Source organism: Nothoprocta perdicaria, unplaced genomic scaffold (assembly GCF_003342845.1).
Source record: "Nothoprocta perdicaria isolate Ctin4 unplaced genomic scaffold, notPer1 scaffold_329, whole genome shotgun sequence".
Classification (NCBI taxonomy): domain Eukaryota; kingdom Metazoa; phylum Chordata; class Aves; order Tinamiformes; family Tinamidae; genus Nothoprocta; species Nothoprocta perdicaria.
Genome location: NW_020455565.1, coordinates 381,750 through 434,163, shown reverse-complemented (window position 1 = coordinate 434,163; position 52,414 = coordinate 381,750). Strand labels below are relative to the sequence as shown.

Here is a 52,414-nt window from a genome sequence, read left to right as displayed (position 1 = left end):
TCCCAGGAAGAAGCAAAAGATTAACTCAGAGGTAAATTACATTAACAATCACACAATTACGTGAATAGACAAGCATAAGCCCATCACATATATCATAACATGAGTGTTCATCTTCAGAGAGTGGAAAATATGTCAGAATCTCACAGGAAATCAGTCTGCGAGAGAGTATTTTTCCAGACCCATAAAATTCAAGAAACAACAGGTTTTTTTTTTTTTTTTTTTGTTTATTTGTTTTGCTTTTGTTTTGTTTATCTTGTGCTTGCTCATTACCACTAAAATAAAATCTGGCTCAGGCAGTATTGACCATTCATAAATGCACCTACAGCTATCAGTAACGAAGATTGTTAGGAAAACTTCCTTGAAGTTTTCCATTCCATTCTTGAATGTGTGTTTCAACTGGCCACAAAGTATTTAACAATGTTGACATTCAGGTGGTCACAGTGAAGCTTCAGAGTGAATTCAGAGTGAAAGTCTTAGGGAGATGAATGAACATTTATGATTCAGAAATGTTATTTCAACATATGTTCCTCTTGTTTTTGGATACCACAGATCCTTTAGTTCTGGAAAAGATATGAAAGTGCAAAATGTTAACAAAAAAAAGTCTACTTAGGATCTTTGTTTTACTCTGGATGGGCAACTCTAATAGAGCAAATATATTTTCATCTCTTTCCTGCTGGCACTGTCTACAAATATCTTCTCAATTTTACTTCTATAACCTTCAAGCTTAAATACTGACCTTATGTATAGCTGTTGAAAGGAGCTGCCTTGATGGCAGTCAGGAGACAGTGTTGGGTTGTGCTGATTCATGGTTACTCACTGATGTAGGAGGTTATGAAACTCTCAGAGAAAAGGTATATATATATATATATATATATATATATATATATATATATATATATATACATATATACACACATATAGCTGGCTACTACCTCTATGCCCCAACATGCAGTCATGAAGGTGTCAAGTTTTTAATTCCAGACTTGCAGAGGAAAGATAGATTCCTGACCACTATTAAACCCAGCAAAATGGTGTGAATACTGCCATGAGGCAACAGAGAAATATCTCCGTGTAGGATATTTTTCCAGCTAGGAAAGTAGTATGTAGAATTGCGAGAGTTAGCATTCAACAATATTGCTTTGAGGTATACCAGGAAAACCTTTGGTGAATCATGGAATCATAGAACACTTAAGGTTGGAAGGGACCTCCAGAGATCATTTAGTCCAAATCCCCTGCACACACAGGGTCACCTAAAGCACATGGCACAGGGCTGCATCCAAGCGAGTTTTAGAGATCTCCAAAGAAGAAGACTCCACAACCTCTCTGGGCAGCCTGTGGTGAGGCCTCCACTAAATATATGCATATGTATATATAAGCATATACATACATATATATTTATATTAAAAATATATATAAATACGCACACACACACACACACACGAAAACTCTTTTTTGGCCACTGCGTCCTGCATGATAGAGGAAGGCAAACTAAGGTATTAGGCTATATATCAGAACAGCAAATAGGAAGAAGCTAGTCTGAAGTTACATGCTGGTCACTCAGGTTCCTAGAGGGATCAGCAGCTCTGATGGAAGATCACTATGGGAATTTTTTCATAACAGAATATTTTACAGGGTCTTACACTTCCCATTCCCTACATCCTGTGTCTACTCACTACATGGGGTCTGAGCCTGATGTGAAATCTGAGTTCTGGACCTGTTCTAACATGTTTTCCTTTCAGAGATGCAGCCTTTCAGGCAGGCAACAGAAAGGAAGAAGTGTCTTTGAGGGACACTTCAACATTCAGAACCTGACACGGGCACCTTAATGGCCAATGCCTCAAGCCAGCCCTGAAGTAACACATGATTTCATGACCAAGATATCTCCATTAATTGCTTTCAAAGTCAGAGGTCTTCTGCAGGTTTACCTTTGTTGCATTATATTCAGCAAAGAATTATAAATGTAGCTGTTGCAGCTTAATTTGCAATGACACCCAGGGAGCAGTGCCAGAGGTGTGATAGAGAGCATCTCAGTTTCGTGTGGGTTCCTGAAGTTCCCCAAAATACACTGAAGAGAGTCCAGCCATTTCTTTTTGTTTTGAAGGTAAGAAGTATTCTCTTTCCAGCTGTGAAAGCAACGGTATAGGCCAGAACAGAAGGTGTTTGTGGTAAAAAGACACACAAGCTTACATGAAATATTATCTTTTTTATCCCTGAGTTCTCCAGTGAGTTGGCAGAAGATCACAGAAAGAGAGAACCAGGACTTCTAGCCGATTTCTTAGTTCTGATTCATGCCCTGAAAGTTTTAGATGGAGGAAGAGCTAGTGTTACTTGCTCTCTGTCACTTAGGCCAACACCTGAAGTCCTCAAAGGGCTTTTCCTAGTCATGCTGAGACAGCTACCAGTCCCAGGTAATTTGCAATTCCCTATTTGTGTGACTACTTCCAAAATGGCCTTTTGTTTGGAGGCATAGCATTGCAGCAAATTTTACTTGCTCCAGAGCCCATTATACCACACATCCTCTAGCACCAGAATCAGAGCAGGTGGCCAGCTGTAACATGGACTAAAAGGCAAACTGAGGGAGGACAAGAAAGGATGAAGAAGCTGTGATATCTGCGAATCGCCATCTTGAAGAAAAAAAAAAAATGTCATTTTAATACCCCAAAGCACTGAAGCAGAGGTGGGACCTTATTTCCTGGTTAAGCAACTGTGGCAGCCGTGGTGGGTCTGAATCTCTTCTGACAGGCAGCTCTCCCCATTCCTGAATGCTTGAATTTTGTGTGCTATGACTGCTCTTCCTTCTTCCTTGCTTCCTGCATTCATTTCATGATTCCACTGACCTGGTGGTAGAACTGTGTTGTCAGCAGACAGCCTTCCTGTTGTGTTTTTCCTGGGGGAAAGTCTTAATATTTCTCCATATACATGACAGCCGTTGTCCTCTAGGCAATCAGAGCATTCCTAGGATGATTTGACATCTCATCTATACTTCACCCGACATCTCTTCCATATTTCACCTACTTTGCTCTATACCTTCACATTCCCAAAGCATTTCCTAACAAGAACCATAGTCAGGTTTACCTCCCATTCAGTGTGGCTGCAGCTCTTGGTAAGAGCTCACCCCTGTGTATATCCACCCTTGGTGTCAGGTCACTATTTGCTGTGCTGCATGCCACTATTGGTTCTGCACATCAGCCCTCGAAGGTCTGATTGCGCCTGCTCACCTGCCTGGTTCTTGCCACAGATGTAAAAAAACCTGCTCTTGGTTCTGTCCAAGAAAGAGTTATCTGGGCATGTTTGATTCTTACTAAAAGCAAGCTGTGCTCACATGAAGAAAAGACATGTGGAAGCCATGTGGTGGCTATTCTCACCAGCTTGTACTTACTACAGTAAGCTGTCTTGTGTCATGTATCATTTCTCTGCAAAGAGTGTAGCAGAATGCCCAAAGCTGTGGCTTGCGTTCACTTTGTGAGGCTGCTAATGATTATGGGATGAAAATGGCCTAGGTCCTCCCTGAGGATATAACACCAATTTATTCTGAGAGGCAGGTCATAACATAGGAAGTATATGTGCATTTGCCTTTTTTTGTCAGCCCTTCACTTTTTTTTCTTATTTTCTTATATAAGCTAAGTCAGGAGCTAGTAAGACCAACTGAATACTGGAGAAGGGGGGAAAATGTTCTGTTTTCAGGGTTTTGTAAGAGAAGAAATGGAAATTGCACTTTCTTTCTCTCTAACTCACATGAATAACATCACAATCTCTTGAGAAAAATGGTGTTTTTCTTCCAGAGGATGAATGCTTTTTTTTTTCGAAAGTTTCAAAATCGTTAGATGCACAAATTCAGTATTAACCATAACAATTTGTTATTAATAAGTTAGAAGGTGGGTATACTTTGAGTGATTTGCCATGATAAAACAGAGCTTGGGACTTACTGAGATTCTTGTTTCATTTCCCTCACTGGCTTGTACTGGAGAATGGACAAGCATTTTTTTTTCAGTTTTGATTCTGTATTAGAGCTCTATGGCTCTGTATTTCACCGCTGCAATAAAACCACATATTGCAGTGAAATACTGTCACTGAGTCCTTTAGGATGTGCTTTGCAAGAGAAGACACTTAATCTAAACAGTAAGGATTGTTAACTTTTACTATATAGCATATGCAATGTTGGAATTTATTAGTCTATTGTTCAGTACAGTATCTGATGTGCTATTTAGGATTTGGTTTTGTGTTTTGTTTGTTTTCAATCTGCGAGATTAAACAGTTCCCAAACCTCCTGCCTCAGTTTTCCTTTTTGCAGTATGTCAAGACTAGTGATACTAAGTGAAAATGCAGTAAATTAAAAAAACAGCATACATACATAGCACACAGCTATGCAATTTCTGCACTTGGGAACGTATAAAAGAGTCCAGCCACATTTATGTGTTCACGGTGGTACTATTCAAGTGTTTCGTAACAAGCAAGTAATATATAGTGGTTATAAGATAATATAAGTTACATATATATAATAAAACCTACCATACTTGTCACCAACAAAATAAACTGCAAGAAAGATATCAATACACTCCTCTTTGGCATTTACAGAGGTCCTCAGGCATGCTAAGGCTGGTAAGTGCCAGGTGTAGTCAATATAGTGGAGATCTTGCAGCTGGATATACAGCACAATGAAGAGGGGTAACAAATAGGATAAAAAAAACCCCATAAAGGTGACAAGAAGGCACTACCCTGCTAAGATGATTCAGCAATACAGTCTCAGAGATCTGTACATTATTTGTTGTTATATTTAATGGTGAGTAGTAGAAAGTGTTGCAAATTTATATATATATATATTTATAAATGTATTTACCAACACTTTGCATTTTTGAATTTTTTTTCTTGTTTAAAAGTATGGACAAAATCATAGGTTCAGCTTGTGGCTGCTTTCAGCACTCTAGTAGGGGAGAGATCTTCTTTACTTTTCTGCAGTCAGAGGGAAAAGCAGTCATTCTTTATTACAAAATCTTTATCAGTGCCAGGTTTTAAAGACTTGGTTGATGCCCAAATTTGTTTTTAAAAAATTCTGAAATGCCAGCTCTTCTGCAAAGCAAGCTGCTTTTCCCTCAATTGCAAGAACTTCCAACAGTTTGCTGACAGCATCTAGACAGCCCCAACTAAAACAGCGTGAGATTGCTTCTCCTGTCAAGTCAGGGAGATTAAGAGCAAAATCCTATAGCAATAAACATCATTACATTAAGCCTGTTTCTGCTGTAGATCTCTATGCATCTCAAGGTATGATGACTTCCCCTCACCCTTCCTTGCAACAGGTGTATGTTGTCAGAATGCAGAGACACTACAGGGAGCAGTTTGTCCCTCTGTGCTCACTTGGCATCGTCTCATGTCAGAACCGTGGGGCAGCCTACACTCTGCACCAGTGCTTACCCACGGCTGTCTATTTTTCTGACGTGTTGTGTCTGGTTTGCAAAGCCAAGGTGGCTACTTCATCCTTTTCAGTAGCTGACATTAATTTGTCCCTTCTCCATAACTCCAGAGCACAGTGCCTTTATGCTCGGTTCAATCTGCGGACAACAAGAAGTGAGATGCATTTTAATTATTTCCATTTGAGTATGTGCAGTGTGTGGATATACATCAGGGTGAGAATTTCTGTTTCCTTATCTCTGAATGAGCAAGTTTTTTTGCCCAGCAGATGCTCACAAATAATTGTCTTTCTCATTTGCATCCTCTCTCCAACTTTCTCTTATCTATTTGCATTCCTTAGGGATATACTTCCATTCCTCAAGGTATGCAGGAGCTTAATATCAGATATATGTTGATAGTACTCTGTTTGATAGGAGATGGCTACTACAGAGTAGTTAGGAAGCTAAATCCTGAGTAGTTAGGAAGCTGTGATTGCAATCACAGATTGCAATGTGTGCTAAGAGTTTAAATACCTTGGGGAACATGAATCCTGGTGACTACTGCTATACCAGAATGAGTACACTGCTACACTGTTGTTGCCACATCTGCACTGCACATCTGACCACTGTGGCCATGCCAGTGTCCTAGGAGAGACACATCTTCAGTACTTAGGTGCATCAGTGCGGAATTTTTACTGAAATGGGTAGTCTATGTATGTCAGTATATTTAGGCAAGCAGTTTCTTATTGTGGAAAAAGACTTCGAGGACAGCTTTTAGAAACTCATGCTCCACAGAAGGGTCTGTAGTGACATAATACATTTTTAAGCATCTGCTGTTAGTAAATACTCAGGTCTTTTTCTGTCTCATTGTCCTTGCAGTGGCAGGCGGCATGTACAAGTAGTGGGAGTTGTATTGTATAGTGGAACTACAGATTCATGGCAAGCTTGTCTCCATTTTAACACAGTACAAGCAGTATCTTAATACTCTGTGTCTTAAGAGAAATTCCTTTCCAGTAACTATGTCTCTCTGAATCTCTCTGTCTCTTGTCTGTGCAAGCCCCTATATTTAGGGACTGTAATTTCTATCCGGCTCACAGGAAAGATTGCCATACCTCTACAGGTGCAATCTATAAAGGCAATTTCATAAAAGCACCTGAAAAGTTTAGGTAGCAGATAGACAGAGACTACCTCTGACTGCAGAAAATAATTTTCAAAGGAATGAAAACACATGTTTTGTTTTCTGGGCTTGAATTGATAGCCAGAATAGGTATAGCAACAGGGTACAGGGTCCCCAATTGATCCTGAAGTCCAGTGCAAACTTCAGCAGTCTTCCCATGGGCTATGTCTTTAAATCTGAAGGAAATGAGCACCTAAAGCCTTTCAGGGTCTATTTCAGAAGGGAGTGCTGTCTGCATCTGGCAAGTATTCTTTCTTCCTTGATAACTTGTTTCCATAAGTTTTTTTCTGGAGTCCCTTCTGCCATTTTAATATCCTTCTTTAAAGGAGGACTTGAAAGCACTTAGAAAATCTATGTAGATATCTCCTACTCTCCTTTGTATGAGACTATGCTATGAAAAGACTTTTAGCTCTGTCAGACAGATAAGCTTTCAAATCCTGCTGCTTTATCCTTCTCCACCCTACACATGCTGAGAGGTGTTTGGCTTAAAAGGGGGGCTCTGCAAACAAAGCATCTTTGCTTTTGTGCCCTCTTTGCTGGCAATGCTACATGCAGGCATTCCGGTGCACAGCTCAGCTGGTGCCAGCACTGCGGAATCTCTGTGCTTACAGAAGGTAGTTCAGCCCTGGCTTTCCTTGCCAAGGACCTGACTGTGCCATTCATAGGAGGAAGTTAGCTAGGCCTTAATGTGTTTTTTTCTTCTCTTTCTACCAACTCAGTGTATGAGACTGTAGTAATTAAGATATTTCAGAAGTTAGAAACCTTCTAAGCTTGCTATAGAGAAGAGGGTTAAAAAAAACTAAACTGAAATAATTGAAATGAGATGAGTGTGCAAGCTCTTCCTTTATACCTGTATGTCTGTGCTGTTTTTGCTTTTAAGAAACATATAGATCTGGAGCACAACAGAGAGAAAAAAAAAAAAAAAAAAAAAAAAAGACAAGCTGAGGAGAAATAACAGAGAGGGAGAACATTGAGTCCGTGACCATCAGAGCAAAACACAAAAAGGTATGGCAGCAGGATTATAAATCCTTCACTCTATCAGGCTATCTGAAATCATCATTGGCCTGATTTGTGCCAGTATCCAAGAGCTTTTATGTGACCCTCTCTTCCTACAAGTGGAAGAGGAGATTAGAAAGCTCCAAAAAAATCAAAAGGAAGATTTAAGATTTAAATAATGTAATCGTAGATCAGATTAATCTATGCCACGACCTCACAAACAAGTATACGGAAAAGGGTGAACTTTATATGCTAAAACAACTACCTGCTTTTTTTTTTTAATTTAAAACTTAAGTTTCTTCCCATGGTATTATGTGGCAGAATGGTGACCTTTCACAGTCTATAAATCAAAGGTGGCAGCTTTTCCACTTTTGTCATAAGCTTTATGTTTCTGGCTGTGCACTTTAGTTTCTTGTGGTTACCTGCAGCTTTCTTCCAAATTTTTGTGGCTTGAAATGGGCCAATGTTTTCTGCTCTTAACAACACAGGGCTGCAAGCCGGGGCGGCAGCCTTTCCAGGCAGCTCTTCCCTGCTAGGACTGAGGGTGCACTCAGTAAGTAGTCACTGCCTCTTGCTATTTTTAAGTGGTTTGAAGTGAGATTTTTCTCCATGAGTCTTTATGCTGGTTCCTGGCAGCTATTGGGAGGTAAAGGTTTTGGGGGCTAGAGGGGGAAAACAGACTGATTTTATTTTATTAGTCAACCTCAAAGCAAAAGAAAAAAAACTCAGAGATTTTTTCTGTAGTTTTTGAAAAAATCTTACATGCTTATGTAGAAATTTTCCTATTGTTGTTATTATTTCAGCTTTTAGTTGTCCATGGGAACATTTCCAAGGAAACCAATGCTCTGGGAAATCTTTTGTTTTCCAGAAAGGTTGTTCAATAGCAATTAACATGAGAACATGAAAATTGACTAGCTTCAGAGACAGAAGAATGAAGGAAGGAAGTGTGTTTGTGTGTGTGTGCGCGCATGCATAGGAGACCTGGCCAGCAGGAGGGAGGGACTGTGTGGACTGAGGTAACATGGCTGCTGAGATCTGTCGGGAGGAGAGAGAGAGATGTGCGCAGAGGAAATGGGAGCAGGGAAAGTTGTTGCCAGCTGTTCTGAATTTGAGGGAGACAAGCTGAGGAGACAGAGTTTGGAGAGGTGCATTGTAGTGCATGGCCCGGGAGAGTGGGAGCTGGAGATGCCCAAAGTCTTGCTGTTCTCCAGGCCAGGTATAAAATGTTGTTTGCTGTGTTTTAGCTGTTGTGAATGCCTGTTGTCAGCTATTGCTATAATGTGCCACATTCTGCATGAGTTGGAAGATCAGGCATATTTTGGCAGCCTGTGACAATGATTCTGCAATACTTCCCTTGAAGCCACGAGAGGTGCTGGACTGAGGTACAAGTGGTAGGTAACATGTCACTATTTATTTTATGTTATCACAATATTTCCCTTCTCAACCTCTTTTCCTGATGGGTTTTGAACTAACTATCTAACTTTAGTCTTACTTGACTGGGGGCAATGGGTCCCTAAGTATTAAGGAATTGTCAAATTTTATGAAAGTTGAGGTTGGCCAATGAAAATTTCCAGGTGGCCCCAAGTAGATCTCTACCTCTCTTAAAGGATTGAGCTATTTTAGAGTCTGAACTGCACTATATGCAGTCTAAAGTAGAGGGAAATGATAAATTGCTGTAAAAGTACCGAAGAAGATTAACTACTGATGAACTGCACTTACTAAGGTGGAAGGAAGGAATGCAGAATGTAATTTAAAAAGGAAAAAAAAAAAAATGCAAACAAACCTAGCCAGATTTTCTGCATTCTGTTGCTCTCAGAAGAAATCTCCTACCTTCAGAAGCATGTTTGAAATAGAAATTCAAAGATGGCTGCTCAAATAAAAGCTTGAAATCAGATTTTTTTTGCTTTCTAGACAGTGGTCTTCTGTTCCATAAAGCCTATGTATATGGGTTAAGAAACATGACACAAAAAGGCAGAAGAAGAGGAAATTGCAGAAACAGGTTGTAAGCAGATGAAGGTTTGGAAGCACTACTTCCTCTCAACCTTCTCTTGGGTACAAAGAGCAACATAAACTTTTAATAGACCATCAGCAGTCTGTCATATCCACTATCCACTATCATATCCACTTCTTTCATTTCTTCTGTCCTATTTCAAGATCCATTTTTAATTGAAACAAGTGTGGCAGACAGGATGAGTTTCTATATATTGGTTATGAAATGCTATCTTAAGAGGAAAGCATGTGACCCACTTAAATACCAATTTAAAGAGAAAGTGTTGAACACATCTCCTTGTAAATGGTCTTATTCTTCGAAAGGTATTTATTTAGGCTGTTGTCAGCAAATGATAATGTATTTCCTGTTTTGGTGCACAGTAATAGTTTGATTCATATTGCACTTTGAATTGCTATCGAATTTATTACACAGATAATGTGCTGTCTTAGTAGTTTTTTTCTTATAACATTTTTTTAAAGTTTAATTAGTCAATACCCTGACATGCAGCAGAGTTTTTTTTGTTTTGTTTTGATTTGTTTAAACCAAATCCTCAATTACTGTACTTAAGTTGGCATGATAGAGCATTCTAGGACTACTGGATCATTTATTTGAGAAACCTTTTAGCATGTTGTAGAGGTCCTAATGAAGAGTTTGAAAGCCGCACGAGTCCTCTAAGTTTGTACTTGCCTTTGTATAACAGAACATATCAATTCGCTCAGTGTGCTCAGAAGTTTACATGCGTAACATAAGCAGCCAGGATTCAGTTTTTATTATTCAGTTTCTTTTCAGTGTGTGCTCTCAAACAGCTGCTTACATAAGTATAATTTAGCATGGTTGCATTTTTCAGTACTTACTTATATACTCTTTTTCTTTATTTTTTTCCTTTCTGATGGGTTTCGTATATCACTTTTATTGTTGATTTTCTGAGTGTGTTTTTTGAGAAAAATATGTGCTATAAGTGTAAATATGCTTTCATTACAAAAAAAAAAGTTAATATTGGCTAGGATAAGAGCCCAATGTGTATATTTTTAAGTATACTTGTATAAAAGATTAAATAAATGAAACATACTTTTAAATATTATCAATACTCACTGAGATTATCATGTTCCTATAGACAGTAAACTGAGCCAACTATCACTTAAAGATCATTAACATAACCATTAGTTTTCTAGGGGGATGATAAATAAGTTTTCTGTGAAGTTAAAAAAAAAAAAAGAAAAATTTAGCTCATACTAAAATGTTAGCGGTTTTGTGTACATGCTGCAGAACTCAGTTATTTTCAAACCTGCATGAAAGCCAACTATTTACCAGGATTAAGAAGTGACACATTTACCAACCCTAAATGCAGAATGCAAACTTTCAGATTGGAAATATAACAGAATTTAATACAAGTATTTCTCAAGCCACAATACAAGTATTTCTCAGACCACCAGCAGCATGTTGACAGTGTTTCAGGGACAGATGATGATCATGTCTGACAAAATTGATAATGCAGTTCATTGTGACATTGATATTGGTCAAATTTGTATGTTAACCTTGAGGCTAAATCTTAAGATTTGTTTTTCAAAATGCCTGAGTACCAGGGTACAGGAAAACAGGAATAAGGGAGGAGCAAAAGAGAAGTCCTTACCTAAAGATGTGTGTTATGCCACCTGCCCCTGCAACACTCTTCCCATGTTTTTCTACAGTAAAATACGACCGGTGGAAACCTCAGGAGAAACTTATATGTGTGCCCTATTTGGTTTTGAGATCTATCTCTAGCATTCATATAACTAAATAATGTGAGCAATATGTGCTGTATGGAAGCAAGTACTGCTGTGACTCTCAGGTTGCCATTTAGATCTGAAATCAGTTAAGTGAGCTGATCTGAGACATGACTGCATCTTTTTGCAATAAAAATGCAAAAAGGTACATGGACATGGAGAGACTTTGAATGCATATGATGAGTGAAATACCATCTAGATAAGACTACCTGCATGTATAGAAAGAACACAGCACTTCTGAAGTCACACATACTGGGGACTGACCTTCTGGAGAGCAGCCCGACAGAGAGGGACCTGGGTGTCATGGTGGAAGACAAGATGACCATGAGGCAGCACAGGGCTATGAGGATCATCAGGGGCCTGGTACATCTGCCCTATGAGGAAAAGGCTGAGAGAGCTGGGCCTGTTCAGCCTGGAGAGGAGAAGGCTGAGGGGGGACCTGATCAGTGTCTGATATTTATACCTCCCTTGAGTATAAATACCTCAAGGGAGGCAGTGAGGAGGACGGGGCCAGCCTCTTTTCAGTGGTGGCCAGCGACAGGACTAGAGGAAATGGCTACAAACTGAAGCATTGCAAGTTCCACAGGAACTTAAGAAAAAAATTCTTAACAGTGAGGGTGACAGAGCCCTGGAACAGGCTGCCCAGGGAAGTTGTGGAGTCTCCTTCTTTGGAGATCTTTAAAACCCGCTTGGATGCAGCCCCGTGCCACGTGCTCTAGGTGACCCTGAGTGTGCAGGGGAGTTGGACTAGATGACCTCTGGAGGTCCCTTCCAACCTTAGGCATTCTATGATACAACTGTTTATTTTGCAAGAGGAGAGAGGATTCCTGAATATTTTTAAACTAGCTCTTCTTATTTAATACTCCTATACCCCCTTTCAATGCCTTTTGGATTTTTGGAGCTAGTCCTGGCCTTTGTAGGAATTTGATCAAGGAATAAAAAAATATAGTTTAATACAAGGGCCCTGTCACAGTGTATTTGAAACACAAAAATAAATACTTTGAGGTATTGGGACTGTGGCAGCAGTTTTATTTTCACCAAATCTCTTTGCTACGTGGTTATAAGAAAAGACTGTAAAATATGTTTGTGACTATTTGTGATTAGAATAAGCATCAGATATGATAAATTATTCTTACTGAATACTAAGTCCAATTACTGAAGTATTCAGAGTGAATTTGTTTAACTTCAGAATAGAGCTGCAGTAAATTCTTTAGCAGATATATGAACCACTTGCGTAATTTTGGCCTTTCTCTCATAGTCTTGCTCATAGTCTTCTCTCTCATAGTCTTGCTCATAATCACAAATTCACTATTACTACCAAGAAACCTCTTCTGTCAAGGGAGAAGAAAATTAAAGTGGGTCTGAAAAGCAGAAGCCAGCACAGCCGCTGAGGTATCCAGGATGAGAGCACCATGACACAACTGCACTACAGTCAGGTTCGGGCAGGGGGTGTAGGAACCTCTCTGCTGCCAGACTGGTGATGAAAAGGAAAGAGGAGGGGAAAGTGTGTGAGCTTCAAGTGATAATTCATTGCTCACATTAGCCGGAGAGTGTTCATGTTCACCACAGACCAGGAAGGAAGCGACCACTGAGCCTTGTAGACTCTGTGTTAGAGACAGCTTCTGTCGTAGTGTTCAAATCAGTGAGGGCGTGTCTTCACACTTGATGGAGTTGGTCTCTCCAGTTGATTTTATTCAAAATAATGATTAGCTGAAGAGAAACATATATAGTCTGCCAAGAAAGGAAAGAGCTTATATGTTTGAAAGATTGACTTATTTTCTTCTTTGTCTTCACATAAATAGACTTAAAACACTGAACTTTTCTCCCTGGGAAGCACAATAACATGGAACAAGAGATGGCAGTGAACACATTAAAATGGGTGTTAAACCAAAAATAGCAAAGGATGAAAAAAATGCTGAGGAAGAGAAGTCTAAAACCCAAACTGTATGCATCTTGAGATGGCAGTTGTCCCTTGTTCCAAAGTGCACATCTTGTAGCCAACTACTCTGGAAATAGCTTTCTACTGCAAAAGAAAGCATACCTACCTAATTTTGTGCTAGACCTAATGTTTTGCACTGCAAAGGAGGTTTTGACCTTATCTGTGGTGGAAATGGATAGCAGCCCCAAAGGGGATTCCAAGCTTGGACCTGAGTTTTCCGCAAATGTTGTATAGAATTGTGATTTTTACCTCTTCCCAATTTTGGAGCCTGTACTACATTATCAAAGAAAAAAAAACAAAACCCAAGTAGCCAGGCAGGTACTGAAAGAATGAACTTTAATCTACTTTAACTGCAGCCAGAAGGCTGCTTTTGCCCTTTTCTTGCCTCTAAAGAGGACAATGGGGGAATGTAGAAAGACTGATTACCGGAGGTTTGACCCTGTGTTGCAACAGATGGCACTACCTGTGTATTTCAGCGTGTCCGTGTCCAAGGAAAACAGCTCACTTCCTGGAGTCCCTGGTCAGGGAGGAATGTCACTGTGTGTCACAGCCTGAAGCAGAAATCGTATAGTACTGCTGAGAGCTCATGCTGTGATCGGTTCACATTTGGGCTTTGCTCATGCAAGTTAATGACAGATGTTTGCTCTTTCCTGTAGTTGACAGCAGGAGAGAGATGAGGAAGCAAGAGAGAAGGGGGGCATTTTTTTCCTGGAAAAGTATTTGTCTGGCAGCTATCAAGCAGAGCATCTGTGTGTCCTGGGAAGTACAGAGAAATGTTTTCCTCTGCTGATTCAGCCCCTGAATTGCACAGCTGCTTGGCTTGAGGGCAGTTTTGTGAGGCAGCCCTGCTTGAGCCTGCTGCAAAATATAGAAAGTTATTTTCTTAGTTTTGTTCCCTTGCTCTGTGAAATAAACTAAAGCTTTGCTCCGCTAAGCCTTGGCCACCAGGAGAGAAGAGGCTTAGAAATGTGAAGATGAGCATAAAATGGCTAATTTCTACAGGAATATGTAGGTGGCAGCATGTAGGTGAGAACAGATAATGGTGAGGCAGGTCAAAGAAGTTTTTAAGTTCTTGCCTATAAAATTGAAGCTCTGTTTTGCACTGTTTACTGTGCTGCCTCTGAGTTGAAAGGAGTAGATTTTCTGCTTCTCTGCCTTTTCACCAAGTGTAGCTTGTAACAGGATAGCTTGTTTCCAAGGTGTATAAAGAGGTGCCATTGCCTTTCTATTTCCAAAGCTCAGTAGCTGGCTAACTTCTCTTTCAGCATGAATGTTCAGAAAAACATTCTTAAACTATGGTGTCTCAAGAAGTTTCTGGTAAGAAAACAATGTTAATTTGCCCAGTCTGAAAGCAGAAGATGAGAGAGAGGGGGAGAGGCAGAGAGAGAGAGAGAAAAAAAAAAAAAAAAAAAGAAAAACACTGTCCTCTTTGTTCAAAATACCTGTTACGAATGTCACTGTTGGAAAGAAGTGACATAAATTGCTTTAACATTTTCTCTTTTATTTATGGGGCTGTGCAGTATTGTTGCCACAGCATGGATGCAGTGCATGGCACAACTGATATATTTTCTCCCTTTAATGAGCAGTAACTAATTACAGCAAATATTCAACGGGGTGTGTATCCATGCTTTATTGCATTTGCTTAAGGGGGATTGTGTCATATCAGTTTCTGGAGAATTCTGGGTTAGGTGCCTGTGTCGTGGAAAAATAAGGTTTGATTAACAGAGAACTTAGGAAGCCAAAGTAAATACTGGAAAATGTATAATACAGCTAAAGTGGTGTAGATTACTATTAGGAAGAGGTGTGTTAATCTGAACATTTAGCATGATTATTTGTTTTTGTAGCCAGAGGGAAGTCATTATGTTACTTACGTTCTTAGATGGAGATCCCTGCTTACAGCCTTGGAGTTATTTCAGTGTCCCATTCAACTCCGTCCCAGATATCATGAAGGTTTAGGCCCACATTTAGGTCTTTACTGATTTGCAAATACAGAAGGAGGGAGAGGGAGATGTGAGACTTTAGAAAGTGCAACCACCAACCAAAAGCTTTGGTATACACACTGCAGCTCTCAACTGAATCAAATACTTGGCATTTAAAAAATATCCCCGCAATGAAAGTAACCAGAAAAATATGACTGTAGAAGTAATAGGAGCTTATTCAGCTCAACTTTGTATTCAACAGTTGATAAAAAGTATAATACTGTGCACATTTTTGCCTTAGCACTATTTGCTTTTTTTAAGCAATGGGCTGACACAGCACTCCAGTGGAGTGCTGCCTCCATATTGGAGGCAAAGAAGCAGGTGAACAACTGTAGTTATTTAAATTTGCAGTGATTTGGTTTTTGAGAAAGAATGAGTTATCATTTTCTTGCCATCATTTGAAGATGAATGTTTTACAGCACAAACCCTGTCATTATATGTATGTATATATTAAGAAAAGTTTTCTTACAGCAGTCATGAGACTTCTAGACTTGCTAGGAGGTGGGTCCAATTTGTGGTTAAATCCTGCAGACGATAGTCTTGCTGATCTCAGGATTTTCCAAAGATTAAAATGCAGATGTCTGGGTTTCTCAAAACCCCATGAAACTTCAAAAACATCAGACCCATTTCACTTTTTCCCCCAGATATTAAAAATAGCCATGAACCAGTTTGACAGCACAGCAGTATTTCCTTTAGGAGACAATCTGTTGATTAACTCCCTGTAGCCCTTTAATGACTTGCACATTTTATCGAGTTAGAGTTTAGACTTTAGCTTTTGCTTAGCTACCAGCATTCATTTATAAGGTGCACCCCTGTGTGTGTGTTCAAGGTTTTCTTACACTTATGCTATTAGATAACAGAAAGTGCTGCTTAAAATGGGTGTAAGTATGGTGTGCATACATACATGCATATGTGTATACACACACACGCATATCTATCTATCTTATATAAAGTCTGAGTCAATAAAAAGAAATAGCTGTCCAGGTGAAAGCTGGCAGCCCTGGATGGTGACAGTCATGCTGTGCCTGTCTCTGCTGTTGATGCTTGAGGCTTCACAGCCTCTTTTCAGTGGTGGCCGCTGACAGAACTAGAGGAAACAGACACAAAGTGAAGCACCAAAAGTTCCACAGGAACTTAAGGAAAAATTTATTGACAGTGAGGGTGACAGAGCCCTGGAATAGGCTGCCAAGAGGGGTTGTGGAGTCTCCTTCTCTGGAGATTGTCAAAACCCACTTGGATGCAATCCTGTCTAATATGCTCTAGGTGATCCTCCGTGTGCAGGGAGGTTGGACTAGATGATCTCTGGAGGTCCCTTCGAACCTTAAGGATTCTATGATTCTGTGATTCCAGGGGCCTGAACTGGCATCTTAGGATTGGTGCCTACCTGCCATATTGTGTGTCAAAACACCTAGATGAGAATTAAACTGAATTAATACTAACACAGTCTAAATTACTGGCAAAAACTTTCCATTACTTGTATTTACATTAAAGGTTTGAACATTGATATAGCTTGTGTGGCAAATATTACTATTCTATTCCTAATCTATCTTTCCTGCCTATGAGAAGGCAGGAATGTATTAAGAACATAGGGCGTGCCAAAGTTGTCCTTGCCTGAGCAGAGCCTGGCTTGCCTGAACTAGCCTGGAAGAGCTGGCAGTGTATGTGTGTCTTTTTTTTCATTTACCTAAATTGTTTTAGGTTTCTCAGATGGGAACTACTTAGTCTTGGGTAACCATACAGTTAGGGAAGCAGAAGTATGCTTGCTGATGGAAAATATTTTGCATATTAGGATGGCTGTCTTAATCTGTGGTGAGCTATTTGTGATTTTCTGGTAAACTTATTCCTTTTAATGCCTTTTCATTAATTCCTTTTAATGCTAATTCCTTTTAATGCCCTTTTGATGGAGAGCCTTCTCTAGAGCTTCTGGTTTTGGCTTACCCTGTATATCAATTATCATTTGCAGAAGGCTTGTTCTTTGCCAGCAGGTACCATTAGATACCTGTTGTCCCTTCAACTTTCCATTATGTTTTTCCACTTTAGTTAGTTTATGTACATCTGTAGATGGATTTTAACTCTTTTAAATTAATATCTTCTTTTTGACTAACTTGCATGTTTATTTTTCACATCTAATTTAAGATTAATATTGCAGGGCTTTATTGAATTGTTTATTTGTTTTTGGTTGTTTGGATTTTTTTTTGATTGGTCAGGAGGATGGGTGTGGAAGTAGGAGGTAGGAAGGGATTTGCCTCCAGGGAAGGGAGCATTACTATGCCTGGGAGATTATTTTTTATGGTTCTGTGTGCTTTTTAAGACGAAATCAAATATAACTTATGTTTCTGTATGACCTGGAAAACAATTAGTTGCTTGAAACATTTTATGGGTCAGAAAAATTCATCTGTGCTTCTTATGCAATGGTTTTGACAAATCTGTATTTTTATGTATGCTAATGGAATGAGAAGAACAAAGGAGGAATCTAAGGGTACCTGTTACTGCTAGATTTTGGTTATGTTTTCTGATATCACCTTAGAATTTTCCAGGAGGTCAGTAGGCCAGGATTTTTAAACTGTCGTGTTTGACAGTTTGTCCAGTAAATTGGTTTGAGCTCATGATGGGAGCTTGGAGGCTGATGTTAGTTGTCATGAGGTAATAGAAATGTGGCTTAAAGGTGAAGATGTTCTCAAAAAATGGTAACAGGGCTCCCATCCACGGTTGCTTTCTCTCTCCCCTGATTTCTTTCCTCTGCTTTCTCCCTCTCTTTTTCCCTCTCTCTCTCTCTCTCTCAGTGCCAACAAAGCACTCATCCCTGTGCATTGTTCTCTACAGAAGATTGTTCTCTACAGAAAGACCGCTATAGGGCTGCCTTCACCTCAAACACAGCCAGTGCAGGGATGCAGCTTCTGCTCTCCTTATCCAATAGCTCTGGCTGCTTTCTCTCCTGCCATTTGATAAGAGCTCAGTTTCCTCTTTCACCTGAAAAATTCTAAGTCAGCTCGTCCACTCTCAGGAGGGCCTCTGAACCAATTATGATAACTTTGCAGAGTTATTTCACACTGGATACAGTCCCCATTTCTCCTTGTCAAGATTTGTGGAGTTAGAGTCTGATAAGTGCAGTGAAAAGAGTACATATATGAGAAGTAGAAGATCAGGTTTTCAGCACTTTTTACAAATATCATCCATAAAGCTTATGGTTATTTTATATAAAAGGTATGTACAGTCTTCACGGTGAAGGTCTCCAGAGAGGTCTACATGTCCCAGTGAAGCTGTACTCAAAAAATGAATTTTGTATTCACCAACCCAGTGTGATCCTTCAGAGGTAAAGTTGAGGTTCATGGAGAATTTGATGTGCAACTCATTATTATAGATAAACTGTAAGGATGTGGTGAAACAAACTGTTTGCAGATCAGATTTTACTGAAAACAACAGGTTTTGACATGCTATTTCCTAAGCGTTCCTAAGCATCCCCAAATCTCTGGGAATTTATAAGGAATATTTCATATTGCATGAAAATGGTGGTGGTAATTCTTAAGAGAGAATTCTCATTCCCTCTTAATACTCAATTCTCAATCTTTTGGGAAGAGCTCATATAATACTTTACAAGCAGTTGCTGGTGTTTATTCCTTTAGCTCTCATTTCACACAGCCTAGTATGGCAGGTGAAACATCACAAACAAACTACTAAGAATTTAGAGGCCAAAAATGTTTGGCTGATTGTACTTTGCTCTCAGCTTCAATTACAAAAGTCTATTTAATATGAGAAGAACAGAGGTTGTGCCTATGTACTGCTACCACTGGTGCTCATGAGAGTGATGGCAGCCATTGAATCTACATCATCAGCTATGACATACTTTTCAGAAAGGCACAAGTTGTGAATTATGCTCTAATTATACTTTTTATTTTCACATGTAGAACCACCATAGTGCCATGTTTGTTTTTCAGAGGATTAAGAATTACCCATGTTTTGCAATGATTTCTTTTCAGCAGTGTCTTGTATTTTCATGGTAATTTCTTCTGAAATCCCAAAGCCTGTCCTCGTCTGGGTCCAGCTTTTGTTGAAGTTCCTGATTTCCCCTTTATTGAGGCTGTTAACAGATCTCACACTCTGCCTTGGCTGCCCCCAAAACAAGAACTGATATACAGACACTATACTAGGGGCTGCTGGCTCTTTTTCCATATGAGGGAGTGTGTGTTTTGGCCAAGAGCTAAAAGGCAGCCTCCTGCCATTAGATTGTCACACATATTCACCCACAATATGTTTGCTTAGCCACCTGATGAAGGATGCAGTTGTAGGCATGGGACTGGGAGGCACACACTAAGCCCTTAGCTGTTTCTTTAACAGCCCTGGCCTAGAAATTTCAAGAGATTACATGCTTGGGTTGTTCAGGTGGAGTTTAGACTGCAGGAGCTCTCATGTATATGGATGGGATCACTCCCTTTTGTGAGCACACAAGGATTATCAGCACCCTGCTTATCTAGGATGGAAGATGATAATTAGGATAAATAGAGCCATATATTAAAAAGTTCTGTTCTGTCCCCTGTGTCTCCTTGATGCACAGAATGAGACTAATGAGCAGAGACACAATATTAGGCAATGTATTTTTTAGGATGTCCTCTTCAGAGAAATCTCTACTGCCTGGGAGAAGAGAACGAAAAGGAAGCTATCTTATAAAGGCTGGCTGTCAGGACATGAAAGGGAACACAGACATTCCCCATTATCCATGGTTACCCCAGTGCCCCAAGCTTGCCAAGTATTGCCAAAACAATTGGGGCTTGCATTCTCTACGTAAAGGGATTTACAGCTCTAAATTTACCAGATTTATTGAGACACTGATTGTGTGCAGATACTAATTTCATGTGAGAACAATTTCATTAGACCTTATTCCCCTTACTGGGTGGAAAGCTGGCTTCAAGAATTCTTAAATTTTATGTTCACAACTTGTTTCCTGTATCTGTCGTCCTCCAAAGTTGAAACAGAAATACATTCATGAAGAGTACCTTTTCTCCCTTTAGGCAAACCATGCTTTGGATTCAGGACTTGTAGAGAAAGTGGACCTTGTTCAAATGTGCTGTACATTAAGTTAGCAGCTTATAAACAATTTCTTCACTTGAGGGAAAAGTCATTTTTCCACCCCAGATATGGGACATTGGAGAAGACTTCAGATAGTGCAATAGAAAAATTGAGGCTGGTCCAGGGACTATGATGGCTTCACCAGAATTAGTCACAGAAGTTTGCATGCAAGCAGCTGACAAAGTTTTGCTCTGAAGAGAACATGCTGGCAAACAAAAAACCAAAAACCACAGAGCCCTCAAACCAATTAGTTATCTGGTCCACTAGTGCTATAGTTTCATGCATAGGCTATTGATTTTAGGGTACTATGTCATGGAAAGTGATCTGCACTTAAAATGTGATCTTACAAGTCATAAACAATCACATAAGCAATACTTAGCAGTAGCTTAAACACCGCTTATTAGTTATGTCTCCCAAGGGATGACAGCTATTAAAAATGTTTTTGCTTATATGAAAATGAATTATTTTATTACAACTGCCCACCCCTCAGCAGATAAAGAACAATGGTTTATAATTGGGAACACATATATGAGAAAGATAGCAGGGCACTGCTGTGAATTCTCATGTTAATGGTATCATCATTTCAGTGTAAGTGTTTGGTAGTAATATCAATACCACTTGACTGTCCTTTCTAAAAGGAGCACTGTGTTATTTCTCCCGCCTCCCTGAATATGACAGTGTATCTGTCAATGTCTCCTTCCTTGCAATACGTAAACAACAAACACTGTTAGAGAACTTAAGAGGCCTTAAATCCTCTTGGTAGGTTTTCTAATAATAAATTGTTGTCTTAATTTATTAAAGACCACTTTTTTTTTCAGGGAAAGACATTTTAATCATGTGGGGAGCTGGAGCCTTTCCTTAATAGAATGGTTTTACCACAGCTTTTTAACCCTACACTAGGTCATTTTTAGTTCAATATTCTTCACTGGTAAAAACACCTCCCCTTTCTTTTCCTTTCTTTTCCTTCCTTGTGTCATTTTGACATTTACAAATTTCTGTCAAAGGAGATCACAGAATGGTTGAGATTGAAAGGGATCTCTAGAGATCATCTAGTCCAAACTCCCTGCTCAAGCAGGGACACCTACAGCATGTGGCACAAGGTGGCATCCAGGTGAGTTTTGAACATCTCCAGAAAAGGAGAGTCCACAACCTCTCTGGGCAGTCTGTTAGAGAGCTCGGTCACACTCACAGTGAAGTGGGTACAAGTTGAACTTGTACCCATTACCCCTCGTTCTGTCATTGGCCACCACCAAGAAGAGTTTGGTTTGATCAGATCTCCTCTCAGTCTTCTCTAGGCTAAACAGGCCTAGCTTGCTTAGGTTTTTTCCTCGGATGCTCCAGTCCCTTAATCATCTTTGTTGCTGTATGTTGGACTCTGGAAGTTCCACATCCCTCTTATACTGGGGAGCCCAGAACCGCACACAATACTCCAGGTGCAGCCTCACCAGGGCTGAGTAGAGGGGCAGGATCCCCTCCCTTGACCTGCTAGCAACACTCCTAGCAGGCCAGGATCCCACTGGCCTTCTTGACCACATGGGAACACTGCTGCCTCATGGTTAACTTGATGCCAACCAAGACTCCCAAGTCCCTCTCTGTGGAGCTGCTCTCCAGCAGGTCAATTCCTAATCTGTACTGGTGTCTGGGGGTCATTCCTCCCCAGGTGCAGCAGGGCCCTGCACTTGTCCTTTTTGAACCTCGTAAGGTTCCTCCCTGTCCAACTCTCCAGCCTGTTAAGGTCCCTCTAAATGTCAGCACAGCCCTCTGGAGTGTTGGCCACTCCATCCAGCTTGTATCATCCACAAGTTTGCTGAAGGTGCTCTCTGTCTCCTCATCTGAATCACTGATGAACAAGTTGAACAGCACTGGGCCCAGTACTGATCCCTGCGGGACACCACTGGCCACAGTCTTCCAACTGGACTGGGCTCCATTTATCATGACCTTCAGAGCTTTGCCATGCACCCAGTTCTCAATTCACCTCACTGTCTGCTCATCTAAGCCACACTTCCTGACCTTCCCCATGAGGATATGGGGTACGGTGTCGAAAGCCTTGCTGAAGTCAAGGTAGACAACATACACATCTTTCTTATCATCCATGCAGCCAGTCATCCCATTGCTATCAGGTTCATCAAACAACTTCCTCTTGGTGAATCCAGGCTGACTACTCTTGATCGCCTTCTTTTCCTTGACATGTCTAAAGATCAAGACACATGTGTCGTCTGTCCTCTGTGGAGGCCTATGTACAGTACACGAAGATCTAGAGCACTGCAGTGGGAGAAGACAAAGAAATCCAGGCAGGAGAATAGGGTTCTGAGACGCCTTAAGGCCTTTGTGAACTAACTTTGCTGAAGTGGCCATTCCTTTTGTGGGAACATAAGGGTACAAGGCAGAGGGAGAGGCTGTGAAGGTTCCTTGGAAAGCAAAAAACTGCTGTACAGAACAGTTAACAGTCAACAAAGAGCCCTAGAGATACAGTACCCTGCTCTCCCCACTAATGTCAGTTCTGTGAGAGCTTTGCAACCGGTATCCTTTGCACCATTACTGGTGTAATCATGAGGGATTATAATAAAACATGTTAGTATAAATATATGTGAGGCTGAAGCCATGGTCTGTATCATACTCAGTTAATACCTGACAGATAGTTACAACTGTACATTAACAAAAGCCCTGCTTTTAGCAGTCTGTATTACTTATGGAACAGTAGTATTATCAAAATCCATTTCTCCAAGTTTTATGGGGGAAATACTCCAAGTATTTGTTGCTGCTTCTTTTTTTTAAATACGTTTCTTTTGTTATCTTTGCACGTTAAATTCAACTTTTTTATTTATGTCTTTATAACTTTCTGTAAGTACTTTTAAATATAAACATACTTCACAAATTTCACTTCCCTTAAAGAGGGCGATAAATTTAAAAACTGCTCTGTGGCACAGGCTAGGTCCTTATCCGTTCATATTTTTGATTTTTAGACAGCAAAGTAGATAATGTTCAGTTTTTGAAGAAGTCATTGATGAGACTAGCAGGTCCACTCGTGATTTCCCAAAAGAGCTGAGTTAGACTGAATGATAGTTTTATGTGTTGGCTACTAGATCTTTTCTATCCTCAGCTTCCAGTGAAGTCAAATATGTTTGGATTGTTCTACGCAGTAAACTGGTGATGTTTGATGTAACGTTGAATGATTCTGGTGGTCAATTTTGAAGTGAGGCATTAGAGATTAAGAGAGAAAAAAAAAGGAAGAAAAAGCAAGGAAAGAAAGGAAAATATAGCAGCTTATTGTATGAATTAAAAGCATCAAGATAGTATCAACATTTTTGCCTGGTTTAATCTGTTTAATCTTCTGTTTTCCATTTATTAAGACTCTTAAATTCTCAAAGCTGAATGAGTGATAACATATACTGCAGGAGAGCATGGAATGTGTATGAATGCTGCTGACAGTGAGGGAGGCTCTGCTCCTAAACAGTCATTCCCCAAAAATGGTAAAAAATATTTGTGGGAGTAAAGGTGAAGAAGGTGGTGAAATCTTTTTTTTTTTTTTTTTTTTGCTGTTGTCTACTTATTCCATAGAAATATTCTATGCTAAACATATCTTAAACAATTTTATGTATGTATGTTTCACTGTTAAGCTTATCTTGCAAACATGTTTTCAGTACATAAAGTTAAAAACATCTATTCTAAAACTCAGATGCAAAGTGAATGTGGCTTCGATGCTTACTGGCATGAGGAGAGATACTCTAATTTTTCTTCTGTGATATGGTTGTAGCATTATCTAATTTCCAGGGCTTTGAAGGATCCATTGCAATCCTCTCAAAGACTTTTGAAATTACTTTGTTTTTGTAAATGCTAGATCATAAAAAACAAGGAATGAATCCCAGAGTAAATAATGTGTTCTGTTACTAGGGTTTTTTTTCTGCTTTGTAGTTGAAATTAAACTATCATTAATAGTGCTCTGCATATTCATTCCTTCAATGAGAATAAATCTGTACTAATTAACATTTCTGTGAAAATGTACATCCAAGAAGCTTAGACATTAACTATTTGCCATTGTACACTTCCTGTGCACTGAGATAAGATTTGCACAACATGACAGTGTCCATGACAGAACTGGGATGAAATGGACTGCCTGTGTTTGCTAGTGCTCAGCGACTGAGCTGCTTACTAACAGGACAATCAAGTAATCAAAAAACTATGGGACAAGTCTTCTATTAAGCACATGGTACTGCCTGCTATTAAGCACAAGTTCTTCCTGCAGGACGACAATATTCCCACAACAAGCGGTAATTTGTCTAGCAGCCTTTCTTGCCTGCTGACTCAGAGTTAGGTGGGATAACTGCCACAGCTGAAGGATAATCTATGGAGTATCAAAGTGAATTGGAGCAGACTGTGTGGCTGGAGGCTAGGAACAGCTGACACTACACTTGGTATTCAGACAAAGAAATCAAAACCTGATGTGTAGAAAATGCTGCAACAAGGCACAGAAGCAGAAAGAAAACAAATCCATGACCTGTCATAAGAAAGAGGACAAAAAGAAAGAATGGCAGAAAAAAATTGCCTACTCATCCTAAGCTCAATTTGCAGAAATTATTCAGCAAGTCAGCAAGTACTTCTCAATATGCTAGATAGGGATCTAAACTCTCCCTCATTCTCCTATTTCTAAAGGACAACAGCATTCAATTGCTCTTCATTACTCTTTGGGGACCTCATGGTGTACACACCTAAAGCTCTTGTCTTGCTGAAGACCATCTGGATGGTAGAACATCATTTCATAGTGGAATTCCTGCCTTTTTAGCATGTTTTAGAAGTCCTAGAAATAAGTATAAAAAAGCAGAGGTAGAAGAAAATTCAGACTGTGAAATAAAGCAATTAAAAGCTACAGTGTTACATTAGTTATCTTTTCATTTGACCACAGAATCACAGAATGGTTAAGGTTGTAAGGGAACTCCAGAGATCTTCTAGTCCAACCCTCCTGCTCAAGCAGGGATACCTAGAACACGTGGCACAGAGTGGCATCCAGGCAGATTTTGAAAATCTCCAAAGGAGATCTCTCTGGGCAGCCTGTTCCAGACCACTGTCACTCTCACAGTCAAGAAATTCTTCCTTACATGCAGATGAAACTTCTGGTACTTCAGCTTGTACCTGTTAACCCTTGTCCTGTCACTGGCCACCACTGAGAAGTTATTCTCCGTACATTCTCCCCTCAGGTACTTGTACATGTTTGTAAGATCCCTTCTCAGCCTTCTCCAGGCCTTCTCCAGGCTAAAGAGGCCCAGCTTGATTATTAACTCCTTTATATGTATTCACTAGGATATTTTGCTCACGACTGAGTCCAACTTTATTTATGCTGACAACTCTTCCAGTTTAAATATATGTATGAAGGTTTTTAATTTCCACAATGTCTAATACGATCATCAATCATCACAATAGCAGCACTTAGTATTTTAGCTTTATTTTTCAGGTAGGACAAACTTCTCCATAGCCAAGCAGCAAGCATATTTGCACGGCAATTTTAGAATATCCTGGTACCTTTTCCTTTATTCAAATGACTTTTTCCTTTTCTGAATAACAGGATTATGTAGAATATAGAGGATGGGTGTGAAATTCTACAGAAATGTAACTGAGGCATTAGGATCCTTATGCTATCCTTGTTATATCCTTAACATTTAAGTTAGCTTGTGACCAATTACTTACAAGTTGGCAAACAAACAAATATCAGTATTTATCAAAAACCATATGTTCTTTGAATTGCAGGTATCATCAACTACTTCCATATATAAGTACGAACTTGTATTTTTGAAAAATCTCAATCCTGCGGTCAGCGTTCATCATGATCCCAAGTGCTAGCACTGTTCACAAGTGAAATACAATTGCTTTTGGTCCCTTTAGGAAACAATACTTGTTGCTTTCCTTAGAGCAAGATATCCTGTAACCACATCTGAAGGGAGCATCCGAATATAGGCAAATTCTTCAATAGTACTAAATCTCAGTTTACTCTGGGGATCTGTATAGCTTGCCTGAAAAAAAAAAAAAAAGAAAGAATGGCAAAGATGCTATTCAAATAAAATCTCAGAACACTAAAAGGTGTTCAAATACAACACCCGCAAACTTTCTATTTCTTTTCCAGTAACAGCACTGCTGCTCTACCATGTGCCATAAATTAGCACTTTTTATTCTTCTTTTGTGTTAGAGCTTATGAGAAGTTAATAGATGTCTATAAAATTACATTTGAAATGTGTTAAAAATAACAGAGGGTTAAAAACAAAACCTAGTGCAAAAGAAATTTCACAACTCTCTAAACTCACCCTAGCAACTCTGTCTTGTGCAGTCTCTCACAAGGCATCTCTCCAAAGAGTCAGGCTGGTGCCAATAAATTACCCATAAAGAGACTGAATTATGGGGACTGTGATGGCTTTGGACTGTTTTTCCCATCCTGAATACTCTTTAGCTTTTAATTTACTTTAAAATGGTTAGTAAAGCAAAAGAGTCTCAGCTTACGATTCTGTGACTGAACTGATAAGAAATGAGTTCTGATAAGAACTCATGAATTTCTGCTTTCAGGATAGTATCCTGACCCCCAAACTCCAGGCTGTGCTTATATCCTCTGCTGTATTTGGCTCTTGGGTGCCTGGGAGCTGGGCCAAGTTCATTCCATTCTCCCCCTTTTCTTTTGTCACAGAAACCTTGAGGGGGGACTGGCTAGTGGGACAACCCCGCTGGGCTGGAAGAAGACAGCCCTCCAGGCTATCCACCTCTAGCTTCCAGGAACCAGTCATGACACTTTTAGTATTATATTCTGGATGTCTGCCAGTGCTCTAAAAGAGGTTTATTTACGTTTCCTTAACAGGAGATGACAGGCTGCAAGACTCAGGCCGTTTAAATCCCTTGAGATACTCCTACTAAAAAGGAAAAGGCCATGAAGTACTGCAGCATTCCTTCCATCTATAGTTAAGACTTGAGTGTTGAGTCTTCTACCATCTTTATATTGGAAAGAATCTATTGTCAATGGTAAAACAATTTAGAGAAGTTTTTTGTTGTATTTCAACCCAATTAACTTTCTGGACTGGTAAGATGTAGCAGAATTTTTTGAGTATTTGTAGCTTGCTTCTTTACAAAGAAATGCTGCAATGTTAATCTGATGTGGCCAACAGTGCAGCCACCACTTTGCAGCTACACCAGGTATCAAAGTATTTTTATCTTAAACTTTATTTCACACTCTGACCTCACATGACTAAGAAAAGCCTAAAAGCCTGACTGCTTTTCATGATTCTGCAATCAAGTAGCCAAACAACACCTACTATCTGTGCTGTCTTATGCACTAGTCTAGGTGAAAAGAATTGTGACGTTTCTTTACAAATTTCATACTACTTATCAGGTAGTACAGTTGAATGTTTGTATGCAGTAATGTATCATAACTAATCTATAGCAAGATACAGTATTTATTCTATGATTTCAGTCTGAAAGCTTTACTTCTACTTTGACAGTAATTAAAAAAATTGTAACAAAAAAAGACAAATGATGTAAAATTTCTCACAGACACAGACGCACGCTCTTCAGTAAAATGGTTATCTTAATATGCTCCTGCAGCTAAATGCCTGTTCTATTTTCAAGAAAGGAAGAGAAATTTAAACCCTTGGAGTTTGTTTTAATCTTTGTAAGATTAAATTACTTTGTTTTGTATGTCAGTATATCAAAACACTCATCTTGCAAGTTTGAAAATAAAATTTCTATTTTACAATGTCAATATCATACATAAATAAGAGCTTTTAAGTGTTAAGCTGCCTTAAAAATGTATATTGGCTGCTGTACATAGACCATTAGTGGATTTAATTCCATTTACTTTACCACACAGCAAGCAAAGAGAATCAATATAAATTAATTGTGGCAGTTAATGTAACTGCAGATATACTGATGAGTGTTTTAATAAACTGCTCTCTCTCTTTTTTTATTTTTTCACATGATCAAGTATTTAATTCTTCCCTAAATGAATAATGCTAAGGAATGTATTTTATTTTTTTTTCTCTTGGGGAATTCCAGCATTATCATAGAATAAATGACATATTTTTACACAGATGCTTTCAGATTTCACAAAAAAATATATTTTCTTCCTAGATTACTAAAACATTATTATATGCCATGTATATTCCTATTAGGAAGAGATCTTGAAAATAAACTTAGTGCTTTTTATGAAACATTCCTGGTGTAACAATTTAAAGGACAGGCCATCTCAGTTACCTTAACAGTAAAGATTTTTTTAAAATGTGGTATTTTTATCATGGTCTCAAGAAACCTTGCAGGCCAGGTAAAATACGAAACTTGTCCTAAAGTGCATTCAAAGGCTGGAAAATTAAAAATAAATAAATAAATAGGGAAAAAAACCCAATTGTAATAGACAGATATACATGCTTCTGCAAATAAATCACTGTGGTTTGAAAGTGAGCATCCAGAAAGTGAGAAGAATATGCTGTTACTAGCCTTTGTTTTAAGTGAAATTCTTCATGTCATATAGAAAGAGTGGCATCAGCAAGACAGAATTTTTGATGGCCAGAATCCAATGACTTTACTTGTATTTTGAGCCAACAGAATCTTTTCAGAACTCAAGAACTCAGGTACCAAACTGTAATGGCTGATGCTTTTCTTGAGCATGTGCAAATCAGGATCTTTCAAAGACTTCAAAAATCAAAAAGATTTTATTTTTAACAAAACAATATAACAGAACCTATTTGTATCATGGTTGTGAGATTTAAAATCAGCTAAATAGCTGATTTTAATCAGCTATTCTAATCAGCTGATAGCATCAGCTAAAATCACACGTTCCTGCTCTGAAGCATGAGATTCTTAAGTACTTATGCCAAGTGTCCATCTTAGGCTGAGGTGTTTGAGGGAAATTTTAAAGCCATGACTGTAAGAATTAGTTTTTAAACTGAACCAATCAATATAGCTATGTCTAATAATTCTTGGAAATTGTTGAACCATCTTTTTGAATCCCTGAAAGATGTAATGAAAAATTATCATCCTTTGGCAAATGCTCTGCATGGAAAGTTTCAGTGTTTGTGGTTAAAGCTTGGCAAGGTTAGAAGTGATGGAAACTACAGGTCACTGGCGCCTTCTTGACACTACACTTTCCCACAGCTTGGAAAGTGACACAAGCCACCTGGCAGGACAAGGTACTTAATATAGGCACCTATTAAGATCCTGAGAGCTTTGTGATATAACAATAATATTGAGGATTTGGCCCTGAATCATTGGACTACTGTTAAGCATAGCCTGAACTGGAGCTTCAGCAAGTCCATCTTTTACAAGGCAGGATCTTATTTTGCTGTGGGAAGTGAGATGCCAACTTCGTTGAGACAAATAAAATACTTACTGGAAGTCCTGAAATGTCTGAATATTTCTTGGCAGGCTTAAAGGAAGGAGGAGCATCAATATTAAAATCTAGAGAGAAACAAAGGGTTCAGTTTGTCATATACATATACTCAGAAAAGCAAAGACAAAATGTAAGGAGATAACATACTTCTCTAAAAAGCTGCCTATACTTTGAGGTCTGTACTAACTAGCAGCACTAAGACAATAAGCATTAAGCAGAATCACCTCTGAAAATATCGAGCCTACTGGCATTGTAACTAACAGCCTGACTGTGCTCACCTCACTAATAAGAGTTCAGTCAGCAGAACTTCTATTCCTAAAAGGAAAATGTCAAGAGAGCTCCTCAACTGCATTTTAAGTGCATTGGTTTCTATGAGTCTTAATGACAATCTCCCTTGCAGTCAGAATTATTTGCAAAAAACAGCCATTAGCATATGTATGCTGAATGTTAAGACCATGAGACATTGCTCAAGACTGCAGTTCTGAAATACTGTAATCCAGGAAAGCAAAGTAATCTTTTAAATCAGATAAATCTTTAAGTATGTACCACTTTAAGCCTGGTCAATGACCTAGAATATTATCTGAATGTTAAAATTAAATGATGGCAATTGCTATTCTTTCATGCCTTTTAGACAAATAGCAACTACTCTCATTTGCTTTTGTAAGATGCAAGTGGTATGTTTCAGTAGTTAATTCCCCAGGTTTTAATGTTCACAAAAATCCCATTTTTTCCTCATTTATTTCCTCCTTCCTGATTAACCTTGCACTTGAATTAGGTGTTAAAATAAGATGAAATGCTCCATTCATATCAATTATCTAAATTACTTAATTATCTAAATCGCTTAATTCAAAAGAAACAAATGCAAGACAACTGTTTTTAAATAAGCAACTGAACTTGTTTTCTCACCCTCTCAAAAAACAGACTGCAAGTTTACCGTTGCAAATACAATGTAATGAAAACAGCAACATCAGCAGATTGTCAGTTACGATAGCCAGAAGCATTCAATAGTCTGCATTTTTCCATAATAGTGGTGTCTCACACATTTACCAAAATGGCAAGTTATTTTTGGATAGAGCATCAAGTCTGACAAAATGCATATGCATGTGCTCAATTTTAAGATGCCTTCTAAGTAAAATCCAGACTTTGGATTCTGCCTCTAGCAAGGCTTACCAGTATCCCACTTTATGAAGAGATTTGGATATATCAAAACTAGAAACACTGCTGTAACTCCACTCCTATAAATGTACACAAGCTAGCTGTAAATCTGGAGTGCTGTTTCAGATATGCTGAACTAAATATGGGATGTAGGAATAAAATCTCACAAGAAACTCTGATAAGGAGCTGGATAGCAAGCTTGGGCTGTGGACTGAGCTGCTGCAAGTATATGGCTAGCTGAATCTCCCTTAAAACAGTTCAAATATAGCTAATCAAGCTACTGCTACCGCAGTACAGACTTACCTGTCATAAAATATGAGGGCTTTGTGTAGAAAAGCCTTTGTGAGGCTCCTAAGCAGTGACAAAAACTTGATGAGAATAAGCAATTTATGACTTGTTTCTGATTAATATATTTCCTTCATTAATTTTGCACTCCATATGTATTTGAACTTTCTTATAACATGATTACTTCCTCCTCTTACTTTCAATTTAATGCTTGTGAAAATAGTAGACCATATCTTAGATGTATTATTGGACTCTCTTAAAGTAGGATACTGTGTACACTGATAAAATAATTTTGATTTAAGGAAAGTTATTTGTGTGGATTTTATTATTTATAAATAAATACAAAGTGTCTAAGCTGCTTACAGCTAGGATCATTTAGTTGCCATGGCAATGCCCTTTCAGAAGCAAGGATTTGTTTTAGGTTCTTCCAAGTTCTGTTTTTCTTGCCAGCTGCTGCTCCACCAATGCTGGAATGCTAGAATTAAAAACACAATGTTTAAAGAAAAAAATATATTACTATTTCAGAATGACAATTTTATTTCATAGTCTTTCTGGTATGTCTCATCTTGTAACAAACCATTTGTTATCCACAGTTACTTAGTAAGTAGACTAGCACACTGAACACTTTAATCTTGCTTGCAAGAAAAATAAAGCTATTTGAACTGTGTCAAAGCTACTACATTTTGGATTAACTGAAGGAAATGAAAATCTGCTTTTTACATGGAAATAGAAACTCAATGTGGTTAGGTTAAGTCTGAGATTACAGGATTCTGTATGTACTTCCCATCATATTAGAACTTATTGCTATGAAGTTGTGTCTAAAATTGTCATTACATGGATAAATTCTCTCTTCTTTTTACGGCACATGGAAAATTACAGGTGCAGCTCTATCTCTTTTAAGTTATCTATGGCTGTAGAAAATACATCTGATCTTGCAAAATGTAATGAGTACTATCAGAAGTTGTCTGGAAATGGTGTTTTTCTTTCAAATGACAGAAGACAAGAATAGAAAGAGAATAAGAGAATGTGGGCTGTTAAGACAGTTTTGCATTTTGAAAGCTACACTAACAGAAAGCCTGCTATGCATACTATAATGGTAATTTCAGTTATCAAATTTGATTGCTATGGATAATTTATTTATGTCTCTCCAGAGGAAGAAAATGCACAACACACTGTGCTACCTCTAAATGATCAAAGGACACAGATTTTCAGCTTTACTTCAGAAAAGATAATGTTCTTGCAACTAGGGAGTTGCTATCTCTGTTTGTTTACTACCTGCCACACCAGTCTTGCCAAAACTTAGCAAAATTCTGCAAACACTTCTGCTGTGATGTTTTATAAATTATCATGCATTCCTATTGATAATGATAGGAAGAAGGATTCAACTAGAAGTACTTTTTCTCCATAGGATTTTCTTCATCATAAGAAGGATGCCTGTGAGCCGATCATATATCAACCTTTCTGAGAATGCATATTCAATACAAAAAGTACAGCAAAATCCTTGCTCTGTAACACCCAAGCAATCAAGAGATCAGTGTAACTGCTGGAATACGGGATGAAAATAGGTGTACTACCACACTTCTAAATCCATTATATGAAATTTCCCCCCATGAAGATTTTTTAAGGTAATTCTTTTTGTTTTGTTTTGTTTTGTTTTCCAAAAGCTGGCACTTATGTCTTGATCTGAAGCCCAATGTAGTTGAAAGGAAAAGTCTACTTGACTTCGGTAAGATGTGAATCAAATACAAAGTTTTGTTTCCAGTTTGATTCTCTTTGTTATTGATAATGAGAAAAAGTGGCTGCAGTCCTTTGTAGAGCAAACTAGAAATGATTATTTACAGAAAAATCTACATAAGGGCCTGTGTGCCAGTTTAGGGGAACTGGGAGAGGCAGATAAAAAGGAAGTAAGATGAAATTTGGTAGCTACTGCATTTCCTTCTATATTTTGGTTAAATGCATGACTCTAACCAAGATTCAAAGTTACATGGAAACAAAATGAAATGTGTAAAGTACGTGGAAAATACTTTCAATTGCTTTAAAAAAGCAATACAGGTGAGAATAAACAGATTAGACTAATAACATCATGTCTAGAGGGCTCCACAGCTCACTTTCCATGTAAGTTCAAATCTTTGTTAGTCGTGCATTTAGCTATGACAGAAGAAGTCTGCAAAGCAGATACAGAGCAACTAGCAAGTAGGAGATAAATTTTATACTCCCTACCAAACTCCTGCTTAGTTAGGTATATAAAGCCTGATTACTCAGGTATTATGCTGTAGGATATTGTATCTTACTCATGCAAAATTAAATGTAGGATAAAATGCTTCTTTTTAAGTACTGACATAAGGCCAGCAGTCTGAGTAGCCTACTGATCTGGTGAGCATTTGTACACGGTGTCAAAGAGTTGACCCTAGAGGGGCAAGATTAAAAAATATTAAAGACAAACTCAACAATGATTGTATTTTAGCTTTAGTCTTCCTTCACCTTCTCCCCCAGTTTAAATCTCACATTGTTTTAGCAGCCTTATTTTGTCAGCTGTCAAAGTTAACATGTCTTCTGAACTTTGGAAGGTGAGACTTATGAAGAGTACAGAGTATTTGCTGTTAAATCTAGCACCAAAGGTCAGTTAGAGTTTCAGGGCCCAGGAAAGGAGCAGAATGCCAGTTGATAATTACTATATGGTTGATTTTTAGTTCAAATATTTTGCAACGTGCCTTGACTAATAACTAGGAAATGGGATTCCTGCATTTATAGCAGTATAAATTATTACTTTCTAGTAATGGTATTTTGTTATATGTCACATCATAAAGCTTTTGTACACACTTGATTTATCTGGTTTGCTGGATCTTTTCCAGAATTTAGTATTACAACCCTGCCTCTGCTTCAGTGCCATCCTGAATTTCCTAAAAATTGCTGACTTCCTGTTTGTCTGTTAGCTGACTTTCTTACTATTTACACTACCAATATGATTAAATAGAAACCTAGTTAATTTTTATTTGAATAATTTAGGATGTCAAATTACTTACAATTACTTACAAATATACTTACAATGAAGTTTGGATCCTTAAATGGTAATGGCTTGCTGGTTGCTTCCACTGATCCTGTGCTGGAATCTGTGTTCAGATATTTGTTTTCATTCATGGTCTCTCCACTTGCACCCTGAAGAAAAAATACAGTCTTAGTGGTTTTTTATCCAAGCAAGTTCAACAGGAGACTAACCCATTTGCTTTCTTACCTATCTGTTGCTCACTTGGCCTGTCTCTCTTGAATCTTTAAAGAAGTTAAATGTCAGCAGTGAAGAAGCATGAAACAGATCGAGCAGTTTAAAACTGACACTTAAATGGAAGAGGAGAACAGAATGGTTAAAACTCACTGAATAAAAGCAGCACAGGTTTTATTTCACTGTTAATGAAAGCCATCTTGCTAAAGTGAAGGCAGCATATGATCATACATACACAGAAATAGTGAGAGAGGTATATTCAATTTGTTTCAGAAAGTTTGGTATTACAGCATGAAGAATAGTAAGTGGTATAAAATTTATAAAGTTTATTTCAACATTCTAAACCATAACTGAGTAATCAATTTATTCTCCATTTTGACTTCAGTCACATCTGAGGGAGAACTGAAAGAATGTATTATAGATTACTATATATAAAATGTATAATATATAATATATAATATATATTTACATGCAAACCTTTCATGGGTACTGGTATATGGGTACTGGAAGTGTTTGAATTTTCCATGCAATTTAATTTATTTATTTTTATTTATCTTATTTATTTTTATTTACATTTTTACATTTTTATTTACACTTTTATTTATTTACATTTTTACATTTACATTTTATTTATTTAGGGGGAAAAGTAGGGAGCACGTATGTCCGTGAATGGAAAACTAAAAGATGTGTGACAGTGTAGCCATTTCTGATAGTTTTGCACAGCTGATTCTGAATTGTTTTCTATTTTGGCAGTGCTATGTACGTATCCATGCTACAAGAACTAGCCCACTCTGCAGATGCAAATGTTCCCTGTGAAATCCTGACTCATGATACGGCCAATGGGAATGTTCCCTGTGAAATCCTGACTCATGATACGGCCAATGGGAATTTTGGCACTAAGTTCAGTCAATAGAATTTCATAACTTGGTGTTTTTTTCTTGAAGAACAAAAAGACTGAGTGAAAACTATTACTGAACAGTGGTTAAAATATTTTTGTACTTTAGCCTTCAGGCAGACAATACTCTGATAAAGAGATTTTTTTTTTCTCTATTTTTTTTTTCCTGTGAAAAGTCTGTATTTCAAAACCTTACTTGTTGGCATATACTCTTTTAAGTAGGAGAAAAAAAAAAGGATCATTAGTAGTAAAGAATTATGGGAGTACTCCTAGAAATCAAGAATATATAGTAAAGGCTGTGATCCAGCATAACCTTCCTTGTGTGATTACATGGGAAGTATGTGAATTTATTTAACAATGCCTGTTTTTAACAGAGCAAAGATAAAGATCTTAAATATTTCAAGTAGGACTTAAAGAATTGTTCAAATAAAATTGTCACATTTCTGAAAACTTATTAAATTGAAATTTTTAATGAGGATGATTTATTTCCAAAACCAGATGCAGTCCTCTAAAAGCTCATACTATTGGGAATACTGTCATAATAACATCCATGGAAGCAACATCAAAGTGTGCAGCTTAAACTTGATTCTTCCCTTGTGAAGGACAAGACTAAAACGCTGTGAATGTCAAAAACAGAAAAGAAAGGCAGGGGGAAGTCTAAAAATGTATGCATCATGTGACACTGCATGCAGGAAATATTTATGCAACGCTCAATAAACTGGCTTTATAAAGGCAGTTATTGGATTTCAGCCTGTTCCCAGGACCATATTCTTGCATGTGTCCAACATCAGATTACAGCAGCAAACGTAATTTTGAGAAAGTCTAGCCTTATGATACAAGATTGTTTCTGATGAATAAATATTGCTCTGATACTCTTCAATAATGTCCTTCCTAATAAAGGACTCGGCCTTCAACAGTAATTTTTCAAAGCATTTGCTCCTTTTATTTGGTAACACTTGATTGGCTTTAAATTCAGTTCTCAATTAATTACTTCATCTCTTTGCCCCCTCAGGGGTCTCCTGAATATTCTGTTGCTTATGAAACAGCTTCAGAGTAGTATTTGAACAAAGGCTTAAGTGGTAGAAAGTATATTGAGTCAGAACAAATAAAAGTAGTTAAACGGTAAAGAGGAAGAAGCTTCCTTAACTTCTGCAGCTAGGTAATTACTACATTTGTGTCTTCAGTGGGTTTTTCTGTGTGGATTCAGTGCTAATCTTGCTGGCACACTGGGAAGAAAAGTGAGGAACTGTTCCTGACAGGACAAGCCATGAATATAAATTCTACACGTAGTTTCTTTTCCAGACTAACCCCTAGGGCATTAGAGGTATTACAGCTTCTGAGAGCTGGGGTAACTCATGTTACAGGCCAGAGGCTCTTAATTTTGTTTTTGCTGGTATCACACTCACAGTGGCGGCAGCAACAGGAGCTGGTATAATTCCAGGCAACGTGAACAGCCAGCAAATCTACAGGCCAACTGAGACATAGTGACACTAGTAGCTTCTGGATCTGTTGCAGATAATTTGACAGAGGAGGTTGCCTTCTCCAAGGTAAAGGCTAGTGTGCAAGACTGTAAAGCAACTTGCAGTCAGTACTGGTTTGCAAATGGTATCATAATTTCAGGATAGACTGGGAAGCAAATAAAACCGAGAGCTATGATCTCAGCTAAATTCAATTAGATATTGAGATAAAGACATGGTGGGGAAGCATGCTAGTTTCACTCTAAGTCAGCACTGCTTGTATGAAAACTTTTGATTTTTAGCAAGAGCATTATGAAGAGAGCTATTCTGTTGGTATGCTTCTCTTTTTGGAAATATATCAGAGAATTCTGTCAAAGCACTACTTCCAGATAAATTTTTACTGAACAGAGGAGTGCACTCCTATCAGTACAGAGCTTTAAAAGGATCTCACAGTGCAGAATTCAGTGTTGATATCTTTAAGAGTTTTTCAACACCAAACTGCAAGTTTCTTAACAATTCTTCAAATGCATCCAATTATTATGTTTTACCTCCTGCATTTTAAAATAAAAAAAAATCATTTAATGTTTTGGGTTTTTTTTTAAGGTTTTAAAAGAGATGGGGAATGAGGCCAAATTAATTTTAGCCAGTGTCAGTCTGCCTTTGACTCTGTTCTTGAAATTGAATAATACAGCAATAAATACAAAACATTATTTAGAGCTTTATAGATAATTCCTCAGCAATTACTGCACAGTAAAGATAAGCAACTTTTAACAGTACTTGAACTATGTTGATCAGATGTATTTGCTTGGTCGTTTGTTTGTAAGGCAGTTCATTCCTTCCTGCCTTGTATTTGTGTGGAAAAAAAAAAAACAGGAATTAATTCAGATCTTCATTAAGATCTAATAGTCTCATCAACACAGTGAGGAAACGTTTGTCACCAGAGATCAAGCTTACTGTGTGCTGTAACCCTAAGACATGTGTGGGGTAACTTCCTCTTACTGATAAATTCACATTTTCACTACCCAGCCAGACTGTTAGATAACTCCCTCAACCCACAGTCTCCTAAAATAAATTCTTTGCTGTAAGGCTTAAAAGTGTAACCATGGGCTAAAATTCTTGACAGCTTCTTTAAAGCTTTGTTTTACTGATTTTGTAATGTAAACATCCTTTACGGGGAGCTCCATGCATCCTTTAAGAAGAAAGAGAATGAAAAAGCTTTGAACATACACTTTATAACTAAATTGTGGCTTTTAAACTGTATTTTCTTTAGGTAGGGCTACAGGGAATTTGTGCTGCAGTATTCAGTCACCAAACAGTCTGTATTTGTCTGTAGGGTACATCTATACAGGCAAATGAAGATGTGATTCTAGTATAGATGAACATGCTTAAAATAGTCTGATCCAGCGAATGATAAATTTCAGGCTGCCACCACTCCTTATGTTATCTTCCTCTGCCCTTCTCCTTGCAGTAAGCTCCCTAGCCAGAAGCAGAGCAACCTCAGCTGGAACTGCATGTGGTATGGGCTGCAGAACAGCAGTCAAAGGCTTCTTATAGGATCATTTGTGCTATCCTTCTGTTAATTGTGTTTATGCACTTTAGCTGAATTTTAACTATAACCATACTGTGATAAGTTAGCATAATCTGCCCTTCATCCTCTGCTATGAATAGACGGTAATCCTGCTGAGAAAGAGTGGTAGAGCAGAGGGAGGGAATTTCTTCATTTTCGTAACACCATCTATCAAGTACTTCAGTGCATCAAGCTGAATGAGGTGCAGCCCTCTTCTTTCTTTCCAGTCCCCAAATGGGCTGCTGTTGCACTGTAAGGAAGAGGGTTCTGTACTTCAGAGAAAATTCTCGAGCAAGTGAAGGCCCATGGCAAACACTCAGGAGTCCTAAGATATTTGCATAATAGCAGCCAAGTCTGGGGAAGAGACCTGAGCTAAGCTTGCTACCTTAACACTGGTTTGTTTTGACTAAAGCCCAAAACCCAGGAATGAGCCTAGTTTGGACTGTACATGCAGCCTGTACTGGGAGAAAACTCTCATTGGGAGGCTGCCTATTCACATACTGGTTTCAATCTTAGGTTTTGGTAGATGTCTTAATTTTTCAATATATTTTCTTCCAAATTCCCTACCGCAGATTTCTCGGTATTCACATCATTCCCAAAGATTTCTTCATCTGTCTGGTTTCATTTAATGAAAGGACAAGCAAAATCTTGTAGAACATGGAAGCCAAATTCTTTTTTTTTGGCCATTTCCAGGTGGAATCGGCATTGTGGGGTTCAGGATGGGCGTCTGTGATAGGACTAAATACGAGGTGGAATTAGTTTATTACAAAATTGCCTGTCTGAATTGTCATTCTTGCTTTTTTCAAAGACTGCATACCACAATAACTGATTTGTGCTGAAAAATCATTTCTGATCTACTTTTGTATTACATTTTATGTTTTTGCTTCATTGTGATAGATCATGAGGATTTTACTAAGTACCAAAAATACTTTTCAAAATATAAAAGCCAAATTTTAAAGACATATTTTGTGCAACTGTGGCATCCTATTAATGCATAGTGTCTTGCATGGTTTAGGAAAAAAATGATACAGACATCACTGAAGATACAATATGATTTTCAGTGGTCATTATTGCTAGACATTACAATTACGCACCATAAAGTGTAATTTAAAATGGAATGTAAACTAAACAGTGTGCTGCTGAAAGGGAACTTGTATTAGTAAACTCCCTAGAAAGTGAAAAGAGGCTTTCTAGTTTAAGGCAGCAAAACCAATACTATAAATACTGATTTTAACACCTTTTTTTTGGTCTGTTTTGTTATCTGCAGAAAAATGTTGGTCAGTTCTAACATTATATTTAATAGTGCAGATGTAGATCATCATCTGTGTAGGTTTTTGGTTTTGTTTTGCTTTGGAATTAATTCTATCAGTGTTCGATATTTCTAATACTCTGCCTTAAAGTGATGACTAGGGTATTTTAAAGCTGTAGGTGAAAAGTAAGTGATAGGCAGAAATCTGCCTCTAAATCAATCCCTTCAGCTTGGTGAACATTATTTGCCTCAGGAACAAAATGTAGCTTGTTGAGGAGCTACTTTGTCTCCAAACATTGTATGTGAAGGTGGATAAATAGTTTATATTTTACTTTTGGAAGCTCCTTCCATAATTATAATACCACACTGAAATTCTTAATTTCATTGAAACATTTGTTTTAATTTGGCCTCAATATTGATATTTGTCTAACTTTCATTCTGATAGGTTGCTTTTAAAGCAATAATACTCATCTTGTAGCAACTCACTCAAGTTTGCTTCAGGTCCTGTGACCTCCCAGTGCAGTTGCAGCATGTAACCAGAGAACAAAACGGATGCAATGGGTGGGCTAAGCCCATATTTTTACTAGCAGCCACAGTGAGTGACAATTGAGTACAGAAATATAACACAGATTTCACTAGATGACAGCAGCAATGATAGGAGCAGACTTTTCCAAATTGGGAATAGACTTTAAATATCAGCTATTTAACAGCGTCCCAGTTAATAGTGCTCATCCCAGAACATATATTGAGCTGTTTTGATTAATATATTCACTCTCACTATATAACAAGCCTGGCACGGACACATTCTAAGTATTTAATTCATTCTACTTTTCATGATGACATGAGCTATTAAAAGTTTGAACACATACAGTCTGTCATAGTGCTCGGAACAATTCACAGAGAGTGATATCAGGAGTAGATGTGTTTACTTTCAGCTTAAAATGATAGCTAAAAATTTCCCATCATCAGCATTATGAGAACAATGTATTTCCAAAAGTAAGTATTGCTTTTGGAATGTACTACCAAAAGACTTGGTAAAACTGAGGATTTGATCTCTCCTGACTATTAACTCTCTCCATTTCTGTGACTGGAAAGGCTTGCTGAAAAGTAACTCCTTCCCCATCTGGTTGCATTTTACTGGTTTTTGGATTCAGTGGGAAAAGTTTTTCTCTCCTTTATACACACACTAAACTGAAGCCTGATAAATTTCCCCAGTTCTTTCTCTTTCAGCATGCTGGTAGTGTTTTAGGAACATTCTCCCTTCAAAGTGATGAAAAGCTTTGGTCCGCTTATTTTTGAGAAGAGGAAAAAAAAAATCTCTGTTTGAAACTGTTTCAGTACCAGAAAGGAAAAAAAAACTTGCCTATCCACAGCAAATCTTGTTCCAAAAATTTTGTTCTCAGAATCTAAATTTACTAAACACAAAGAAATGGAGTAGTAGGCAACTCAAAGCAGGTATTAAGCACACTGCAGAGTAGCATTCTTGCCTTCAGTCAGTTAGTAGAGTGGGCAATATGTTCAGCCATGCATAGAGGGCAAGGGATTTCATCATTGCCAACTCAGCATCTACCAGAAAGAAAAAGGTTCAAGGCGTGGGTTTCTACTTCCATTGACATAAAAGGTAAAAAACACATGCTTTACAACAAAAATTTTATTTAAGCTATGACACTTTTCTCAAATACTACTGTTGTGTTAGTTTAAAGAGAAAGCTGAAGAAGGCCAGTTAAAAGCAAACATATCAATATAAAATTTTAAATGAAATTTTAAAATTATTATAGTGGTAACTTTTAAGTCTAAGAAATTTGGCTAAATTACTTCAGCTCCTTCTAACCATTTCACAGATGAAGAATGGTGAGTATATCTGGCACCTTATTTATCAAAGTACTTTACTGAGAGATATGAGGAGGCTGCAACAGTTTTATATTAGCACCTAGCTAGCTGATTAGCTGTCAACAGATTACACTATTACACTATTCTAATTACACTATTTCAACAGCACCATTAATTCAGAGAAAGACTCTCATGTGGCGAGCAGGTGAAAACTTGCTCACCTGTATAGAAAAGTTTTAATTTCATCACTGATATTTGAGTATCATTTTACAAAAATTTTGAAGATGAGTAACAAAGAATTTGCAGATACCAGTTCCCTTCTAACTAACTATATAGATCCACTGAGAATTCAGAATTAATCAGCTACACAAATTAACTCCAAACACATAACTAAAACATAGAAATAGCTTAGTCTGTGCCATATAAACAGAGTGGGGGAGGGATTTGAGTCAGGCCATGGAAAATTTTAACTCGACAGTCTATTTCTTTAGAAATAAAGCTAATTAAGGCCTATACAACCTCCAGAAAGCAGTCTGTGTGTTATCCTTTCAAAATTTTTCACTAATGTTTTGAGATGACTTAAAACATCTGAAATTCTAATGACCTTAGAAAGGCTGAAAAAAATTTTACTCATGCACTAAAAGACTGGACTGTCACAAGGTGATGGATGGCTTTGCTATGTTCTCTGTAGGGCATTTCAACACAATAGACCCCAAGTGTTCTTGATTAAAGGGTGGCATTCTCATTTAGGGTCCAGTCACTGCCTAAGCTTCATGTCATTACCATTCACCTGCACCGGTTCTTTCAGTGACAAAGTACTTAGCAAAATGTATAAAATAATAATTATTTTAGTCACTTTGATAGAAACATAAAGCATCCTAAAGCAAAGATGTATTACACTGTGTGAGGATTTGAATTCAAAACTGAAAATGCAGCCAAAGAGAGGGTAAGATATTACATTCCTACTTCTCTGATATTTCTTGAAAAACTGGAGGAAAAAGATCTAGCAATTTCATGGCATGTAAAATCCCTTTTCCACAGGTACAACTCACTTAAAAAACGGAAACAAATCCAGCAAGATTTTATTTTACTTTGTTCTCTTCAAACTTACTCAACTTTCCAATACAGAAATAATCTTTAAAAAAAGCTTTAATTTCCCCTCAAGATATTTCTGATGACAAACATTTTTCCATTTTTCCATTTAAAAACTTTCAAGAACTACGATAGACCAAGTTTTATAAGTTACAGATATTTTAAGAAATCCTATTTTCTATAGGGAAAAGTCTCAAATAAAACATAATTGGGACACAAGTGTGTATAGCTTCACTTTATCCCAGAAATGCCTGTGTCTTTGGCTTAAATAAAAACTCTCTTTGGCTTAAATAACTGCAAAAGATATCTCACTTTTAGATTTCATTTGGTGGATTGGGATTACTCCTTGCTCATAATATTTGATAAAAAAATTAACTCAAATAAGGAGATGAATGGCATGCTGAAGCAGCTCTGCCGCAAAAAAAAAAAAAAAAAAAAAAAAAAAACTATATATTGAACAAAAGAGTAATGTTAGTTCTTAATAGGGGTAAACTGAGCCCATTAAAAGAACGCATTTTTCTCATGAATACATGGCTGAGTTTTAAGACTGAAAGTGTATGGAAGTGTAGTAGCAAGAAAGGCTATTTAAGTAATAACTTGGGACAGAAATTTTATAAAAACTGCCTGTAGTTTTCTCCAATCAGAAAAAATCAGTTCAGTCAATGATTTTGTTTATACTGTTTCCTGAAGGTTAAAATACACCATTTGATATGTCATAAGTTAAGGTCAAATGATTTTGGCCTTTGGCCTTGGAAAAACCATGAGGATTAACATATGCTCAGGGAGCATTTCAAAAATTCCTCTACCAAATACCAAAGTTCAGCCAAGGAAGGAGAAAAATCTAAGTCTATTCAGCTACATGTGACTGAGCAAGATATAAAGAAAGCAAAAAGATCCATCAGCTGAGGAGAAGGCAATTCCATTCTGCAAAAAAAACTCTTTCCTGATTTTATTCTGCCACGCATCAACCATTTTTAAAGAAAACAAAGTTTGAGCATGCTCTCAAGGGAAAAACAATTAGTTAGATTGTAGTAATGATAGATTTGTTTGTCTTCCAAAGTTTCTAGTCTGCCATTAGGCAGACACCTGCCATTATACAGACACCTGAATCAGAAGAATCTAATTTTAGATCCACAATGTATTTTTCGGTAAACCAAAAAAGACCTTCCGGATAGATGGAAAGGAAGAGTATAAAACAGGCAGACAAAAGGCAATTGTGGCTGAAACAAAATAAGTTTAACAGGAACTTGTTTATTTATTCTCAAGATTTTTCATGTGAGAGCCAAATGAACATTACTACTTCTAGTCAACTGAAGAGAAGCAACTTAAGAAAAGGAACCAATGCTGAATAAGAACTTTCCCAAGTGAAAACTTTAGACTAACTTTAAGATGTCTGAACTGAGAGTATGTCACGGCATAATATTTTTCCCCTATTCCAGTTCGGTCCTTTTAAGAATTACTCCAAGTTCCTTTCTTTTAGTTAGTTCCTTTAAGATTTACTAAAAAAATTATGCTGTTCTCCACAAGGAAAAACAGTTTTAATAAAACATGTAAATATTGTTACAGAAAAGGAACAATACTCTCTAAATGCTATCACCAAGTTTTGGACTTCATTAACACACTACAGAGAGAAGTTAATTTAGGTACCTTCAACTGTCTACTCGAAAAGCGTGCTACTGCCCATCTAAAGTGAGAATGCAACTGTCTGAAGCACAAAATCAGACATCTGAACTGACCCAGTAATATAATCACAGAATCGCTGAGGTTAAAAGGGACCTCAAGGGGTCTCTAATCCAACCTCCTGCCTGAAGCAGAGTCAACACTGAATTTACATTTCTGCTTAGAGCTTTGTCCAGATAGCTACTGAAAATCTCTAAGGATGAATATTGCACAATTCTCTTAGCAACTTTCCCTTTCCTTAGTTAGAAATATCCTATACAATAGCAAATACTGTTATTATTAACAAAAAGCTCTTTTGCCTATAATTAGGCAAACAACTCATTTACTGTCCTAATTTCTGCATGTTCAGTATTACTTTGCTGTACTACTGATGGTCTAAGGGCATAAATGCAAGAGAGTTTCTAGGCAAAGGAAGTGATCTTTTATTATATGCACCCAGGTATCTGGACAATTAAGATAAGCCTCTAGATATACTGCATACCATACCAAACAGAGAGACTGATTTTATGGCACATAATCCATTCTTTCACCCTATTTTCTACAACCTTTTAACTCCCTTCTTGCTTGTGGATGATACATACTTTGGTAACTCTCTCCCATCCCTGCTTAACAGCCTATCTACTCCAGGGATGCCATTATGCTTTCTTTCAAAGATAGTCTCATTGATACATATCTAACTAAGTGCTAAACAGTTGTTCTCAATCTGTAGTTACCTTTGAAAGTGGCCGCTTCATTTTCAAATTTGATGAAAAACTTATATGCTTGACAGCTAATCATTTTTTCCAGCTGTACTGCTTAGTTTTATAAATGATGCTAGCCATACTTGCAAACCTTATTTAATTTATGGAGAAACTATCTGAGACTTCTCAGTCTCTTCTGCCTTTCTCTCACTAACTTGGAAAAGTGTGAATGTGGGGAAGCAGCAAAGGTGTCTGTCACGTAATAAACACATACGATCCTTATAAACACAAAGCTAGTAATGCTATAAGCATATGATCATGGCAGAGGCTTAACAGTGAAAAAAACATACCTTGCTTAAAATTGTCCTGTGTAGAATTATCCAACTGTGGATGTTTATAAAAGAAAGCAACTATTAAAGTATATGTTTTTAAGTGGTGCCAGAAAAGCCCAATATTTTGTCTGTGTATACAAAATTAAGGAAGGATAACATATATAGAATTTTTCCCCATTCAATATATGGCAAAAAAAGCCGATCTGATACTGGAAGTCTTTCTTTATATAGTAAATCCTACCAAGGGCTTGTAGTGCTTTACAAAACATTCTTTTTTAATTCCCCAAAATGGTTCTCATTCACAGCATGGTTTTACAATGAGCAAGTACATTTCTTGTAGGGTGCAGCGAGCACTCACGTCCAGAAGCAGCATGTTTACAAACCACGTAACTACACATATCACCTCTTTGCAGAGTGACTGACTCTGTCAAACTGTGTGCTACAGTTTTATCATGTATTACTCAGAAAATAATTTCCTTCTTTCCTTCAACTTCAAATTTATTTTTTAACAGTGAGCCATTTTTATTACAGCTTAAGTATATGTTATTAGATGACATGACTATATAGCTTTTTGGCTAGAGATGGAAAGGATTTTGAATCCCTCTTTTTATAACTATGTATTTTGCATTAAATTGCGTATCATTAGACAAAGTACTTAAACAGGCCTTGGCACAAAGGAAGAAACTCCACTCTCCCGTTCGGACAGGTGTGTTCAACACTAAACCATAGAGTCATTCTCTCTGGAACAAACACTTTGGTCCTCATCTGTAGAGAAGAAAATGTTTTCATGGTCCTTTCCTACCCTGCTAGACTGGCTGCCAGCTTAGTGGTTAGGGTGTGCTTGTGGAAAAGAGTAGGTTTGAATCTTCTCAGACATAGGCAGGAACTGAACTAGCTTCAGCTGGTGAACAAGTGTCAGTGTCATAAATGTGGCTTCTGCTTTTGAAGGAAAGGATTTAATTGCTGTTTACAGAAAGGCAGATGTTTATGGTTCTGATTCCCAAGTGGAAAGAGATGCCTAAATCTCTGGGGAGAAGCAGAATTATGTGCAGGCCTTCACATTTCCTACTGGCTTAATTTGATGACATCTCACAGATCTTGTTGAGTTTTATAGATTTGTTTCTAAGATATTTAGAAATTGGCAAACAAGCACTGTTGAATGTTATTATCCTTATCTCCTCTAGACAGGGATATTGGATTGAATTAAACTGTGAACTGCTGAAGTTTTTATTTAGCTTGTTAAAATAAAATAATGAAGCCTGTAGTTTAAGAGTATCCAAGCTCATTTACATTGGAAAACTGGTTTTCTGCTTGCGACATGGTCCTGGTCCTTCCTTATGCTAGGAATACCATCAGCAGTAAACTAGTTTTACAGGACAGTGATCAAGTTTAGTGAGTTTTCTGACTGACAAAATCTATCAGCATCTGGTTAGGTCTTCAGGGCTGTGGCAGTAACACAGGCAGCAGAAGCCCACAGCTCAGAGCTGTGGGGAAGGAAGCACATGGGAGGTAGAAGGGTACTGCTAGGACTCTTACATTTCATTGTGATTAACTACTAGATTGGTTAACTGTGTCTCGACACTGTAGATGTTCTTTCTTTACAGTGAGAGGAGACATGCTGTCGATGGATGTGGATTCTACTGTGAGGGCTGGGTCTATTTCTATGAACTTATTGTAACAACTTTCCTGGCTTGCTGCCAGTTAGTCAAGGTAGATATCCAATGTCTCTATTCTGTTTCCTTGGAACACTGAACAAATGTGTTCAAAACCGTGTCAAGTTGCCAGATTACCATTTCTATTAGTCTTTCAAATCCAAAATTAGCATATTTATATAACTACAAGCACCTTGTTAAAGGACTGAAATATAATCCAACTCAAGCATTATACTTTACATAAATGTGGAAAACGGTCTGGCATTTATAAAAAATCTGCAATAGCTAGACAGTCAAGTCATTCCACATTTTCTGTCATTAACTTGAACTTATTTTCATGAGGTAATTGCATTCTGTCATTGTATCTTAGAGCATTACCTCAGGCAAATCATCTTACTAAAGAAAATGTATAGAGTCTTGTAGATTATTGTTTCTTCCTCAAAATGTGGTTTGTCCCATTTTATTTCATGATAGAAGCAACCACCCATTTTTATTCTCTCTCAAGTTTCTTGCGTGTTTATTATGAATGCCAAAATTAAATGCAGCTATAGAAAGGCCCCCCCTTACCTAAAGGAAAAATCAAAATTCTCTACCAGGATAAGGGGGAAAAAAGGGAGAAACATATGACATCAGCATACTGTCACCCATAGTGGAAGACAATAGATATATCTGCTTTTGCCTATGTGCAACATAACACATCTGTATTTAAATCTCAAACCCAATCACATTTGGTTGAGAAGTTGGCAGTTCTCAGAGAGTGACATCAACTGATCCGTAAATTCAGATACTATTGTGATTACAGATCACCTAAAGCTTTCAGCATGTAATAAATGTCAAAGTCAATTCTTAGTCTTCCATTTCAACAGCCTCCCTTCTAATCTAGGCTGCTATATAAAAATAATTCCCTTTTAGAAGTGTTTTAACTAAAAAGGTCTTGTATTATAACTTTAGCCAGATTTCCCTATAAAATTTGATAATTACTTTTTAATTATCTCTTTTTCCTCAGTAGGGAGTGGAGGGATTCTGGTTCTTTAACAGATTGGGCTTCAAATACACAACTCATAAAACTTGGTATCTCAGAGCAATCCTCATTCCCATCGGTGAACTGCTTGGAAAAAAATGGGTTTTTGCAAGGGCTCAAAAAACAAAACAAAATAAAAAAAAAATGGGAGAATACATACTTAACAGTTCAGTACTGTCTGCTTATGATAAGGAGCTTTCTGAGTGCTTTCCAAAGAGAAATACAAATTAGGGCAACTTCTCCACGGTCGTGTGATATGCAGTGGGATACCAGAACACGCTAACTTTTGAACAACTAACTGAATGTTGCTGTATCAGCCACAAGACAGCATAGTCCTTGTCACATTAAAGTCACCATTGTCACCATATAATATATGTAATGTCACTCTATAATATATTTAATATTCTAAAACATTAAAAATCGTTTGCTGCAGCCAAAACTTAAGTATTTTTCAGTAGCACAACAGCATGAGGGGTATAAATGTGCAAGGTTAATAAAAGTAATGCAATCAATCTGCAATGAAGCAGCTGTAAATGCACCCTTACATTCATTAAATACAGGCATTAAATCCAAAAAGTGTGAGTGTTGTTGTGTAGACCTGACAGACAAACAGCATTGCCATATTCCTCAAAAATGAACATGATTCAATACTTTTAGGTCAGTATCTCATACAAGCTATGAAGAACACTTTTTTTGTGTGTTTTGTTAATGCTTTTGAAATGTGTCTTAAAGTTGCACTTCACATGGTAGACCATGTGTAGATGAAGTATTTTCAAAATTTAGTTTAAAAATAATCTGTATCTGTGTGTGCCTTATAGTGCCTTAGCTAGTTGATTATATACTGCTATACTGAAAAAAATTTATTATACAAAAAGCCCACTTTTTAGTGATTCTTTGAAATCTACAGTTCTACCAGACTGGCCTTCCTCAGTACACAGAATATAATAGCTATTTGTGAAATAAATCATGCAAAAGAAAAAAAAAATACTGTGATTCATGGATGTTACAAACAAAAAATTAATTCATGGCGATGCAAGGACAGATGTAGGAAACTTCAAAGTTGACGCAATGTGAAGTATACTTTGGATTAAGTTACACAAAAGCGTCTCAGCAGATGTTACCAGTTAATGTAATTATGCTAGGTGTAGTATGCTAGAGGACTAGGTTTCAGACCTTCAGTTTACCCTGCAAATAATTGTAAACCTCTCCAAAGAGGTCTTCTTCCAGCCCCTTAGCTTGCTAAGGAAATCATGAGCAATTTCTCCATCTGTTTCACAGTGACAGTTTCTTTAAAATAGAAACTATCCATGCTGAGCTCCAGTGCAATGGATAATGCAGTACATTATGTATTCAGAAATATATTAAACGTATGAACTAGCTCTTGACTGGCTGAGCCACCTAAAGATTAGATAAATTATAGAATAGAGCTGTAAGGACTTCTTCATATTCTGAACAGCCTGGCAGACTAGAATTATTTCGGTATTTCATTGCATCACAGGCTACCTTATCCGGAAGAAGTATATTACTCATCAAGTAGCTAAGGCCTCTATAAGGACTTATGGAAATTACTGACTGAAATAGGTACTGTCAAAGACCATTCCCAAGGATCACCTCTAACTCAAAAAATGCAAAGCCCTCATTTATTTTCTGTTTAAACAGACTAGCTCCAAAGCTAGTCAGTGCCACTGAGTGTGACAGCTACAAGATCAATGAGCCGCTATTTTTCTCCTTTCACAACACATCTGTTTGAGCCTCTTTCTTTTTTTAATTGATCTGCACTACTGAAGACAATGGATGTATATGCAGACTAATGTGGAGAAATTACTCCTTTCTCCACTGGAATCATTTCTGTAAAGAAATCATCACACACTGACAAAATGATAAGAAATTGCAGTTTATCTAATAATACTGAAAGTTGCTCAGGGATGTAAGTTTGATATGAACTGTAGGAAACAGTTTGGAGGGGTTTAATGGCTTGGGGAATTATTTTATATAATATATATGTGTGTATAGAGCTACCTCACACACACATATATGGTAGTCCATTCCATGCTAGAAATCCAGACTTTTATCCCTAACAGACCTTGAAAACAGCTGCTGAAGATGATCATGTCTGGCAGTAATGTTTCACAGTTACAGTGCAGTTTGACAGCTATATTAATGATCATTCTTCATACCCCCTCTCCTAGGGATAAGCCTACCAGAAACCAAACCAAACCAAAAACTATGTAAATGCCACAAGGAGAACACTGGAGTTACAGGAGCATCATTCAGAATCAGGAAGGGTCTGCACCCTCACAGGAGGACAGTGGCTCTCCATTACCTAGGAAGACGGTCTGCTGAAAAATGCAGAAACACTTCTCTGCAACTGATGGCTTACGTTAAAATATGCAACCTAACTGGCAGTAGCGCCTACTTTGCAGCTATGTTACCATTACAGTTCATGAAAAAAAAATGGAAAAGAAATATTTCTAAGGTAAAAAAATCCAGGATTCAATTTCAACCATTTCAGCTACCAAAATCCACACAAACTACAGGTTTCTGTAAGCCGGTATACAAGATTCAGCTATGCCATAATTTAACAAAATTTAAGTTAAATATATGGCTGCTGCAGGCAGACATGGGAGAAAAAAAAAAGGCAATTCAAATATGGTTTGGTGAGGATGTGTCAACACACATAATATCCACTGTCAGTGATTGAACACAGATTTTATTCCGTTTAGGGTAAACTTTGCTTCTTAAGCCTGCTGCATGCATGAAAAGTATGTTATAATTTCAAATATACAAGTAGCTTCCACTCTAGAGGACAGAAAAAAGAGGCTTGGAAAAAAAAAAACCTTCCGCAGTACCTCAAAAGAAACTATCAGACCAAGCACACACTGAAGTCACTGACTGAAACTCAGGGGCAGGTACCCAGGCGGCCAGCACAGCCAGGCCGTTTCTGCAACCATAGCTTTTAGCCTAGCCAGACACCAGGACGGAGGGCGCGGGGCACTGAGGGATTCGGGACCCAAGGCCACTAACGTCCCTAGCCGCCACCCCTGGGGCCGTAGCCGATGCCGTTAACACCCACAACCGTCCCCCCGCTCCGGGCGCGCTCCCGCGAGCATGCGCGCAGCACTCGGCGCCGCGGAGGAAAGGCGCTGCCTGCGCGCGCGCCGACCGCTCCTAGCCCATTACCTGAGAGCTGCCCAGCGCCGCCGCTTTCTTTTTCTTGGCGGGGCCGCCGCCAGTGCCGGGGCTCAACGGGCGCTTCTTGCTACGGGATGGGGCCCCGGCGGGAGAAGAGGCCGCAGCGGGGAGCAGAGCCGCCATCGCCCCCGCGGCCCGCTCTGTGCGCGGGCTGAGCACGCCGGTGGGGCGGCGCCGGGAGAGCGCCCTTCCCCCACGCGCCGGTTCCCTGCCGTTGTGTGCACATGCTCGGTGGCGCCGCGGGAGCTGCGGGTGGCTCGCTGCGGGCCGTTATTGGGCATGCGCAGTAGGCAGCGCGGGGGCCGCCGCCACGGGCGCCCGGAGGGGCGCGGGAGGCGGCTCTGGGTGCCTCGCGGGGAAGGCGAGGGCGTGGCGGAGCTTTGGCCGGGTGCCTTTGGAGGTGCCTGCCGCGGGCCGGCGGAGCTGCCGCTTCGGCAGCCGCGGTGACTTACAGGAAGCGGTCTGCTTGCGCTGCTCCTTGCTCTGTGGGTGGCTGCGTTGTATCAGGAGCGGGTGGAGGGGGAGCGCGGCCGTGGAGGGTTCTGTCAGCGTGTATCTCACTTCTGTGAGCTCTGATGAAAGTCCCTGCAAGCTGGAGGCTGCAAAATCAGCAGTGTGTTTGCTAGCCGTAGGAAGTACTAAGTGTGCCGTGTGGGAAAGGAGGATGTAGCTGTGCTCCATGTACTGCAAAGGCTGAACAGTGCTGCAGTGTGTGGTAGCTTGGCAATTGCTTTAATCTTGAAGTAAAATGCGATGTGAGGCCTGACTTAATGCAAGTTGTGGGGGAGAGGGAGAACCTGGCTGACATGTAACTTGTGCCCTAGAGTCTAAGACTATGCTTTTGTGGCAATTACTGTCTACTATAAGTGAAATAAAGCTTGTGGAAAACATTGTTAGGCCAAGAGAAGAGCCTCTGTGTGTTTAAAGTGTGTTGACTTTTCCAGCCATGTTAGTGGTCTTGATAAAATACAACTTCTTTTATTTATTCAGTTCTAAGATCATGAGATCCAAGAGTCTTAACGATAGGTCTGCCCTGTTATGGACCACGTTTTAATTGTGTAATCTTCCTAAATACAAATAGCCTGTTGTTTTTGCGATTAAAGTTTTCAAAATATGCTGGACAGATAGAAGGTACACTGTGCAACATACTGTGTTGATATGGCTAGTGAACTGGTTTGAAGATTTTGTTGGAATGGGGAATTACTTTGTGCCAGAGCAACATATCAGGGTAGTTTTGAAGTGATTAGGACTATGATATAAAGTATTTTGGCAGTTCTCTTACAATCTGTGCTGTTTTGTTCTATGCCTTGGAGAGCTAGTTTATGGTCATGTTGTGTTAGTGCCTCTGCTAAAGCCTCCTTGATGGCTGATAACACTGTTTTGGGCTTATTTATGCTTATGGATGATCATGATCAAAATCAGCCCATTGGTCAAATTACTGCTATTGTGGGTTTTTTTTTTTTTTT

General features: G+C 38.3%; 1 protein-coding gene and 1 long non-coding RNA gene across 4 annotated transcripts; both read right to left on the bottom strand.

The window, feature by feature from the left end:
* Nucleotides 1-377: 377 nt before the first annotated feature.
* On the bottom strand, nt 378-13,018 carry LOC112950690. The gene is made up of 2 exons (XR_003250066.1): nt 12,849-13,018; nt 378-560 (listed from the first exon to the last, which is right to left on the bottom strand). It is a non-coding gene; the product is annotated as an uncharacterized LOC112950690 (long non-coding RNA).
* A 12,748-nt stretch (nt 13,019-25,766) lies between these two features.
* On the bottom strand, nt 25,767-51,084 carry INO80C (INO80 complex subunit C). Of its 3 annotated transcripts, none has more exons than XM_026043295.1 (5): nt 50,937-51,084; nt 34,130-34,240; nt 31,448-31,559; nt 29,645-29,712; nt 25,767-26,294 (listed from the first exon to the last, which is right to left on the bottom strand). In XM_026043295.1, exons 1-5 carry the CDS (start codon nt 51,069-51,071, stop codon nt 26,163-26,165), a joined length of 558 nt encoding a protein of 185 aa, XP_025899080.1. In that variant the 5' UTR covers nt 51,072-51,084; the 3' UTR covers nt 25,767-26,162. The 3 variants fall into 3 exon arrangements, with proteins under 3 accessions (XP_025899080.1, XP_025899081.1, XP_025899082.1); XM_026043296.1 differs by lacking the exon at nt 50,937-51,084 and adding an exon at nt 45,102-45,132; XM_026043297.1 differs by lacking the exon at nt 50,937-51,084 and adding an exon at nt 34,317-34,337.
* Between the last annotated feature and the right edge of the window lie 1,330 nt (nt 51,085-52,414).

Excerpts from the sequence above, each read along its gene's own strand:
- INO80C (XM_026043295.1), bottom strand. The coding sequence starts at position 51,071 with ATGGCGGCTCTGCTCCCCGCTGCGGCCTCTTCTCCCGCCGGGGCCCCA. Across the intron at positions 34,241-50,936 it reads CGGCGCTGGGCAGCTCTCAG|GGTGCAAGTGGAGAGACCAT; the intron begins GTAATGGGCTAG and ends TTTTTTCTTCAG. Across the intron at positions 26,295-29,644 it reads CAGACATTTCAGGACTTCCA|GCAAGCTATACAGATCCCCA; the intron begins GTAAGTATTTTA and ends TTTTTTTTTCAG.